This window comes from Bidens hawaiensis, unplaced genomic scaffold (assembly GCF_021521415.1).
Source record: "Bidens hawaiensis isolate Kalapana, Puna unplaced genomic scaffold, B.hawaiensis_p1.1 tig00047389_1, whole genome shotgun sequence".
NCBI lineage: Eukaryota > Viridiplantae > Streptophyta > Magnoliopsida > Asterales > Asteraceae > Bidens > Bidens hawaiensis.
This window is the reverse complement of record NW_027498457.1, coordinates 4,187-76,275: the sequence shown is the minus strand read 5'-3', so window position 1 is coordinate 76,275 and position 72,089 is coordinate 4,187. Positions and strand designations below refer to the sequence as shown.

General features: G+C 34.5%; 3 protein-coding genes, 1 non-coding gene and 3 pseudogenes across 7 annotated transcripts; 1 reads left to right on the top strand and 6 right to left on the bottom strand.

The window, feature by feature from the left end:
• Positions 1–2,043: 2,043 nt before the first annotated feature.
• On the bottom strand, positions 2,044–9,857 carry LOC143596937 (soluble starch synthase 3, chloroplastic/amyloplastic-like; annotated as a pseudogene). The gene is made up of 14 exons (XR_013146810.1): positions 9,647–9,857; positions 9,353–9,425; positions 7,503–8,777; positions 6,366–6,580; positions 5,863–6,294; positions 5,666–5,773; positions 5,201–5,310; positions 5,023–5,128; positions 4,750–4,920; positions 3,726–3,854; positions 3,332–3,646; positions 3,141–3,252; positions 2,944–3,067; positions 2,044–2,397 (listed from the first exon to the last, which is right to left on the bottom strand). The product of XR_013146810.1 is annotated as a soluble starch synthase 3, chloroplastic/amyloplastic-like (transcript).
• Positions 9,858–22,554: 12,697 nt separating this feature from the next.
• LOC143596936 (DNA topoisomerase 1 alpha-like) lies at positions 22,555–30,046 on the bottom strand (annotated as a pseudogene). The gene is made up of 16 exons (XR_013146809.1): positions 29,956–30,046; positions 28,151–29,244; positions 27,861–28,055; positions 27,600–27,680; positions 26,966–27,025; positions 26,564–26,658; positions 26,270–26,426; positions 25,383–25,508; positions 25,171–25,251; positions 24,897–24,987; positions 24,627–24,760; positions 24,012–24,080; positions 23,838–23,931; positions 23,638–23,737; positions 22,714–22,882; positions 22,555–22,623 (listed from the first exon to the last, which is right to left on the bottom strand). The product of XR_013146809.1 is annotated as a DNA topoisomerase 1 alpha-like (transcript).
• Positions 30,047–32,319: 2,273 nt separating this feature from the next.
• On the bottom strand, positions 32,320–35,195 carry LOC143596935 (iron-sulfur cluster assembly SufBD family protein ABCI8, chloroplastic-like). Its single transcript, XM_077075587.1, has 2 exons — positions 33,589–35,195; positions 32,320–32,745 (listed from the first exon to the last, which is right to left on the bottom strand). The coding sequence occupies exons 1-2, from the start codon at positions 34,996–34,998 to the stop codon at positions 32,527–32,529; spliced, it is 1,629 nt and encodes a 542-aa protein (XP_076931702.1). The 5' UTR covers positions 34,999–35,195; the 3' UTR covers positions 32,320–32,526.
• Positions 35,196–43,260: 8,065 nt separating this feature from the next.
• LOC143596934 (polyadenylate-binding protein RBP45-like) lies at positions 43,261–48,238 on the bottom strand (annotated as a pseudogene). Its single transcript, XR_013146808.1, has 7 exons — positions 47,963–48,238; positions 46,587–47,061; positions 44,869–44,924; positions 44,670–44,800; positions 44,481–44,577; positions 43,607–43,807; positions 43,261–43,525 (listed from the first exon to the last, which is right to left on the bottom strand). The product of XR_013146808.1 is annotated as a polyadenylate-binding protein RBP45-like (transcript).
• Positions 48,239–49,293: 1,055 nt separating this feature from the next.
• On the top strand, positions 49,294–49,365 carry TRNAW-CCA (transfer RNA tryptophan (anticodon CCA)). The gene has a single exon. It is a non-coding gene; the product is annotated as a tRNA-Trp (tRNA).
• A 719-nt stretch (positions 49,366–50,084) lies between these two features.
• Positions 50,085–52,554, bottom strand: LOC143596932 (cardiolipin synthase (CMP-forming)-like). Its single transcript, XM_077075586.1, has 8 exons — positions 52,105–52,554; positions 51,320–51,386; positions 51,143–51,217; positions 50,997–51,048; positions 50,812–50,897; positions 50,653–50,727; positions 50,458–50,552; positions 50,085–50,332 (listed from the first exon to the last, which is right to left on the bottom strand). Exons 1-8 carry the CDS (start codon positions 52,542–52,544, stop codon positions 50,239–50,241), a joined length of 984 nt encoding a protein of 327 aa, XP_076931701.1. The 5' UTR covers positions 52,545–52,554; the 3' UTR covers positions 50,085–50,238.
• Positions 52,555–59,285: 6,731 nt separating this feature from the next.
• Positions 59,286–66,675, bottom strand: LOC143596929 (phospholipase A I-like). The gene is made up of 19 exons (XM_077075583.1): positions 66,343–66,675; positions 66,148–66,258; positions 65,455–65,602; positions 65,241–65,319; positions 65,003–65,156; positions 64,200–64,406; positions 63,868–64,113; positions 63,528–63,690; positions 63,180–63,440; positions 62,979–63,100; positions 62,726–62,887; positions 62,468–62,651; positions 62,149–62,285; positions 61,734–61,872; positions 61,439–61,642; positions 60,939–61,350; positions 60,102–60,318; positions 59,901–59,990; positions 59,286–59,726 (listed from the first exon to the last, which is right to left on the bottom strand). Exons 1-19 carry the CDS (start codon positions 66,673–66,675, stop codon positions 59,286–59,288), a joined length of 3,810 nt encoding a protein of 1,269 aa, XP_076931698.1.
• Positions 66,676–72,089: the final 5,414 nt, after the last annotated feature.

Genomic DNA, 72,089 nt, shown 5'->3' with positions numbered 1-72,089 from the left:
TGCTTCATACTACTCAAACTCAAATATTCGACTTTTGATAATCAGTTTCATACTAAATATGATTCATCACCAACACCACTTTCAAAAGTTACCTATTTCTGCCTTTAGTAGCCAAGATCAAATACTCGCTCAATATGATTCATACTAGCTCAACAAATGGTCTGCATTGGACAACTACATTTAGGGTGTGCATGAAACTGGAAAAAACGATCCTAAACTGTGGTTTTGAATTGGATTTTATTAATCCAAACGATGAAACAGTGCTTCAATTCAGGTTTTTAAACCTCCGGTTAACAAAAATCAAGTCGTTCGGATCTCACCGTTTTGAGGTAATTGACTTAACAAAAAAATATAGACCTAAATTCATTATTTATTTATTTATTTATTTATAGCTCTGTGTAGCCCAAAACCGAAGTGACACATGACATTATTATCAATTAGTAGCTAAAAAATTGAAATTAAATAACGATTTCCAGAGTTGGATTAATAATAATAGTTATAGTGTTTGAGCATCGCTGGCGAGACCAGAGAGAGCGAGAAAGAGCTTGTCGTGAATCTTGGAAATCCGTTGGAAATCAGTGGCAACAGTTTGGAGTTGAACACCGAGACGGCGATCACTGGCGATGGCGATGCAGTTTTTGCCAACCATCGCCACCGATGCGCTTCCATTGGTACACATACATTATTTCGGTAAGGTATTCGTTTTTGTACTGTTTTGTTTTTTATTTCCAAATATCCAATGATTTTGAAACCTGAATTAATCCGGATACCGGTACGCGTGAATGTACGTGACGGGTACCGGATTGGTTGCCAATTTAATGATCAGATAGTATTGATGAATCTTAATCCGGTTGTCAATTTTAAGTGATATATGTTTGTTTGTTCAACTCTTGGATGTTATATTATTGAAGAAGCCTATGAAACTTGTACAATAATAATATGGTTTGAGAGTTTATTTTATATATTAAATATGAAGAATCCTAATTAAACCCCTACATATTCCAAACATGTATGGAATATCAAACGTACTTGTACCGTACCCGTGCCGGTAACCCGATTGTACCTGAACTAAAATTCAACAAAACGAGTACCGATACCCGTACCAAATAGGCTAAATCGGTACGGGTACGGGTACATGTATTTGGGACAAAATACGCATCCCTAGTTTGAAACTTTGAATCGATGAAATGTTGGCTTATCGAATTTTAGAGATAAAATGCTCAATCCAAACTTGCTTTTTTGTAATTTAGAGATACCGGTTATATGGATATTTTTAATCCTAGTATCATATTAGATAAATAGTGTCACATACATGCACGTAACTAGTATCACATATGCTGCAAGTATCGGCCTATAGGGTATTCCAGTCTATTACTTTATTTGTAAAATGTTGTCCATTAAGATTTTTAAGTACATCTCTTATTAGTATAATTTTCACAGTATGCTATGTATAATGATTTAACTAAAAACTGAAAAAATAATTGTCAAACATGGGAGTTCTCACTAACTTTGCACAAAAAATATGTGATGCTATAACTAAAACACAATTATTTTTTAATTATTTATTTATATAAAATGTGAGTTGGGTAGTTTGATTGGTTGGAGAAAAAGTGTAACCTCACATCCCAAGCTACCCGTTAACAGGGTAGCGTCCAAAGGGACTCATTATCCTTGGTGCCCATGTCATGTTGGTTTGACAAGCTTTTAAAAAGATTAAAATACGTCATCTCATAACACATGGTCTTATCATTATATAATAGGTAGATGTCAAATTTAGAAAATGACAATTCAGTACTCTTATCATCCATATACAAGTAATAAATAAAAGTATTAACATCTTTGGGTAATTGGATTAAGTGAGACTTTAGTGTCTTTTCAGAATTATACATCATTGTTTTAAGATCAACAATTCTTTTACCTACCATTCACTCTACTATTTTATGTTAGACACACTTACATATTTGTGTTATATATGTGCATGAATAGCTTAAGTTTTACAAGTTAATACAGGTTTAATAGAAAATAAGAGTACAAAAAAACTGAACAAGTTTTTGTTTGATAAATTTATAATTTGAATTATTATTTAAATATTAAAAAAGAGAGTTCCAAGAAAACACTATCAATGTCTTCTAAAACTCATCAGCAAACACAACCTTATCATTATAAGAATCATAATTGCAGAAAACAAAAGACCTGTACAAATTCTCCTATGGCTTTTCTGTCCGTAACTTATTAAATCTAATCAAACTGCACTTTCTCCATTAACTTCACTTCCGAGCCGCATGATAAAGCTCCAGATAATCAAGAGCCGGTCGGTTCCATGACCAATCTTGCTCCATCACCGTTTTACATAACGAATTAAACCAATCCCGACTCTCATACCATGCTGAAATCGCTCTGTTAAAAAAAACAAATAACTATTAAACATAAGATTTCAGTAATTATATAAAAAAATCGGGCAATTTCATATAGACCTCTATAAACTAGGAAAATATCATATATATCCATACAAAAATTAAAATATCATATATGCCCTTACAAAGTAGTTAAAGTATCAAATATACCCACTTCATTGAGAAACAATTTAATAAATGACCATTTTACCCTTTTTCTAAAATTTAAAAACTTCATAAATGCCCATCTTTAACTTCATTTTTTTTACCTATTTTTAGCTTAATATTTCTTTTACCATTTTTTTTACTTTAAAATTTCATATACGTCCATCTTGTTTTTTGCCAATGTCAATCAAAATAAAAAAATTAGAGTTAAAAGTTTTAAACAAATATAATGGAAAGGGGTAGAATGGTAATTAAGTAAAAAATTAAAGTTGGGTAAATTAGTTTTGGTTAGGTAAATATGACAATTTTCAAGTTTGTTTTTGTATATAAATAAATTTATCCTCAAGAAATAACCATTACACATAAGATTTCTGTAATTAGTTACCTGTTGACTGCCTAGTCAACACCAGCAGCATCGGCTCCTTCAAAATTAAAACCGTTTGGTACAAGCCCTTGTGACTGTGCTCTCTCTTTATCATGATCAACATCAAACACAGTATCATAAAGTCCTGCAAAATAACAGAATTAGTTAAAGTTTGACTTGTTTTGACTTTAAAAGTCAAACTTTAGATATAATAATACCTCCAGTTTTTCGCACAATCGGTATGGAACCGTATCTCATAGCTGTAAGTTGAGTCAACCCACACGGCTCGAATATTGAAGGGACCAAAATAAAATCAGCACCAGCATATATCTACAACGATACAAGAACGGGTCAAAAGGTCAACACGAATAAACAAAACAGCAAATTAGAAATGGAATATAAAGCATACCAAGTGGGATAGAGGTTCATCATAGGTCAAACAGAGGCGGGCCTGGTCATGATGTGTAGAATGAAGTTGATTTGCTAAATTAACAAAATCATTTTGAATGCGAGGGTCCGGAGCCGAGCCCAACAACACGACCTGGCTGCCACGGTCCAGGGCCCGCCAGATGGCGTGCTTGATGAGGTGGATTCCCTTTTGGTGAGTCAACCGGGTGATGATTCCAATTAAGGGTAGATCGGCTCGTTTTAGACCCACTCGTTGCTGTACCGCTTCTTTGGCTGCTTTTTTGCCTTCCACCACGTTTTCCGAGGTGTAAGATACCTACAGTTAAAATTGAAATGAAGATTAATAGATAGTTTTATGAAATGAGGCCAACGTGTAAATAGAAAATGTTACTTACTGGTAGGAACTTGTCGTTAAACGGGTCCCAGATATCTGGGTCAATGCCATTAAGTATCCCGTGAAACTTGTACAAATGAGGGGCGATTACGGGATTTCCAGCAACCTCGCGTGAATAAGTTGGAGATACCTGCATAAAGTCTCCCATAAGATTCGCGGTGTCGATCATGTTCGAATATGTATTTGTGTCAAAGACATCATCTATATCCTGGAAACACTTTAAATTATGTGACCCGAACACTACTCGTTTAACTCATTTATATAAACGTGTCAAACAGGTTTGATGGGTTGTAACCAGGGGTGCAAACTAGCCAAGCCGCTCGTGAGACTCAAGATGGGCTCCCTAAAAGCTTGAATCGATCAGAGCTTAAACGAACTGAGCTTTACTTATCAAACTTAAGCGGAATTACCAGCCTAAACAAGCCCCTATTGTTTGCATAACTTTATAATATGTTAAATTATGATAAGATTAACCGAATATATATATATAGGGTTGGTATCATTTAAGAACTCCAAAAAAGTTAAGAACTGTTAGGAACTCAAACAATCAAACATTTTTTTAATTTTTTTTATATACTAACATTATTTAAGAGTAGTTTTATCATATTTTATATAAAGAAATTTTGATTACATATATAAATCACAAGTTTACATATGTGTAAAATTTATTTATTAACAAATTTACATAGGTGTAAAATAAAATATAGATATGTATAAAAACTAATTTTCAAAACTGTAATTATAAATATAGATATACAAAATGATGAAACTACACTCAAATAACATTAACATACAAAAGTTTTTATAAAAAACGTTAGTTTTCAATGGTTCCTTCAAGTTCTTAACTAATTTAAGGAATCTGTAATGATACTCATCCTATATATATATATATATATATATATATATTATCCAATATATAAAATTTATTAATAAAAAACATACATATATAAATTAAATAATTATTTAATAATAATAAATTAGCTCAGGCTCGGTTTTTAAAACATTAAAAAATTATGAAGATTTACCGTAGTAGCCTTGTCAGCATACTGCATCGCTTTCCCAATTAGTGGGGCCCCAAATTCAAGGTTATGAATCGTGAACACAATTCGCGCTTTACTCAAACCATAACTTTTGTAATTGTCTTTAAACAACCACGCAACGGGTGCACTAGACCAATCATGACAATGAATCACATCCTGAAAAACACAACAAAACAAAGCCCCTTCTTATCCATTTCTTAAAATAATAAACATCTTAATTATGATTAAACAACAATAAAATCATTTCATAAAGCTTACAGGATGAAATTCACTCTGAAGAAGGAATTCAAGAGCAGCATGGCAAAAGAAACCTAATCTTTCCCCGTCATTATTGCAACCATAAATGCATCCTTTCCAAAAGAGTCTGTTAAATACAAATGAAAGATTTATGTTTACATTAAGTTCTATATTTCTTATAAACACTAGGTGATGTTACCCGTTTTGGGGCTCCAAAAAGTAGACTGAAAGTCCTTCAACTTTCCCGAACCAAACTTTTATCTCGGTCCCGCCCCAAGAGTAGCTCTTATGGAAACCTAAGTCCTTCACCTACAATAATATGGTTTTTGTAATCATTTGTAATGTATTGATTATTCACACATTTTAAAGAAATGAACAAAACTATAAATGGCGTGCATACAGTGTATGTACATATATGCATTTAGATAATAGACTATGAATATTATAATTTTTTTAAATAAATCTTAAAAAAATAATTTCTACATGAATTCTAGTCAATTTATATAATAAATGGTATAAGATTTAATACGGTTCTCGCAGTTCTAAACATATTATTGGTTCAGAAATGACCGCTCCTCTATAAGATAATGATTTCACACACAAGAATATATTTTTTCAAGAATCATAGTTAAGATGAGAAGTTAATAAACCCCAACAAACTTACATTGCTAAGATTCAAGTAATCATACTTTGGAAGAATTATATCGACATTGTGGTTCAAATCCTGAACCGCACGAGAAAGACTAGTGACCACATCACCAAGGCCTCCCACCTTCAAAAAGGAAACATAGTTACAATAAAATTTCTTGTATAAATTATATGAATTATTTTATAGAAGGCAAAATAAAAAAGGAAAGTAACCTTTGCAATGGGAGCCATTTCAACCGAAATATGCACACTATGCATAGGTGGTTCTTTGGCAATTCCGCCTGACACGGGTAAATGGTAATCCATACCATTCTTATTATCAAAAACGCCATCATCGGTTTCCTTCTCAGAGAACACGAAATCCATCACATATGCATCTAGTGGTACCTTCACTGCATCACAATATATACAAAAAAATGTCAAATTTTACATCAGACTTATATAGATTGTAATTTTAAAAGAACATCTAAACCACACTTCCGGCTTCCCGTTTAGAACGGTGTTTGCAGGATTGTACAAAACTGTCACGAGACCGCCAGCTTGGACTTCAAGTGGGTCCGTGTAGACTATGTTCTTTTGTGACAACAAAAATGTTTTCATGGTTCTTTCTTTCGTTTCCGCTTTCATTCGTGCTGTTTTTTCCGCCTATAAATGACCACATAATTAATTAATGATAAATAACATATGAAAACAAGGGTATATATGTAATTTTAAACCTTAGCACGAATTTCTTCCTCTCGTATCCGTCTCTCGGTTTGAAGTTTGTTGTAAATCTCGTGTTCTTCCTCGGCCCAAAAGAGAGCTTGTGGAATGGAAATTGGGACGACTGCATGGAAATCTTTGCGGTTGTTGTTATCGTACATGGTGGCATGCTGAGGTGGACCGTCAGCAAAAACCCAATCCAAGACTAGTGAACGATGGGGGACAATAACTGTATAAAATTTAGGACTTGAAATAGTTAACCAATCAGATTAATATAAATGTCTAGTGTTTAAATATGATTACAAAATTATATGATTCACCAATAATCTAAATGCTGAGGTTTTATACAGCAAAAATACACTTTGGGCGATTTTCGATCCGTTCAGCCCACTTGACCTGTTTTCGTTCAAGCGTTACTTTTACTCGTTTGACGTTTTTAGGTAAATGATTTGGAATGGGTCACCTTTAATAAAACTAAGGGTGGCAATTTTCGGCACGACACGAAAATAATCAAGTTTTGGGTTGGCATGTCTAACCCATTAAATAAACAGTCCGTGTTGGGGTTGACTTGTTTACTTAAACAGGTCATTTTCAGGTTGACCTATCTAACCGTTTTAGTTAAACAGGTCGACCCACTAACCCGTTCATGACCAATTTAACCCATATTTTTTCCAACTCGATTAACACGTTTACAACATGGTTATCACCCATCCCACTTGATATGTTTAGATAAATTGGTTAAACAGGTTGTTACAATTCTAATAGTAGAGGGACTGAAAATGATAATATTGTACGGGGTCTGTTATGTAAAAGAGTTGGCGAATGGTTGTGATTAGTTTGTTAACACTACTAATACCATTAGTTGCTAATGAAACCGATTAGCTTGATGGTGAATTACTTTTTATTCTATGTTATATTTCTTCTAGTCTAATTAAAGTTATCGGTCGTGTTCGGTTTACATGATTTTACGTGTGTGCGGGTTAGCATTGATATATTTCTTGACACATAAAAAACATTGGTCGTGTTCAGGTTGAATAATTCAACCAGCCAACCCACCAACCTGACACGATTGACACCCCTGAGTAAAAAAAAAATATGTATAGTATTAAACTATTAATCACAAAAATAGGATAATAGATATGATTACATACCATCAGCATACCACCAATCGCCAACTTTCCCCTCAAACTTCTCAAGCTTCTCGACAATCGACAACCCATCTCTCCAGTTATTATACCCTCCATGAATCCACACATCTTTCGCATTCGTAAGCGGGCCCGCACCCTTATTATAATACAACCTAACCAAATCTTCCCCTTTAAACTCACTAGGCTCTATATACCACACACCATCATCAAACCTAACCGCCTTTTTCAACTGTTCTTCAAGTATCCCCTTTCTTCTCTCAGCTTCATTCTTAGCTTGCAATCTATCCGCCTCACTAGCCGCCTTTTCAGCATCAATCCGTCTTTGTTCTTCCGCTTGTTTCTCTTTCTCGTATTCTTCTTTTGCAATCCGTTCAAGTTCTCTTCGTTTTTCATCAAGCAAAAGCTCCTCAAATTCATAAACATCCATCCCACCCTCCACATTGATGCAAAAGTCCTTACGATCATTGTTTTCATAAACGTCTTTACCGTTAAAGAACACAAAGTTTATCTTGTATGCTTCTTTTGGGACGTGTATTTTGCATGACCACCAATCCATGCCAAAGTTTGTTTTTTCTAGTTTCACTTTGAAAGACTTGTACCGCCAGTCGTTAAAGGCTCCCATTATCAAGATTTCCGATTCTTCGTATAAACTTGAAACGGTTCGGTTAAGGAATATTTCTATATCTTGATCTGGTGTCACAATATTGGGATAATAAAATATTTTTTCACCTTTGACAAGTGTCTCGGTCGCTAGAGATTTGAGTTCTTGAAATCTTAACTTTGCTTCGGTTTCTTTCTTTAGTCGTTCTTCCAGTTTTTGTTTACGTAATTTTTCTTCTTCTTCGATTTTCTGTTTTAGTAGTTTTTCTTGTTCTTCCACTTTCTGTTTTAGTAAGTTTGCTTCCATTTCCAGCTTCAATATTCTAGAAGCTTCCTCAACGTCATTATCATCATCATCATCATCATCATCATCATCATCACTAACATCATCATTTTCACCGCTTAAAGTTTCAACCTTGTTATCACTATTACTTATTGCCTCCAAAACATCAATATTTACATTTTCTGTCCTTTGACTGAACTCGGGGACTTGATCGCTTTGACTTTCTTTTATGGTGGGATTCACAACCTCTGTGGAGATAGAAGGAGTCAAAACTTCTTTTCCTTCAACTGGTTTCTGATCTTTTCTTGGGTTGCTTGGTTTAGGCTTAAATCCTTTTGGTGCAGAGTCGTTTGCCCTTGGGGTTGACACTTTATATCGTCACCGTCTTGAAAAGTCTATAAAATGCAGAATTAACAAATTATTTGAAACAAACTAGGGGGGTGCTTGGATGTGCATTTTGAAAGTGATTACTTGATTTTTGACACTTCAAAGTCACAATAATTAGTTATGCTCTTTTGACTTATTTAGGGGTAATAAAATAAGGGTGTTGCTAAAACGACACCACCCTTTAGTGTACACCAGCCTGCCTATCACATCATATGAGTCATATAGGCCGTACGAACCATATGGGTCAAACTGGTCAAATGGGTCATGCGGGCCATATGGCACGTCTGTGGTATTTAAATAGTGTGTTAGTAGTGTTTATTTAGTTGTCCCCAATAATTAATTTGAAGATAGTTCAACAAAACTATCAACAAGTTAAGTAAAACTACTTATATAGCCATATTTTTCCGATTAATTCCTTACATAATAAACAAATTTTCAAATACTACATTTGTTAACTAATAATTATTATTCATGATCACATAATACTTTCAAAATGCACATCCAAACACCACCATTCTCAATAAACTTAATGTTAAAACCTTCCATAAATAATTGATATACGAATCTAAGCTCAACGACTAACCTGAACTTGCAATGATCTGATTTGAGAACCCCGCAATCACAGAGTACTTGTACCACGAACACGACTGCGTAAACTACAACCAATCAAAAACACAAAACCCTAAAACACATCAAAACATCAACCCACCAAAATTCAATCCAAACATGTGCAAATTCACACACATTTCATAATTTTCATTAACAAAATGAACCCTACAAACTAACATTTCAAAAAAGACACAAACTTTAACTGAATCAACAACTTGTAACACAAAATCTTGAAAACCCAATACAGAAACTGATCAACTGGGGTTACCTGTGAGACCAAATTTGTTGTTCTTGAAGGATGAAACCCAATAAATTGTTTAAACCTGACATGGGTTTTGTTCTTTAGTGCAATTCTTGCAGAGCACACAGGTGTATGAGCTTGTATAGATGATTCCATGGCTGCCCAGCTTCAGTTTTGTTGATCTTGATCACAAATTCAGCTTAAATTAGCCTGCTTTATGTTGCTCTGTTTTAGGGCATGATTGATGGGGTTATATTATTATTATATGAATTTGAGAACCTGGAGGAGAAAGAAGAGGTCTAGTGTGAGGAGTTTAGTAGAAGATTATTATTGTTAATATTAATGTGTGAGTGAGTGAGTGAGTGAGTGAGTGAGATGATAGCAGCAAAATCTGGGCCTCAAAGCTGCTGCAAATGCATGTGATTTTGAAGGTTTCTTCCTTTATTTTAGTCAATCTTACAATATCATACCTCTAGTGTTTACTAACTTATGTTTTTAGTCCAACTATTTTGTTTTTCGTTACACTTAAAACCGACACGGTTAGGGTGTTGTTGTCTGGATTCTATCAGTTTAACCGAAAGCAAATTAGTCGCGTTGGGTTGATTGGTTGCACCGACTGGTTGCTTCCTTTTTTTTTCAAAGGTGGTTATTCATTAAAATGTGTTGCATGTTTTATAATGATCAAGATGGTTCACGATTATAAACTTATGATCTATATCCATATCATAAACATGAAAAATATGTATATAAATAAGAAAGAACAATCAAGTTTCAAACATGGTTGAACTGATAAAATTGTTTTGATCTTAAATCAGTCAACTTGCATCAGTTCGGATAGTGTGGTCTCTTTCAATGATTTCTATGACCATCTTATATACCGATCGAACTGGTAATACTGTTATAGAACACGTCCTTTTATTTATCTTTCTTAATAATCCATCTATCAAAATAAATAGAATGAAAAAACAAACTATGTTTCTTATAATAAAAAGTTTTGAATTTTGTTGTTAAATAATTTGTTGTGCATAATTTATGGAACCCTAAAGGGGGGACAGCGAACATTTGGCAGCAATTGTTTTAAGTCTTGTCAATTTTTAAAGTTCCAAAGGCAAGAATTAAGCAAACTTTGGTTGCAAAATAAAGAGAGGTTTATTATATAATAATAGTGATGGGAATCTTCATAATTATAACAAATGAAGGACTAAAGATTAATTCTTCTAGAAAACATATACAATCTTAATATTTAATGTTAATGTTTAGTCTTCAAGAAGAAAGTTGGTCTTCGGCATTTTTTTATAAGAAAACCCCAATTCAAAAACACTATTTATTATTTTAAGCGAAATCGAGTATAAATCAAATATAAATTAAATGTAAAATCTATGATGATTATGCTATCATGATTGCATTTGACAATAAAAGTAAAATATTAGAATTATTATTTGTGAGGACTGTAAGTATGAATTATTATTGGCTAATAGTTATAGTTTGAATTATTAAAAGCTAACTTTTCTAACATGGTAGAAAAGTTAATAGAGAAAATGTGAAATTGATAGTATGACGAGTAAACAAATAATGCTTTGATGCTTCAAACACAAATAAGACATGTTTGGTAGTTATTGTTAACTTTGAGTAAAAAGTGTGAGAAAAGTAAGTATTAGTCCAAATCTACATAGTAGTGGATTGTTGAGGGATACGTTCTGTAACTAATACTATTATATATGGACGGTGGATATACGCTAGATTTTTTCATTTTATCTTCACGAAATATTATTTCACTGTGACTTGCCTAGCATATTCTATTCTATATATATGTGTGGTATTTTTTTTACCAACAGAATTTTTTTAATTCTTGTTGTTTTTGAAACTTCAACTCGAAACTTTATCCTTTCTCAAATCTATGACATGTATTTATTTTTTGCTAACAAGATATTGTACAAAAATTATATATCCTTTATATGATTTTGCTTGTTATTAATTAAAAGCTATAAGAATTTTTTATTTTAATGTTAATTTAAGTTTATATGTGCGTTATAAATATACTTATTGTTTTTAATTTCTTTGTTAAGCAAAAAAAGAAAAGTTAAAAGAACACATGTAACTTAATTGAATCTACCGACGGGTAAAAACTAAAAAATGGACATGATATAATAAAATATAAAGACAGAATTACAAATTTTGTCCTTTAAAATAAATCAAATTACGGTTCGTGTCCTTTTTTTAGTTTCTTTACAGGCGGTGTCCTTTAAACATTTTTTTCCTACACGTTATGTCCTTTACACTAACTGGGTTAGAAAAACTCAGTTAAATACCCTCACGTGAGGTGCATGTAAGGGCATTTAGGTCTTTTCGTCTGCACCTGCAAATTTATAATACTTTCCCCTCCTTTTTCTCTTCTTTCTCTCTTTACGCCACCACCATCACCACTCCGGCCATGGATTTCCTCAAACCTCATCATCACCGCCACCACAGCTCCGCCACCTGCGACCGCTCCATCTCAGACTCCCAACGACTCCGTCCTATGTATATATATATATACACACACACCAAACCTGCCACCTGACACCTGCCACCACAGCTCCGCCGGAAACTGTCACACCCCGCCAAGGCGGAAGCGCGGGCACGTGACGTCATGTATACCATAAGCATATGATTATCGCCAACATACATATATTAGGATACCAATAGTATTAAGAAACGTTTACAAATTATAACTTAGTTTCAAACAAAATTTGTTGAAAACAATTAGGAGATGTCTCGTATATGACCCTTAATATTGATAGGGTTATACAAGCAATATCCTCCAAAATGGTATCCTAATTATGCATTGAGGTCTCGTCTTCATGATTCCTTATGAGCGTTGTTAATTCCCTGAAAAACATACGTAAAAAAGGTCAACACAATGGTTGGTGAGTTCACAGGTTTTGAGACTCGATATGAAGTCACGTTATTCACAAAAGTTTGAATCAGTTCACAAATAAGTATACGATAATCTGTTGAAACAAATACGGTGATCCTCTGTAGACTAGCTAAATCTACGAATTAATATGACGAACCCTGAGCCTATAACCAAACCACGACTTATATCCTTTTTGCCATGTTCAAATCTCACAGATGGAATATACGCACCCTGTTTCGATGCAATATCGGAGGTTAGCGCGACTAACCTAACAGTAGGGGGAAATGTCAACGTCAATAGTACTATTCGTATATTCCTGTGGCTAACTCCGTTAGCTAATGGTTATAGTATGCAAGCAAGGGACTTATAGCACTACATAGTTCAACTCATGTTCGCATAAGGATTGTGTGTTTTGTTTCTAAATATCGTATATAAAAGCAGTTGTGTATGTTTTCCACCCCCGAATAAATAAAACAGTAAAACCGTAAAAAGGGGTAGTGAAACTCACCTTATGAGTTCAGTGTTTGGTTCACTAGCAATTTCAGTTTAGACCCGAGGTCCGTTGCCTTCACACGTCCTAAACGCGTAAGGTCAGTTAGTTTCCATTATCGACTCGCAAGTCGGTTTATGCTAGCCACTTTCACCCAACTAGAGGTTTTGTTAATTCGTTTGTGCCAGTTGCTTTCACCAACCGATCTTTTCGTTTAAGGTGCCGGTTGCTTTCACCAACCGATCGTTTCGTTTAAGGTGTCGGTTGCTTTCACCAACCGATCGTTCCGTTTATTTCGTTACTAACGCTTCACATGTTAGTTTTGGGATGGCCCGTTGTGATAAGTTTTTATATTTCATTTTGAAAATGAATATTTATATGTCTATATAGATATTAAGTATGTACTTCATATTACCGTTAGTTTCGTTTATTTGTCATTTGGCTAAATACAACCAATTCGCATGATCAAGTTATAAAAAAATATACATTAAAAGTATATATTTATTTCTAAATAATATTCTTGGAGTTACGATTAATGTTTTTACTAAAACATAATATATTTATATTTTCGTTCGTTGTTTTCAACCCAACTTCATTTACCGTTTCGGTCGTTTAACCCGTAAAAATTATTATTCATCTCTTTACGTCTAACATACACACATGTATGTGTGTGTAAAAATCTCCATTTTTGACCTAAAGTGTCGATATAACAAATAATACGTATTGTTTATCGTTTTTAAACATAAATTGTGTAGGTCTATTCAAAACCAAATTTAAGTTAAAAAAAATTGAATGAATGTATTTCATAACATTTATAAAATCTTCCAAACAATATTATTTGCACTTTATAAATCATCAACTTTACATAGTTTTCCAAATAACTAATATTTGTGCTTTAGTCGTTTATATAATTGTATATATTTATTTTCTGTCTTTCAAATAAACTATAATCTTGTGTATGCATATTTTATATAAAAATCCATCTTTTTAACAACATGAAGTTATATCTATTTTTAGGACTTTGTAAACACAATCTAAGTTTATCTTTCATAACCCCCATTTATATCAATGGATCCTTTTAACTAGTATGTAAACACCATGATCATTTTTAACATGTTTTTAACTCTAGTTTTATAAACCTTTTCAAATCCTTAACCAAACTCATATTTATCAAGTTTAAGCCTAAGTTTAGCAACATTAAACATATTAGTTAGTGTTTTGATCGTTGGGTGCTAGAGCTAACATAAACGCTCTTTATAACCATGTAAAGATAATTAAAAAAATTAGCTCACAATGCTCTAAGATTCGGTTTCATTTAGGATGATGAAACAGGAAGACTTGAGCTAGTTCCCACTTCTAAATGCCCGGCCTGCCAACATAACGTTCCTAGTTGTTTCTTTAGATTAGAAACCGCTGACGGTCCTGGGACGCTCGGTTTATGGTAAGAGACTGAAGAACATTTCTGGCCGGGTTCGGGTCTAATAGTGGACCGTACGTAGCGGTGTCTCGGGTCGGGTTTGATGCCACAATCGGGTGTTAGAACGGTACCAGTGGGGATGATGTTACGATGGTGATGAGATGTCGTACAAAATGGAGAGCAGCGGTGTATGTGTATGTCGAAGCATGAAATGAATCTGACCTGATCCATGACGATGTTTCCACGGATTTTCGAGATGAACGAACCACGTCTTGATCTTCTTCTTCTTCTGGTGGTTGAGACCTGCGATGGCTTTTTGGAGGTGTGGAGGTGACTGCTAAGATATCCTGAGGATTTCTTGTTTACAGACACAAAAAAGTGGTGGTGGCTCTTATTGAGCATGACCCACTAATAAGGAGGTGGAGACCTCCTTATATAGAGAGCCTCATGGCCACCATCATGATACCCTAATGGGCCTAGCCCAGTTAGGGTTACCTCCACAAAACCCCCTCAGCCCAATAACATTGTATTAGTCCATGTAATAAAATAAGCCAAACATAATAGATTTAGGGTCGTAGAACCGGGTTTTAGTACCATACCCCTACAAGCCCCCCAAGTCCAGCGTTGCTCCTGGGCGCGCAAGCGTCTAGGTGGAGCGCTGGACTTTATAAGGTGTGAGGCGGTTTTTTCCCTTTTCTTTGGCCCTGTCTTTATTGTCTTTTGAGTTTTGGGAGGTTTTCTTCATGATGGTGAAATGTTGTAATAAAAGCCTGCGCGCGAGGCGACTTACAAGCTATGAGAATAATAAAGCTTTCGCGCGAGGCGACTTACGAGCTATAGGAATAATATAGAGCTTGCGCGCGAGACGTCTTACGAGCTGTAAGAATAATTAAGCCTGCGCGCGAGGCGACTTACGGATCTATGAGAATAATGCAGCCTGCGCGCGTGGCGTCTTACGAGCTATAAGAATAATAACAGCTTACGCGCGAGGCGTCTTATGAGCTGCATGAATAATAAGAGCTTGCGCGCGAGGCGACTTACGAGCTGTATGAATAATAATGAAGCTTGCGCGTGAGGCGACTTACGAGCTATAATAATAATGAAGCTTGCGCGTGAGGCGACTTACGAGCTATAATAATAATGAAGCTTGCGCGTGAGGCGACTTACGAGCTGTATGAATAATAACAGCTTGCGCGCGGGGCGTCTTATGAGCTGTATGAATAATAAAAGCTTGCGCGTGAGGCGACTTACGAGCTGTAATAATAATAACAGCTTGCGCGCGAGGCGTCTTATGAGCTGTAATAATAATGAAGCTTGCGCGTGAGGCGACTTACGAGCTGTAATAATAATAACAGCTTGCGCGCGAGACGTCTTATGAGCTGTAATAATAATGAAGCTTGCGCGTGAGGCGGCTTACGAGCTATAAGAATGATAACAGCTTGCGCGCGATGCGTCTTATGAGCTGTATGAATAATAACAGCTTGCGCGCGAGGCGTCTTATGAGCTGTATGAATAATAATGAAGCTTGCGCTCATGGCGGCTTACGAGCTATAAGAATAATAACAGCTTGCGCGCGAGGCGTCTTATGAGCTGTATAAATAATAAAGCTGGCGCGTGAAGCGTCTTACGAGCTGTAATAATAGTGGAGCTTGCGCGTGAGGCGGCTTACGAGCTACTTTATGTCCCACGCCACGCGCAGATGTTGCATGCGCGTGCGCGTAGACTTTGGTTTTGTGTTATGCGCCACGCGCAGATGTTGCATGCGCGTGTGAGTAGGCTTTATGTCCCGCGCCACGCGCAGATGTTGTATGCGCGTGCGCGTAGACTGTGATATGTGTGAGCATGTGATGCGTAAGCATGTGTAATATGCGTGAGCATATGTGATGCGTGAGCATATGTGGTGCATGAGCATGTGGTATGAGGATTCCCAACCCTTGAGTTTGGCGTAGCCATATGGGATATTATGAGGATTCCCAACCTTGAAGTTTGGCGCGTAGCCGTATGGGATATTATGAGGATTCCCAACCTTGAAGTTTGGCGCGTAGCCATATGGGATATTATGAGGATTCCCAACCTTGAAGTTTGGCGCGTAGCCATGTGGGATATTATGAGGATTCCCAACCTTGAAGTTTAGCGCGTAGCCATGTGGGATATTATGAGGATTCCCAACCTTGAAGTTTGGCGCGTAGCCGTAAGGGATATAATGAGGATTCCCAACCTTGAAGTTTGGCGCGTAGCCATATGGGATATTATGAGGATTCCCAACCTTGAAGTTTGACGCGTAGCCATATGGGATATTATGAGGATTCCCAACCTTGAAGTTTGGCGCGTGGCCATATGGGATATTATGAGGATTCCCAACCTTGAAGTTTGACGCGTCGCCATATGGGATATTATGACATATGGGATATTATGAGGATTCCCAACCTTGAAGTTTGGCGCGTAGCCATATGGGATATTATGAGGATTCCCAACCTTTAAGTTTGGCGCGAGGCCTGATGCGCGCATGCACGGCGATGGAGGGGTGACTCGTGAATGCGCGTGCATGGCGGAGGTCTCTTGCGCAAAGCCCAGATGGTGGTTTCCGCGGCGGCACATGCACGGCTGCGGAGTGAGAATCCGCGGGCGCTCGTACATGGCGGCGGAAGTCTGGTAATTTCTGGATCTGCAATTTTAGAGTCAGACCTGCAACTTTAGACCTAAAATCCAGGTCTGTAATCTAGATCTAGATCTGTAAATCAGATCTAGGTAGATCTGAAGCTCGGAGCAGATTTAAAACCATCACAGATCCGGAGACCCGATCATTTGAATCAGGCCGTTTCCCCTTGCCCAGATCTGGAAGCCTCTTTTTAGATCTATGGATCTTTTTGAGCTTTAATAGGATAAGCCTCGAAGCCTTTTTCTGTAAACTTCCAGATCCGGGTTTTTCTTGGGAGAGATCCGACAGCCGGGATGAAGATCGAAGGGTAGTTCGTTGCCGTCCCACGGATGGCGCCAATGTCGAAGCATGAAATGAATCTGACCTGATCCATGACGATGTTTCCACGGATTTTCGAGATGAACGAACCACGTCTTGATCTTCTTCTTCTTCTGGTGGTTGAGACCTGCGATGGCTTTTTGGAGGTGTGGAGGTGACTGCTAAGATATCCTGAGGATTTCTTGTTTACAGACACAAAAAAGTGATGGTGGCTCTTATTGAGCATGACCCACTAATAAGGAGGTGGAGACCTCCTTATATAGAGAGCCTCATGGCCACCATCATGATACCCTAATGGGCCTAGCCCAGTTAGGGTTACCTCCACAAAACCTCCTCAGCCCAATAACATTGTATTAGTCCATGTAATAAAATAAGCCAAACATAATAGATTTAGGGTCGTAGAACCGGGTTTTAGTACCATACCCCTACAGTGTACGTGTGTGTTTTAGAGCCAAAGAGAGAGTGAGCGTACAGAGAGAAGGAGGGGGTGGTGCGTTGATGATGGTGGTTCCAAGGTGATGGTGCTACTACGATGGTCATGCTGGAATGGGACGGTGGCGTGGGGTTGTGGTATGGTGGTTGATGCCGTGAAGCTGGGGGTAGTAGGGTGGTGTAAAGCAAAGAGTAGAGAAAAAGATATCCAGCTGAGTGTTGTGTGTGTATTTTTGTCTAGAGTAACTAAGGTTTGTTTATATAATGAAGCAAAAGGATGAGTTTAACATAATACTCTCAGAATTTGAATGGAGGTTGTGTGTTAGTGCAAGCAAAAGATATTACACAAGATATGGAGGGGGATTGGTGTGGCAGAATCTGTGAAATATTGAAAAGGATTGTGTAAGGTAAGGTGGTAACTATATATAATGATATATTCATACTTCATTTTTCTTTTCTTCTGACTAAGATGCACATGGGTGTGTATAATATTTGTTTTATAAACCCCCTTATATTACAAGTGAGTGCCTATGAAAATTATTTTGAAAACATGTATGTTTGTTGAACTAACCATTGATGTGCTCATTTTGTTTATTCTAATATTCCACACATGAGATAGTGGTCATGATGTACATTGTATTATTTATTTTTATTATTATTATTATTATTATTATTATTATTATTATTATTATTATTATTTTCTTTAGTTGGGGAGGTGTTTTAAGTACACCAATTTGCTAGTGTATAATTACATAGTTTGTGTTGAGGTCATAAATGTCATGCGCCACATATAGTTAGTTGGGTATAAATATATAAATAATTTTCGAGTGTAGTTTATCCCCTTAAACGAATACCTAGATATAAATTTATGTATTACTATTGTGTGTGATATTATTATCTCAATCTCCAACGTTAGTATGATTCCGGGTCAGTAGTATTTTACGACTCCAACGGTCGTATTCGTGGATAACATCCGAAAGTTTAAGTAATTACTATAAATTATTTAGATGAAATGTAGCGTGCAATGTGAGGACATATGCAATACTTAATCAGATTAAACTTAAAGAAATTTAATTTAGACAGAATTAACATATATAAATCATGTTTAGTGATTGTACGGAAAACAACTTGATTTACGGGGTGTTACAGAAACCACCTCATCCTTCGCCTTCGCCGCAGCTCCGCCGGAAACCTGACACCTGACAACGACTCCGCTCCATCACCTGACACCTGCCACCACAGCTTCGCCGGAAACCACCTCATCCTTCGCCTTCGCCGGATTATATAACCTGTCTTCTCCACCACGACTCCGTCCAAACTGTCTTCTCCACCACCACTTCACGGCCGCCAACATCTTCTCCGTCAAAACCCTAATTAATTAACTCCTTCAAATTAGAACAAATTAGGTGACAAGATTGGATAATATTGAAAACCCAGATGGGGAATTGGTTGAATTTGATGAATTGGATCGAATCAGAGGATGAATTGGAGATTTAGGGGATTTGAAAAACCCTAGAAATTGAGGATCTGGGGGAATTGAGAGATGGGTTTGATGATTGGATGGAGATTGGATCTGGGTTTTGAATTGATTTGATTTTGGTGTGATGCATGATGAAGAATTGAATTGAATTGGTTTTGAATTTGGAGGAAATTGAAAAGGATGGAGATGAAATTGAAAATAAGGGTGGGGGGAAAGTAATAAAGTGTTTTTGTTTGCAGGTACAGACGAAAAGACCAAAATGTCCTCACATGCATCTCACGTGAGGGTGTTTAACTGAGTTTTTCTAACCCAGTTAGCATAAAGGACATAACGTGTAGGAAAAAGATGTTTAAAGGATACCGCCTGCAAAAAAACTAAAAAAATGTTACAAACCAAAATTTGGCTTATTTTAAAGGACAAAATTTATAATTCTGTCAAATATTTTATTGTATGTTAAATATCATGCGAGAAATAAAAAAGGTATTTTAGTCAAACGAGAACAAATTTGCCGTTCAAAAAATATATTATAATATGAGAAATAAAAAGGGATATTTTAGTCATATTAAAACATTACAAAAGAATAATACGAAATCCAATGTTAGGCTGTAGCCTCTCCTCTTTGTACATTAAATGATGTCAACCTTAGTTAACACAAATATCTGAAGTTGTCTTTTTAAAATGCTGCTCGTTGTGGATGATAAATATATAAAACTCGGTATGATATGATGACGGGTTCTTAATGCCGATTACAGAAAAGAAAAACTTGTGTGGTCCAATTTATTTCAATCAATCACTTTTTTTTTAATATCTAGTTAAATCACAACACATTTGTTGAATGATGACTGATTAGTTAGTTAAAGCTTACTGCATGCATGACAATGTCGCGACACTTTAACTAACCCAACCACAATACATAACCAATTTTGGGGGATACATCAATTGTTATTTCCTTTAAATTTACTTAAAATCCAAATATAAAAATTATAATCCATAAACTTAATGTCATTCAAATAAACGATTTAGTAATTTTTATTCAAACAAATTTAATCGATTAACTTAAAAAAAATAATAGGCTCAAACAAAAACTAATCTAACAAATCATGTGATAAATCTTCATCTTCATTCAAAGAGTCGTTGCATGTTCATATTTAGTCTCATCTTCATTTTTCATACAAAAGTCGCTTCGTGTTATTTTTTGGGTGAGAAGTCTGTAAAAAATATTTGCATTAATAATTAAGTAAAAATTACATCTTGCTAAAAAAACCATTATTACCATTTTCTATTTTCTTCATGTTATCAACTAAGTTTGTAGTTCATGAATGTTAGAATCTTTTAAATTTGTTGTCAAAGACCATAGCAAATTTTGTAAACAAATCAATGACTCGACAGTCTTCAGTCTAAGACAACTTCTTTATCTATAACACTACCATCGTACTAATGCTGACTCAAATGCAACAAATGTGATACAGATTCCTATAAACATGGTGTCTTGAGGAGTTGTACTTAAATTTGTTAAAAAAAATGGTATGTTGCTCAACATTACCATAAATCGTACCTAAACAAAAACGCAAGATGACATTTATGTGGTAACATATTAAGACCTCGAGTTCTTTAGTTATACCAGGAACAAATATTCCGAGATAGTCTGTAAATAACCTATTACGAGATTCTTTTTAAACACAAAGTCACACACCAAACCCATCGGTTTTAATATGGGTTTGTTTTTTTTCGGTTGTTTTGCACACCATAGTATCATCTAATACCCTAGTTGTACCTAAGACTAAAAAAGCTTTTTCTAACCTCATGTTCAATCTCATAACTAAATATTCATCTCATCACACGTCCAGGGTTTTTTTCCCCGTCAAGTTTAGGTATTTTCCGTCCACATACTTAATACGGTTAAACAAACTTATTGCAGGTAATGTCTAAAAATTTACATAACGATCAAAAATAATCATTTGCTACATCTTGTATTACAAGTTAGGGGAATATCTCATAGAATAGTAACCAAGTTTCAAAAGTGTTTCAATTAGGTCACTCCTGCATATTTTTCTTAAATCGAGTCACTAAATCTTCAAATAGAGTGTCACCAATTTTTTTGTGCGTCAAGAAATAAATGAAGGATAAGATGTGGGGGTCGGAATTTGCAATATATGTAGTTAAATCTAGAAAATTTTTAAAAACGTTAATTATTTTAAAAATAAAAAATAAAATTAACGTCGCCACTCATCATCAACATAAAAAAAAAGATAAAAAGATTTCCTATCATCATCATCATCATCATCATCATCATCATCGTACTCAGTATATCCCACCAATAGCAAAGCTATGGTAGGGTCTGAGGAGGGTAAGATGTAGGCAGCCTTACCTCTACCCCATAGGGATAGAGAGGCTGCTTCCGGTGAGACCCCCGGCTCGATAGTAGTTTTGCATCAAGCCTTGGACATAAGGCACATAGCACTCAATCATCGGGACACCGGCTGATCGGTGCATGTACCCTTATCTTTCAGCTATCAACGCCACTACATGATGCCTGATTAACCGTCCGTCACTTTTAACGTTATTTTCACGAGATTAGTAAAATAACGTCAAAATTAGTGCAATTTCACTTTTGCCCACCCGAGGGTTCACACATATATACATCATATGTGCGCACCGCAAGCAGGGCTAATAAAAAGATTTCCTATGTGAAACAAAAAAGAAAAAGACTAAAAAATCATGTTAAAATCTTTAATTTAATAAAATATGAAAATGGGTAACCTAATTGAAACACTTTTTAAAAGTTAAGTGACCTAATTAAAACACTTTTAAAACTTATTTACTACTCTATGAAGTTGCCCTTCTACAAGTTAGATACAAGTTTAAATAAAAATGTATTAATTATAAATATAGGCAACTACTTTAAACTAATTTGAGTAAGATATATTTTTTATTGTGTAGCTTTATTCGGTTATTCTAAATGTTTATTCTAGCATCATTAATCTTAAGACAGATTTTTCAAAGCATATATAAAAATCCAGACTTCCGGAAAACCTTCACTAAATAAGAAAACATGACGATGTAGGAATTAGAAATCCAGTTCTTGTGACAACCGGAAAACCGTCACTAAATAAGCAACTCATCACAATTCACTTAACAAGCTTCATACGACCGTTAGCTAAATTAAAAACAAAAAAACATGTAAAAAAGGTCGGGTATTGTTTTCCCCAGCCTTGGTCAGTCTATAAGTCGCAGGCCCACTCATCAGAATCTGAAATCAAAGTCCGCATCCATTACCCAAACAAACTTTGCCAATAAGGACTTGTTAAATATCTGCATCAGGTTCATTTATAAAGTGTCATTCTAAAATCATGATATTAAAGTATTATATACTGATTTTAAACGTTAACAAGTATTTCTTACCTTCTCAATGGGAACGTCTTGTCTCTTGCACCACGCGACAGTTATCCTCGGGTCGAGGTAGTTAATTTTTGAAGTGCCCAATGCTACCGTTTTCAGATCTTCTTTAGTCTCTTTATCGCGTTCCATTTTCTCAATTTTTGCTTTTGTTTGAGCTATTTTTTTCTCTAGCCTGCATATTTTTTTTATCAATAATTAAGATAATGTATGTACTTTTGTGTAGACAGGTCAAAACAGTTTCCTTTTGAACTCGACATGAAAATAATTCTATTTTATGTTTTACAACTTTTAGCCTAATATACTCAAAACAGTTTAAGTTACCACATAAAACTTACTTTTGAAACAAAAGTTTATAAAAATAAACTGGTTAAACGACTGACCCAAGAACCTGACTCATTTAGCTAAACAAGTTTCATGGTTCGACCCGAAACTGACCAGAACTTCTTTAGACTATATACAAACCCGTGAATTTCATGTTAGATTCATGTCATGCCTAGGGGTGTAAACAAGCCAAGCCACTCGTGAGCTACTCAACATCAGCTTGCTAAAAGCTCAAATCGAGCAGAGCTTAAACAAGCCCGAACCTGAGCTTCACTTATCGAGCTAACACATGAGCCCAAACAAAACTCTCTATTTATATAATTTTAAATTAGATATAAAAATAATTATTTATATATAAAATTTATAATGTATAATCAAAATATATACAAAAAATGACTATAAACACATATAACTTATTAAGTAATAAATAAGCCAAGTTCGAGCTTGAAAATCTATTCACAAGCCGAACTCGAACTTCAAAAATAGAGCTTGGAACGAGCCAACCTCAAGCTCGAGCTTGACACGAGACTGTGTCGGCTCATTAACACCCCTAGTCATGTTAGAAATTCACATCCGTACTACAAATGACAAAATTAGTGATATTACGCTTCGGGATTCAAGTTTCTCTTTTGTTTTCCATCAGAGGCCTGTAATGGTGGCTTCCCTTTCTTTGCACGAGCCAAATCAGTTTCTAGTTCTTTTATAACATCCTATAAAATACAATCATTACAAAATATTATAGAAATATGGTAAGAATGGAGAACATAACAAAAAGAACAAATTGTCATTTGTGCAAGCATTATTCGTACCTTTTAACTCATCTATCTTCTCATTCAATCTTGTCATTTGTGCACTATGAGACTTTGAAACACTGCGTTGATGGTTACATATGATAGCCACCTACCAAAATTAGTGTGCAGTGTTAGACCGAAAACATTAATTAAAAAATGCAATAAAATTAAAGGTTAATTAATTAATACCTCCTTGTTTGCATGCTGGTAAATGACTATATTTTCAGCAACATCTCTAGCCTTTGTTTCCCTATTTAACTGCAAGCAGCCGAAAAGGCACAAAGATAGATGTTAGAATTACTTATTTGCCTATTGTCACCAATAGAAATAATTAATAATTTATAATTATCTAAGGGAAATTTAAGACATTTGATTAATGCTCAGATATTCTTTAATATGCGTGCTTCTTTCCAGAGGGAATTTTTCTCAAAAGTACAAAATTCAAGCATATAACATTTTAGTTTTTAAATTTGGAATTATTCAGTAGCAATATTTGTTGTATTGCTTAGTCGGAACTTGTCCTAAAATCAAGAATCAAGATATTCTATTAATTATTATTATTAGTATTCAAATAGTAGCCTGCCTGACACACAAAAGTCAAAGTTGACTAATAATTTAGGCACATAGTTAGTGTAGGGTGTTTTGACTACTGGTCAAATGCAGAAAGAGGAAATCTTATGGATCAAAGATATTAATATGATAAATTTTTGCAAGTACACCAAGAATTATGCAACTGTAAATTGAAAACTTGCTCAAAAACAAATGCTGCAAATTGACTAAAAAAATTAAGATGGAAAGCGTTACCATATCATCTAATGTGATGGATGCATTATAAGTACGAAAAACTTTTGCTGTAAGGCCATCCATAAGTCCCTTCAAGTGAGCATTCAGTTTACTCGTATCCAGCTTATCAAAAAGATCATCATTGCCCTTTTTCCCTGAGTTAGGTACAAAAAAAAGTCAAACTTATAAAATCTTTACCAAGAAAGTCAAACTGAAAGAAATATCAAAGTCAAACTAGAGAAACATAAGTTCAAACTTATGGCATAACTTCCTCTAGGAAAGTCAACTAACCTGTTCGGAACTGTTGAATAGCCTTGAAGACGGGAAGCTCTACTTCAACCTCGTTTTGGTATCTTACACAATCTTAACCAAGAAAGTCAAACTGAAAGAAACATTAAAGTTAAAATCTAAAAAAGATTCCCAGTGATGCTTTAAAACAAAAAAACAAGAAACATATGTTAGGCACTTTTCCTTATGTAGATCTTGTAAGTCATGTGAAAATGCTCTACCAAAAGATATTTGGAGGTGGGAACCACAGAAGATAGATATACAAATTATAACAAACCTTTAAGATATTTGGAGGACTTGGTTCGACATTTTCCACTTTCAAAGTACAGCAACCGACTGTATCAGCCTCATCATCATCCTACAACCACAAAAGGTCATAAAGTTATAAACAATTAAGCATACATACATTTTATAATATTACTAACTCATCCACTGAAAAAAATTTAAGTATATAAAATTATAAATTGAAAACGGGTATAAAAGTGGTACCTTTTCATTTCCAGCCCTGAGTGCTAGTTTATCAATAAGATATGTAGCAACTGCTATTTGTCTCTTTGTCACATCTTTGTTTCCAAAATCTTTAGTGTAAGTATTTCTAATGCGTTGTATGCAGTGCTATAATCAAATTATAAAACAAGAAAATTATGAGAAACAGGTAAAATTAGCTGAAAAATGAAACCAATCAAATGTGTCAAAACTCAAAAGTTGCCCAAAATGTAGTTTTAATGTATAAAATCTAGGCCTATAAACAAACCGGATGAACATGAACGAAGCATGGGCGTGTTCGTTCATTTAACCGTAATTGAACAAACAGTCGAACATGAACAATAAACGAACAGAGTTTTCTTGTCTGTGTTTTTTCATTAAGAAAATGAGCATGTTTGCGTTCATTTATGTTTGTTTATTAATCGTATAAAGTATAAACGAACGGTTCACGAACAAATAAAGATGAATAAACATAACTGAGCTGAGAATGAACGTAAACAAACATAAACGAATTGAAATGAACAAATTTTTGGCCATCTTACCCTCCTCAGACCCTACCATAGATTTGCTATTGGTGGGATATACTGAGTACGATGATGATGATGATGAAACGAATTGAAATGAACGAACGTAAACAAACGTTCACTAACATAAATGAACACAAGACATGTGTTCATGGTCGTTAGTTTAACTAAATGACCAAAAATTTGTTCATGTTCGTTTGTTTCCTTTGCAGGCCTAAAATCTTTTAAACCGTCTTAATAGAAAACAGAATATTATTGAAATAATACAGTTTTTTTAACCTTGTTTGACACAAAATTATGTGTGTGTGTGTGTGTCTATATTATATATATAATTATTTCTGGTCAACCAGCTGTGTGCTGACCTACCTTTAAGTCTCTCCCCTTTTCATACTTTTTCATGTCACTCAAACCCTTTAAATTACTGCTAGCAGCTAGAAACACATATTTGAATTCCTTTATATTGATTGGATCATTCCAATAAGCTAACCATGTAACCGTATTATCATGCCTAATTTCTTTCCAACTGCAACACATTAGTATTAATTTCAAAAGTAGATACAATCTAAAGTAAAGGACTTTTGCATTTGATGAAAACAACAAAATAATAATAATAATAACAATAATAATAATAATAATAATAAAAATATGGATACAACAGACCTTTCACCAGCAATCGGACATTCTGGGATTGGAGCATCTTTTCCAATGTTTATGGTTATATCGCTCGGATAGATACGTCTTTTCAGCTTTCCCATCTAGAAAACAATGGCAATAGTGACTTTCTTGACTTGGTGAAAATGTTTGACTATTTGTTAAATAACTGAAACTAGGGGTGAGCAAAATCCAAAAAACACCAAACAATAACTAAAACTGGTGGTTCTTTTTTGAAACTTGATTACGGAGCCACGGAGGTTAATGAGTAGGTTCTGGTTACATGTAAAAATCTACCCACTATAACTGAACACAATATCAAGGGATTTGTATTTTTTTTATATTTCCAAATATAAGATATTAACACAAACATGAAATCTTCCATTAGAGGGTCAAAGATGTCATTCAAACCTTAGGATGTTCCCCACGGCCTCGAAATAAACCAGGTGGTTCAACTCGGAAATTTCCAACCTGCATTATTAATTAAAGACATCTTTAATAAGAAAATGAAATCAAAAAGAACGGTGAACACATAATATGTTTTATAATCTTAGTCATGTGCAGGAATGATCAATAAACATGCAATGGTTATTGATCCTCTTGCACTCAAACAAGTTATGATAGATAAATATTATGAAATAACTTTAATAGCTAGTTAGCAACACTTCAACAAATGCGCTTTCTAGGATAATATTTGCATATTTATTTATAAAAGTGATTTATAACGCGTAAATATCAATATACAAATTATATTTCTTTCTGATGGTCTAATTACTAATTAGACATGTGGATATATTTTTATGTCCATTCGCTGCGAGGCAAGTAAAAACCACTATTCATAAACACATGGCAATAAAAAGGAACCTTAATAAACTTAAATCGCTGTCTATCATATTTCTAACATATTATTTAAGCCAAGGTCCTTTACCTATTTGGAACCAAAAGTTATATAAGATAATGTGACTTTAAATCAAGTCATTTCTCTATACAAGACATGTTAACACAACTTTAGCGTATTAGAAACAAATAAAAATCTAGATATCACCTTTTCTTTAACACCGTCAACAACTGCCCACATATACTTCTCCTCTAGCTTCATCTTCTCTTCTTTCAACGCCTTCTTCTCCTACACAAAACAACTCTTGCAATGATAACTTGTCGCATTATATTAAGTATCCAGAACCGTTGACTATAAGTCAACTTATGTCTATAATATTCATCTATCATGACCAACATTTATCATAGTTGCTAACAAGCATAGATGACATATTTGCTTAAAGATCAGTCAAATGTCTAAATTCCTTACTTCTGTAGTCATTTGTTTCTTTTTCTCTTTTTCACTCTGATGCCATTCATAAATTGGTTTAAAATCGCAGTCGTCCAAATTCTGGATCACGTGGTTTTTCCCCAGAATTTTTTGCCAATTGCCCCAAAAATTCTCTTTAAACTTAGGTTTAGTCATATAATCTGTATCTAACATCACTGCAAACATTGTTGCAACCTGTAATATGTACAATCACAAACATAAGAAAATCTTAATCAAGAGTATATGTGCATGACTGCATGTGCGTGTGTACATAAGTGAATAGAGTTCACCTCCTCTTGTTCAAGGGTCAAATCAACAGGCTTCCCTTTGTAAAGCATCTTAACACCATGAGGCTTATATGCAGGTGGGAAAATTACACCATTATGAACCAAACTATTCCATTTTTCCCCTTCACCAGAACCAGGCGGGACTTCTGACGGCTTTGAATACTTTGAGTTTGACTTTTTGACCACTTTCTTTGACTTCTTGTTGGTTTGGTTTAAAGATGAGGAACTCTTTTTAATCACCTTTTGTTTTGAAGATGACGGTTTACTACTTGATGAAGCTTGGTTCTTTATTCTTTGTATTATTGGAAGGTGGTCATCATCATCTGACTTGGTTTCCGCTTTCAAACCCACTGGTTTGCGATTGACAGGTGTTGAAGAATCCGAAAGCTTTGACTTTTTGACCGAGGATTGACCTGAAGACCTTTCTTCAGTTAACGGTCGCTTATTAACACCAATGTTCTTTGATTGAATATCTTTTGATGCAGAACCATTTTGATGAACTTTGTTTGCTGATCCCGCATTCGGTTTTATAAATTTTGTAGACAATGGTTTTTCATCATCAGAATCATCATCTTTTACTTGCGGTTTTGGAGCTGCAGAACCATTTTGATGAAATTTGTTTGCTGATCCCGCATTCGGTTTTATGAATTTTGTAGACAATGGTTTTTCATCATCAGAATCATCATCTTTTACTTGCGGTGCAGAACCATTTTGATGAACTTTGTTTGCTGATCCCGCATTCGGTTTTATGAATTTTGTAGACAATGGTTTTTCATCATCAGAATCATCATCTTTTACTTGCGTTTTTGGAGCTGCAGACACACTTGTATGGACCCCGTTTTTGGCATGATTAATGTTTCCTTTGGATACAGTTAAAATTTTAGTACTCAATGGTTTATCATCATCAGAGTCTGAATCACTGCTTGGTTTAGGATGCTGGGAAGTACACTTTGCCATATCAAGTTTTGAATTCCTTAGAACAGACAAGGGCATATCATCCTTGTCAGACGAATAACTCATTTTTGTTCAATTAAATATCATAAAACACTTCAACCCCTACGGCCCTGCACTTATTCCTCTAAGCTGTGGCTGCCAACCTGCATTAACAATTACATAACTGTAAGTCGTAACAAAAGATACAAGATTCCCTTTTTTAATCTTAAACAACATGTAAACTCAAGCATTGCAGCTTTTGGAAAAGATGCAGAGCATTATATGTTTATATCTTTAGATAATGAAAACACATCACCGTCGAAACATTGATATAATTCACACCCCGTATGCCTAATTTTAATGTTACTTTTATAAACATATACACAACTATTAGAATGAAATCATCAATAACCAAAGAAATCATGCACAATGTACACGCAAATCGAATATATTGTCATACAATATATTGTCATACAAGTGTATATATAACCTTGATGAATCCTACATTGCGAGACTCTGATAACAAATTAGGGTTTGCAGATTACTTAATTGGTAATGTTGCAAAATTTATAATTTTAATTTGAAATAGAAAATCATGAAATAGCACCTAAAACAACTTTGGTAATATGAAAACAGAGTTGGATAATCAGAATTAGGTTATGTTATGTTATATGTTATTGTTACAGAGAGCAGTGATACGGATTAAACCTAAAAACAATTAAGAACGTTTAAAGTTATGAGAAACAATAGAAAACCTAGCTAATTGCCTGCCAATTGGTTGATTAATAGTTGAATATGTGAAGTCTGAAATATAGTAATAATAATAATAATAATGGACGGATGAATGAGTGAGAAAAAGGTGAATGGTGTTGTACCGGTGGTACGGCGGCAAAAGGTGGTGGTGGAACCCTAGATCCTGTAGAGCCCACTCCGATTATGTGAGAGAGAGAGAGTGTTTCACAAAGGCAAGAAGAAAAGAAAGAAAGAAAACGCTAAATATGAAGAAGAATTGCTGTTTCGGGTTTAAGGTAAACGGGTCGGGTCAGTGCATGAGATTGTGATTCTTTACCTATAATAAATCAACCTCTTTTAAGTTTTTTATTATTATTCTTGGGCCCGCCTTCTGGTTGGTTGGCCCGTGTTTAGTGGCCACTCGATCTCTAACCCGACTTGTCTTACTTAAATACTGATTATATTCGGGTTTTACTGTTATTAAATTAAATGTGCATTATTATGTTTAATTAAAGTATACGTACCGAATATCAATAAGCCTGAGTGTCGAGTATCGTACTGAATTTACTAGTATAATACGGGTACGAGTATAGGTATCAGTGTCGATACGGGTATTTCGGTACAATATCCGTTTTGGTACCACTTTGGTTTTTCTAAATCTCCAATGATTTTGGTACTAGTACCGGTACGGGTAACATATAAGTTGAATCACTCTGAGTACCAAGTTAGCTATAACTGGTACGGGTACCGATAATGAAACCCATAAATTACTATCTTAAAGTTGGTATCTTGATTAGTAACAAAATAATTATAAAACACTTGGCTTGCCCCAAAATTAATAATTATGAAACGTTGCACCATAATTTTTATTTGAAACGAGTCTGATTATTTCTTTGTATAAGACCATGCTTAGTAGAGGTGCACAAATCGGGTTCAAATGGAAAACCCGAACCGGTTCCAAACCGGTTTTTTCACACCGGGTTGTAAAATGGCACCGGTTCCAATCAAGAACCGGTTCGGTTCCCGACCCGAACCGATGCCCAGATATGCGAACTTTTAAGAACCGGGTAGGGTATGAACCGGAACCGGTTTTTACGTAAAAACCGGTTCCACCGGTTTTTTTTGAAATTTAAATATTAGAGCCGTTAGGAACCGGTTCCAACGACTATATAGCCGTTTTTGACCGTTGGAACCGGTTTTTTAACTATAAATAGGTTATTTTCTTACTATAAATAGCAAGGTTTGTTTGTTTACTTGTTAAACCACTTCCAAAACTATAAAACACACTCCAAACCACAATTAACCTTAAACCGACAACAAATGGCAACCAATGATGACGTTGTTATGGTGATCGAAACAACAAGATGCCCCGATGTTTGGGTTCATTACGATTTGTGTCTCATGACTGACTCACATGAGTTGGCACGTTGCAAATATTGCTCGAAGTTTCTTAAAGTAGGGTCCAACTCGACATTACGAAAACATACGAATAAGTATTGTCGAGAGAAAAGAAGATTGGAAGCTAAAAAAACGGAAGTGGGAGAGTCGTCCGGCTCTACAACCCAAAAATAAGTATTCCCGGATTAAAACGACGGACTTTGTTTTTTATGTTTTAGTTGTTATGTTTAGTATCGTTTATGTTTTAATAATGTTTGTAATAGTTAGTTTTTAAATATAGGAAACAAGTTATATATAGGTTTGTAATAGTTAGTTTTTAATGGAAACAAGTTATATATAGGTTTGGGCATCAAAAACCGGTTCCAACGGCTATATTACCGTTGGAACCGGTTCCAACGGATCTATTGTCTCATAAACCGGTTCCAACGGCTATATTACCGTTGGAACTGGTTCCAACGGCTAATTGGTGTCTAAAAAACCGGTTCCAACGGCTATATTACCGTTGGAACCGGTTCCAACGGCTAGTTTGACTTTTGTTTGACCCTTCAAAAAAAACCCGTCGGAACCGGTTTTTCCGGGTACGAACCGAACCGGTTCCAATTAAGAACCGGGTTGGAACTGGTACTGACATACAAATAGGAGAACCGGGTACGATTTTCGGGTACAAAAATATCCAAACTGGGTATTGTTCCAACCGGGTTGGAACTGGAACCGGTTCCGGTTCGGTTCCACCAGTTAGGTTCCGGAACCGGTTTTTTTGTGCACGTCTAATGCTTAGTGGGACACTACATGGCTCCTATAACGCCTTAACACCGCCCCATTGTGCTTTTGGCTTTATGTGCATAGCAACCCAACAAACTCTAATCAATCAAATTTTTTTAATTCTGTTAAAAAAACTAGAAAAGAATCTAAAAAATAATAATTAGGTAATGATTGCTAGGGGTTTATCACTACGTCACTTTTTGTATAAATCCTCATTGTTGACTCAAATATCATGTGTTACATAAGGTCTAATGACGGGGCTTTACCGCAACACATGATCTAACAATGTTGATATTTTAATCTATCGTTTATGTCGAAAACAATAAAAATCGCACGAGTCTACAACGTCGACTTAAAAGGTCTTATTATAGTAGTCATAAGTCATTAACACAAGCATTACAGTGGCTACCACTACCAATATATGTAAACAAGCTGCAATGTCCTTATAAGGTTTACATATATCTATATGACCTGATTCATTTATACAAAGCACACAAAAAGCTAAAAACAGATCAAAGATGCAAACTTTTTCATCATTCAGTTTCTGGGTGTTCTTAACCAACCGAGTTTTCAAGCTTCAAGCTCATTAATTGGTTAACTTCAGCGCCAAATTCATCAGGAAGCTCATTAAACACGTCCCTACAAAACCCAGAAATCATTGCAGCCATGGCTCTTTCGTAATCGATCCCTCTTTGTTGAAAGTAGAAAAGTTGGTCTTCCCCGATTTTGGAAGTGCTTGCTTCGTGTTCTATACGAGCAGACGGGTTTTTGGCCTGTTAAACGATAAACAAGAATCATTAAATATAAAACTAAAAATTCATAACATTGAATATGGAGTCCGATTCGGAATGTTAATTACAATTATGTTTTGAGATCATCCATGATCCTTTGTGATCCAAAGTACCAATGAACATTCATGTGGTTTGGAATCCTTGTAATAAAACACATAAATATTGTCTTATTGATTACTGCAACCTTTTTAGTCATGCTCCTTCAGTTGCAAAATATTTGTCCAATAGACAAAACAAAGAGTTTTACTTTGTAAAAATGACAGTTTTACCCTTTGACAGGTTATTTAATGCTTTCTTTGAGCTTTGTGATAGTAATTTTAATTAAAGGTAATATGGAAAACTTAATTTTGATGGCTTCATTGCACAGTGGAACACACACACATGTATGAATTTGGAACTAAGAGGACCGCATAATGCATTTATACATGGTGCATAAGAGATATTCAGAAGTAGTGAAAAAGAGAATTAAATGCGGTTAAATAACCGTCTTATGCATCACAGTCTAAGCAATAAATATAAATACATTATACAATCTCAACATATTATTGGTTCTGAAATAAATGCCCTATATATGTGTGCGCACGGCTGGTAGGCTATTGCTTGATGATAATTGATATATAAATATAAGTGGAATATTGTCAAGTCTTTTGCTTAACGTGTATTAATAAAATTTACTTCCATATGGCTGGTATGAGGTAAGTAATGCTCGTTTAGAGGTTAAGTATATATTATAGTGCTTGACATTATATGGTTCTCTTTTATGAAACTAACTATTCAAAAAACATATATTAACATCTAAAAGAGCATAAAATTTAAATCAAATACCTGAATATACGGGTATGTATTAGCAGCCGCGTTGTCACCAATAAGCATCGAATCACACTGAGACGAATTTCTAGCATTATCGGCTCGCGACTGAACCTGAACAAGACCCCTATAACAGTTTCTCGAATTCCCAGCCGAAATCCCCTTTGAAATAATCCTACTTTTTGTATTCTTCCCCTTATGAATCATCTTCGTACCCGTATCCGCTTGTTGATAATTATTAGTCAACGCAACCGAATAAAACTCACCAACCGACTCGTCACCCTCCAACACAACACTCGGATACTTCCAAGTAATCGCAGACCCGGTTTCCACTTGGGTCCAAGAAATCTTGGATTTTCGACCCGCACAAAGACCCCGTTTCGTCACAAAGTTATAAATCCCACCTTTCCCGTTCTCATCCCCAGCGTACCAATTCTGCACCGTCGAGTACTTGATCTCAGCCCCCTCGTTGCAATGTAGCTCAACCACAGCAGCATGAAGCTGATTTGTGTCATACGAAGGTGCCGTACACCCTTCCAAATACTCAACAAAACTTCGATCATCCGCCACTATTAACGTCCGTTCAAACTGACCCGTTTCCATCGCGTTTATCCTAAAATAAGTCGAAATCTGCATCGGACATTTCGTATCTTTCGGTATATACACAAACGATCCATCACTAAACACAGCCGAATTCAAAGCAGCATAAAAGTTATCATCCGTCGAAACAACTTTCCCCAAATACTTCCTAACCAAATCCGGATACTCCTTAATCGCCTCCGAAATCGAGCAAAAAATCACACCCGATTTCTCTAGCGTCTTCCTATGAGTAGTGGCAATGGAAACACTATCAAGAACAGCATCCACAGCAACATTAGCCAATCTTTTCTTCTCATTCAAAGGAATCCCCAGCTTATCAAAATACTTAATGAGTTCCGGGTCAGCCTCGTCAAGGCTGTTTAAAGCCGGTTTCTTTTTCGGTTCAGAATAATAACAGACGTTCTGAAAATCAATTGGTGGGTAATGATTATCAGACCATTTGGGTTCAGTCATCTGACAGAATTTGTAATAAGAATTCAACCTAAACTCAAGCATCCAATCAGGCTCTTGTTTTCTTGACGAAATTAACCTAATTGTTTCTTCGGAAAGGCCTTTCGGTATGGTGAACGAATCGATTTCTTGATTGAAACCCCACTTGTAATCTCGTTTAAGGAATTTGTGAAGTGGATCATCGTTGCTTTCAGTGATTGGGTCCGATTGGATGGTGTTTGCTTCGGGTCGGGTCTTCAAGAACCTGGGGGTTCTGGGTGTTGTGATTTTGGGGGTGAAATTGAGATTTGAAGAAGACCCTTTTGAGAATTTGGGGGTATCTGAAATGGGTTGTGGAGAGAAAGTTGAAAAGACTCCGTTTGGGACGATGGAAGCCATGGATTTTGGTGGGTTTTGCAGGAAATTGGAAGATGATGATGATGATGATGATATGTGGTGCTGTGTTATGTTATGTGGTGTGTGGCTGCAATTAAGGATTCATTCGTATGTCTACCACGAGCCCTAATATTTTCCAAATTGTGATGCGCCTTGAGCTTTAATTATTGATTGGGTTAAACTTCATCAATACAAGGGTACATATCACTGGTCATGATCTATTTTAGTTTGTCTGACGAGTCTAAGTCTAAGTCTAAGGCAGGATGAAAGTTGATCTTTATCATAAGCGGGACTGGTTGGCTGGTTTTTAGACGTCACACGAAGTTTGGGAGATTGACCTATGACATAGGGATGTAAGTAGACCAAATGTTTGGCTAATTGTTTGACGAGAAGTTCATTTATATTCGTTCGTTTAATATATGAATGAGCATGAACAACGAATTTTGTTCTGTAATGTATTTGTTTATGTTCGTTATGTTAGTTTGATTATGTTTATTCATTAAAAGTTTTTAATATTTATTAATGACTTTTTTAATCTTATTACGTAGATTAATATCTATCTAAATAATAAAAAAGTGGAAGCAACCACTTTCTCATATTTTTCATCAAACCTCTTTAAATTGCCACATGGTATTTTGACATTTTTTTTATTTTATCATTTTCATTAAAATACTTTTTATCAAATCTCATGGCGTTTTGACATTTTTTTTTATTTTTTCCTTTTTATTAAGATATTTTTCATCAAATAACTTTAAATTGCCACATGACATTATATTATTTTTTCCTTTTCATTAAAATATTTTCATCAAATCTCTTTAAATTGTCACATGACATTTGTAACATCCTAAATATTATAATGTTAAATAAAGAACGTTACGTTTAGTGATTTCGCGTTATTAATTAATTAATATCGAGTAAAGAACGGATCATGGACTTAGATTAATTAAGGTGGATTAAGTGGTAATGGGCTTTAGGTCCATGGGCTTCAAGAGGTATAAATACCCTCTTAAACCAACCGAAAACCCTAAACCATGGGTTAAATCCATCCTAATCTCTACACACTCAAAAACACACACACACTTCCTTATTACTATTTACGGCCGAGAGAGAGGAAGAGGTTGAAACGACCAACGAACATCGAATAGCAATAGTGTCACACCCTCAAATTCCACTAACGGAGTTTTACCGTCAGAGGGTGTGAACTAACAGGATCGGATTCATTAGCTATAATCAAACCATAAAACAAAGTTTCAAAACCATGAAAACGTTTACGAGTATTTAAATGCGGAAGCGTAAAAACCATAAAACAAAATGTTGCGTCACGCAGGACGACTTAAACCCAATGATAACAGTTTTAAATTAGTTTGCATAACAAAAGAGTTTTCAAGCAATGCATGATCCTATACCGCACGCCCGCCTCGGCTACCTGAGAATAACATACTAAAAGTGTCAACACAAGGTTGGTGAGTTCACAAGTTTATATAAGTAAAGCGTTTAGCGTTTGCGTTCAGCGTTTTGCATTACCAGATAGTGTTAAATCAATTATATATCGATAGGTAGTTAGCCTATACAACAAGTATTACTAAGTGTTCGACATCGAAGCTGACTGTTTATCAAGTGCCTTGTCACCAGGTCATCCAGACCATGGTACGTGTTAGCCAAAATTACACCCGCTCGACCTCCAGTCGAGCTTAGCGTTGGGTGGGGTTTGTCAAACCCAGTAGTACTACTCAACAGTGACTCGCTATTCCAAATATTAACCGGTTCGATGTGTAGGACTTCAAATGTTTCGTTTGCCACTTAGCCTTTACAAGTGATATATAATTTACTAACAAAATCTTAAATGCGTTTTTCGGAGTATGTTATCTCCCCCAAGTGAAAAGCGTTTAAAACAGTTTAAAAGGGGAAAGTGAAACTCAATGTTTGCGAAGAATTCCCAAAATAAATCACCAAGTGATGCGCGTCACAGAAAGACTCTCTCTAGCGTTCTAAAACAACAAGGAGATTTTCTAAGTATCGGAACTAATATCGAGTCTCTAGACCCGGCACATAATTCCTAATCACAAGACACGTTTCGTGTTTGTTTGTGAATCGTGTGTGACTTAACGAGTACATTTGTGATACGATACGTGTGTGAGCAATTATTTACGTGTCATGTATTAATAATGTACATCACTAGCAATTACTCCCCGTAAGGGCAATTTGGTGACACATAACAATTAACTAGCAATTATTCCCCGTAAGGGCAATTTGGTCAAAACACGACAACTATTTAGCAAGTATTCCCCGCAGGGGCAATTTGGTCAAAACATAACAATTATATAGCAAGTATTCCCCACAGGAGCAATTTGGTCATAACATAAAAATTAACTAGCAATTATCATGTTTCATGCATTTTCACAAAATTCAGCAGCTAGTTTCACCGAGACAGAAATTCTACTTGAAAGATTGTACTATTCCACCGATCATAGCGTCTCAATTAATTTACCAAAAATCATCACAAAATCATGCATGTTTTAGGTTTCCAGAACATATTTTATTTTATTTTTATTCCACATAGATTTCTCATAATGATCAAAACATTACAGCAAGCTCATAACAGTCAAATTCATGCGCAACAGAATGTTATTTGAAATTCCCGTTAAATGAAAAATCCAACAAATGCAAGACCAATTGGGTTTGGCTCTTAACTCAACAAGTTAACTTCCAGAAGTGGAACCAACCCATTTGGCCTTGTAGTTCATGAGATATAATATTTACAAAACAACCTAACAGCAGGTCTAACAACTCAGCTTTGCACAACGTTTTTGTAAAATCATAAAGGTTAACTTTTACACGTCCAAAAATTGCAAATTTATATTCTATAGAAACTAGACTCAACCTAGTTTACTGTAGTATCAATAATCTCAACCAATTTTCACATTCACACCCCGTTACAGTCAATTAAACATCAATAACACAATCTGTCCAGAAACTGTTTGCATCCAAACTCAACAATTTAACTATCTATGGACCACAAATCATTCATATAACATTCTAGACACTATAACCACTACCCATGCATATCAATTACACCATACATACATGGTTAGGGTTTTATTTGATCTCAAACTCAAAGACACAACAATTAACATGTAATAATATCAATACTAGTTATCAAATCATCATCAATACATCATCAAATCAAACAAAATCATATGAACACAATAACATATAGAAATCGGACCTAGGGTTGACAATTATACCTTCAAAAACACCAACACAAGTAATAGGAAGGTAGAAGATGGCTAGAAACGGATGTAGGATGCTTCAATTGTGAAATACAAGATCAAAATCAAGAGATATGTGTGTGTGTGTGTGAGCCGATTGTGAAGAGAGGGGGGGGGTAGCTGCCGTCGGTTTTGGGGAGAGGGAGAGGGAGAGGGAGAGGTTAGGGTTTTATAATATTATTAATAATAATCAAGTTACATCTAAGTCCCTCCACTTTCAAATGTTACTTTTCTAGCTTAATTAACTAGTTCTAGCACATTGAGTTAACGTTATATAACATGTTATCACATATCACATAAGTCTAACACATAATTATCACATAATTATTGTTTTGACGTTTTTCGTTTATTCACCAATTGTTTGCGTCAACTCGTTTGCGTTTCGGTGCAATTTCCGAAAGACTACACATGTAGTAAGTGTTAAGCGTCATTTAAACCCTAGTTTAAATGTAATGAGATGTGCGTTATAGATTCAGTGATCTTTAAGTTTGAATTGACGGAGTTGAGTTAACGGAGTTAACCTGAAATTGACGATTGTCACAAATAGATCTCTCATATACGAGCTAGATATAAGATAACCAAGCAAAACGCGACCAACTGAACGTATAAAAGGTATGTTTTGATCCTAAAGTTTACGTTTTTATAAACGTTTAGCCTTGAAACTTAGAACGAGAATAGATCGGGGGTAAACGAATTGTAAAGTTGTAAAATTGATGCTAAAACGAAACTAATGAACCCTTAAACCTGTGCGAATCGATTAAACGGAAAGATATAGTCTTGAACGTTTAAAGGTCCAAACTTTATACGCTTTTGGGTCAAGTTTTATCCGAAAATGAACATGAGAACGTTTACGGGTTTGGTCACTATCATCTCCAAGGTTTCACGACGAAACGGATATGAGTAAGGGGTTTTAGAACGAACAGGACCTGCTGCTGAGCAACTTCGCCTGCAAGCCAACTTCGCCTACAAGCTAAGTTCGCTGCAAGCCAAGTTCACTGCAAGCCAAGTTCGCCAGCAGGCAACTTCGCCTGCAATGTAAGTTCGACTAAGGTTTAACTTCGCCAAGTTAAATTCGCCACTGGTCAAGTTCGTTGATGCCAAGTTCGCTTAATGATAAGTTCGCCAAGTTAACTTCGTTGAATGATAAATTCGCTTAATATTAAGTTCGCCAAAAGTTAAGTTCGCTGGGAAATAAATTAAAATCCTGGTGAAAAATGTGTTAAGACAGTTAATGAAAATAAAATTTTTCCAAGCTGACCTGGCAGCTCGACCCTAGCCAGGGGCTCTGCCCCTTGGACCCTGCTAGGGGTTGCCGCCCCTAGAACCCCGCTGCCAGGGGCGCTGCCCCCGGACCCCCGTTCGTTGTGGGTTATAATTGAACTAGAAACACAATATAGATAGCGATAGATGATTGATACGTGTATTGTTATACAGTTAGCCGTGCACAGCTCAAGAAGGGTAACAATTAACGGTGAACGTAACCGTGTTCAGGTGAGTTCTAGCCCCATTTATGTGTTATGTTTTCGGGGTTGTGTACATACTCTACATGTTTGTTAATACACTTATCCTAAGTGATAAGTGTATGCCTTATGTGAATGATGTGAAATGTATGAATGATTGCTTGATGGTACGTGAACGATCTTCGGATATTACACGTACTGTCAGGTTGTAACGCTATGTATAAGGAAGGTATGATACGTATGCTTATGTGTATGAACGTGATAAAGTTAATAAAAGAAGGAAAGGTATGGTTGTATGGTTGTATGGATACGAAAAGGGTACCGAGTCCTAATAATACTCGAGGTACGATGTATGGTTGTATGGTAACGAAGAGGGAATCGAACCCTACTAATATTCGAGAACTAGGGAACCGAACCCTACTAATATTCGAGGAAAGAGGGTACCGAGCCCTAATAATACTCGAGGAAGGAGGGTACCGAGCCTTAATAATACTCGAGGAATGTAGGGCGTAATGCTCTTTATAACGTAAGATATGAAAGCAAGTTAGTACAAAAGAAAGTATGGAAGTATGAATGAAAGAATATAAGTTTGTGTGTATTGTATAATGTATGATTAACTAGAACTCACTCAGCGTAGCTGACTTTTAGTATGCACGCAGGTGAGTAGGATTAGGCAGCTCGCTTTAGGGGACACGTGGCGTTGAATAAGAGACTGGCATCGGAAGGCTCAGGGCGTGTTATGTTTTAATTGCTTAGTTTTCGAAAGACAAGTTGGTTGTTTAAGACAAGTTTTGAATTGTTATGAAATGTTTTATTAAAGTTTTTATATTCCGCGAATGTTTTAATTAACTCTAATATCAGAACCGCGTTTATGAGTAAATCCAACACGAAAGTAGGGCTACCGGTTACAACATTTTGACATTTTTTTTCTTTTTCATTAAAATCAAAATTGAATTCACATATAGTGGGTTGTGTAAACAACCAAACTATGTCAAAGACAACTCCATTTCCATCATTCAGGCTAAAACCTAACAATTTCCATTGGCCGATGTTCGTAAGGTTTGGGATTTTTTCATTATAATTTTGTGTCATTATTGTTTTTTTTTCAATTTGGATTAATACATTTATACATATGCAGTAAGTGTGTAATGTTTATATAAACAATGGGGACAATGCGGACATAGTGAACCCCAGGTCTTGGGTGATGTTCAAGTAATGATATGGTTCTTTGGAGTATAATGCTATTAAATGTAATAAGACTTCAAGTGACAAAAAATATATATATCGAGACCTCTCGAACCCCTTTCATTGGACCCTTTGATCTAGAGCTCATCAAAAGCTTACTGAACTTGCCATAGACCATTCTGTTTGCGTCTTCATTGTCTCAGTTATTATATATACTGTCATCTAATAAAGAGCGGTATGTACGGTTATTGTTTTGTGTTCGATTTCTTTAAAAGCAATCAAGTCTTGAATGATGTTTAAGTAATTTAATGCGTTTTGTATAAGAAAAAGGCAATTGTTTATTTGTGCATTTGCACCATCTGAATTCATGTTATGTTTTTAACATTTTTATTTTTTTTAAACAAAATGTTGTTATGATAGGACAATAACAATTAACATATGTACTCTTAGTCTTCTACAGTTTGCTAATTTTTAGGTCGATTTTAGTAATTAAAATGCTCTAGAAAGGGTTTTTCCATTTGGTAAAGAAATCATAATCTTTGTATCAACCAATATACTTTGAGACGTTTTTTAAATTAAGATTGTAGCATTTTAAAAAAAAAAAATTGAACTTGAATGACGTTTCACATTTTATAAGAATGTAAGAGTGAGGATAAGCACCCATTTTGAAAATAAATATTTTAATATTTTGATGTTAAAACTGATTAATATAGGTATATGAAATAAATTAGATTTTCGTTCAATAAATGGAGTTGGGGTCTGCATTCTTGTGGGAACGGTAGCGCGAGAGCATTATGTTCCTACTCTCGGCTCTTCTTTCATAATAGTTGGAATTACAGCTGAATTTTCAACTTTTTGTTACGATGAGCCAACAAAATGTTGCCCTTCAGCTAGACGGGCGTATTGTTATTCATACATCTATGTTGGTGAAAGGTATATTTTTTTAATATAAAACTTATTCATATTGTAAAACTTTGAATGCTTACATTATTATTTTTTAATTCTTCAATCTTTCTTGGATAATCGGCTGGGTTTTGATTTTGGAATATACAATAATGTGTATCGTAGTCGACCGTGACATTTCTTTTAATCCGCTGCATGCAATATTATTAAAAAATAATTATATGCAAACTAATTTCCAGCATTTGAAGTCAAATATTATGTTCTTCATTCAAATATTGATCTTTGTAGGCTCATATGGTCTACCAGCTTTTTCGATATTCAGTTCCCGAGCTAGGGCTATAATGTGCTGGAATAAAGGAGGTATTTATTAAAGTGAGTATTTATTTATTTATTATTATAATTTTGTTTCTAAATAGTTTTTTTAAATAAAATGAGTATTAGTTTATTAATTAATTTTTTACAAGTTATTTGTTCAAAACATAATTTCAAAGTTTAGGACCTCTTTGGGTCTTTTTTTACATGGTTTTTTTTTCATATTTAGTTTCGATAGGGAACAATCAAAGTATTAAACAACTTTAAGATTTAGTCTCTATGAAAGCTTACCAATATAAAATTTTAAAGTTTTGTAACGTTTGTTAACTACTACAAAACACTAATGTTTATTGCGTGTATCCTATTGGTAATTTTATGACATTAACAAAAATGTCTATAATTGTTTATATTATCATTTTTTTATCGTTTTTGTTTCGTTATTACCCTGTTTACTACATGTGTTTTTCTTTTGTTTTTTTAATTATATATTTTTTACTGACCAGTGTATCACACGGGTTCTAGCCTAGTATAATTATAAATGTATGTAAATAAATTAATAATTAATATATGAATAAGAATGATAAAAATTACATTAAAGCAAATTTGGTATCCGGACTAAACTGTTGACCAACTATTCTCAACTAGTCAAATCAAACAAAACTTTGTGTTCATTTGTGTTCATGAACTATTCGCAAACTAGTACATATCCTTAGTGAACAAAGGCAAACACAAAATTTCATCCCGTAAGGTGTTCGTGAATTGTTTATTTGTCCGATAAAAGCTTAACATATGAACATGAACAACGCTTTGTTCGGTTCATTTACAACCCTTAGATATACTACCGGTGAAGACCAACTAGGAGAGTCATTCTACTATTTGGATTGAGACCAGCCTTTATAAAGTAGACGGATGCTGGCCAAAACTGACAATGTTTGCTAATTTGATCTATCAGACTAAAAATTTAGAAAATCATCATTTGTTATGTGTTCATAAACCGTGTTATGAAATGATAATAATGTTGTCTTTTATGACTTCTAATATATAATGAAATAGCGAAATTATAAATATGTTAGTATATCGAGTTTTTCTTTTAGCTTAGCTTATCTTCGACTTTTGAGCCAATATTAACTCATTTCAAAAGATAATAATTTATTCTCATAACTACGCCTGGAAATGTAACAAGTGCAGAAAAGCCCGACCCGCATGCTTGGTTACTTAAAAACTCGAGTTTGAAAGGAAAATAAACTTAAAAACAAAACCAAATCACAAAACAGTCATTCAAGAAAAAAAAGTCACAAACATCTCAAAGCAAATCCAAAACAGATTTGCTTTCTGGCCCAATACCCTTGTTCATTCCTAGAACAATATGCGCCTCAACATTCAACACGCTCATGCATATCACTGTACCATTAAGCCCATCACAAAAAATTACATATTTTGACAATAAAGTTGACTAAACAAATGTTAACTGGTTGGTCATACCTGATGCTGTTGAGGTTGTTGCTGTGTCTGTGGAGGCTGTTGTGGCGGCTGTTGGACTTGTGGATAGCCGCCATATCCAGGATAGTCTCCATAGTACATGGTGGTGGGGTCTTGTGCAACCGGAGTATAACCATAAGTCTCATATCCCTGTCCATAACCGTAGTAACCACCACCATTATACTGGCTTTGCTCCACCTGAGGCTGAAGATGAACAAACACAAAAACTGTTTTACAATCAAATAGTAACTGATATATTCACTTTTTATGAAGTTAGATTAAATAAGAAAGGTGGAAAACAGTATGCCTGTAAACGAACCTAACGTTCAGTAAATTGTTTAGCAAAAAGTTAGTTTATTTAATAGATGAAAGAACAACTATATTTGTTCATTTAGTTAAACAAACGAACATGAACACACGTCTCATTCGTTTGTTTGGTTGCGTTAATTTATGCTTGTTAGTTTACGTTTGTTTAAATACACTGGTTTACGTTCTTTTATACATATTTATTCAACTTTTTTAAGGTAAACCCACAATTTAGTAGAGTTTTATGGAATTAAATATAATCCATTAGTCTAGTTTCATAAACTCTTTAGGCCCAGCCGATTCATTTTTACGTTTACATTTTAAATGATTTCAACTCAGTTATGCTCATTCTTTTACGTTCGTGAACCATTTGCTTATACTACTAACAAACGAACATGAACAAACATGATCACATTCATTTTCTTAACAAGCGAACACAAACAAGAAACTCCCGATCGTTTAATCGTCCGTGTTTGATCGTTTGTTCAGTTAAAGTTAAACAAACGAGCATGAACACGCTCGCTTGTGTTTGCTCGGTTTGTTGACAAGCCTAGAAAATAATTAAACAAACCTGTTTACTTGAAGGGCTACGGCCCCATGAAAGACGCACGGTTTGCCCACCCAATTGAGTTCCTTGCAGCATTCGCAATGCTTCTTCAGCACAGCTTCTGCAAATGCATGATAATAATCATACAACCAACCGCATCTAACAATTTCTAACTATTCTGAACCTGTAACGAAGTTTGGAATAAATGCATACCTGTCAGCAAACTGAACAAACCCGCACCTCTTGCCCACAGGGATCTTTACATGAACCAATTGTCCGTATTGGCTGAACACTTGCTTAAGAACGTCGTCCGTAACGTTAGGATCCAAGCCACCCACGAATATCTGCAATCAAAATTTCAAATTTGTGAGATGTTATGTTCTAAAAGACTGTAATGAAACAAATTACTGACAGTTGTGTTATTTGGATCTTCTTCGTTCTGTGTTCCCTGAGTATTTGGGTATGAAGCTGCAAGTAAAGCAAACTCGAATGAAATTAAATAAATGTAAACAACAGCGGCCCGCTCCCAGCATAGAATTCAGATCCGACAAAAGATTATAATAAAAGAATATTCTAGATGTCTAGACACACGCGCCGATGACAAAATACAAACAAAAAGTAATATTTATTATCTATAGAAACAACAAAAATTTAGAAACAGGTGTCGGGAAATCAGAAGCACAGAAGGACATATAAAAGAGAACTAATTGGTTGCATAAAATGAAGAACCAAATAGATAATGTTGTCATCTCATGTCTTGTTTCGTTCAAAATTTCATATAATTCATGTTTCAATACACCCAACTTGAACAAAAACAAATACATAAATAAGAATATATTGCCTCCTAGCTTTTGTCCTTTAAAGTCATATATACAGATTCTAAAGTGATGAATAATAATACTCCTGTATGAATGCAGAAAGAGAATCAATTCACTGAATTCAAGCACGGATCCCCAAGAGATCAGTTTGGACTCATGTTTTATCAACTAAAAAATAACTCTTCAACTCAGTCGTCATGAGGTTCACTTCCAGTGAACAAAGTGCCATGTACATGTGCACTTTTCATTTACAAAATAAATATTGGTGAAAGTGTGAAACTAACACGATCGGAGTTATGGATAAGTTGTAATATAAGCAAAAGAGACATCATCAAAGGCATAGTGACGTAAAGTCAGAAACTTAAGGAGGAGATACAATGGCAACAAACATAAAATATGAAGGGAAAATAGATCCAAGTAGAAAGTAAAACTATACAAAAAAAAAAGATTATACAAAAAATAAAGCGATTTTTGGTGGTTGTAAGAAAACACTAACAAAAGATAAATTGAATAGCAGAAACTTGGTTTAAAGGCGCTCCAAGGCGTTTAGGTCCCAAAAGACGAGACATGCGCATCACATACGCTGCGCGCTCTATGTACAAGCAAATACAATTTACTTACAACCAAAAGACACGTCTCTCTCATCTATATACATTTCAACCTTTTTATCAAGCAAAAGTTCGGTTATTTTTACGGATCAATATCCTGAAAACTCTGATTTAGACCCGGAAGTACATGAGGCACACCTTTCTAAACCAAGGGCGGGAAGTTGTAAATAAACCAAAGGCAGGAAGTTGTAAATAGACCAAAATGAAAGACCAATGTTAATAGACTGAATTAAAAAGAGTAATTAAAACATAGAATAATGTTGCCTTGAGGAATTGAAATAAAAAAAGAAAGGGTAAATGGGTAATTTAACGGCTTAAAATGTAAAACTGACCTAAGCAAGGCCACCAATATAGAGGTAACCATTTCTGCTGAAATCAGTACCGGGCCCTTACATGGTAGAGCCTCTTGATTCCCTGCTTTGAGACAACAGTTCATATAAGCTTTTGCATGTTAAAACATAACGAGTATTTAATGCCCAAAATCTCAAAGCACGGGAAGGAAATTGACTGCAAGCTCATATCTTCAGAACTTAAATGCAATACCAACGAATTGAACTTATAAACAACATACTTCTAACAACCAAAAGTAAAAAGAATAACACATAGCAAATCAAAAAGGCAAAAAAAAAAAAACAGCTCACAAAGTTCTAAAAAGTGAACATTACCATGAGCTTAATATTTAAAATCAAAGTTAAAATATATACCTTTCGGATATTGTTGTGGACTAACATTACTTTTGTTAGCAGCGGGTCCAATGCTCATTGGTCTAGTTGAACATAATCTTCCATTCATCTCAGTCATAGCACGAAGTTGTTCAGTTTCATCTCCAAACTTGACAAATCCATAACCTTTTGTGCGTCCTGTCATCCGATCAGTTACAACTTTTGCACTCTTTACAGATGGATAGTGAGCTCTAAATGTCTCCTGTAGCGTGTAATCTGTAACATCAGCTGCCAAATCCCCAACAAATATGGTATAATCGGGAGAACCGTCTGCGCGTTTTTCACCAACACCAAAGGAAGCCCAGTTCAGCCTGAAGTTTTGCTCAACATTGGGCATAAGAGTGCCATTATATGTCTGTAAATGCCTTTCTGCAGCAGCACGACTAACAAACTCAATGAAACCATAACTTTCTGATTGTCCGGTTTGCTTGTTACGGATAACTTTTGCAGAAATCACCTGCACATGGTAACATGGCTTCAAATCATTCATGAAATAGAAAGATTACAGTAAGAAACAAAGACACGAAAGTGCGTACTGCATGTTAGTTGACTACATAATTACAAAGGCATTACCATCTTGGATACAAGGAACAATTTAGGAAAAAAAGTTACAAATTACTCATTTTGGTAAGAAAGAAGCAAACTTTGCCTTTTTAATGTAAGGTGATGGGACCATCATTTAACCAAGAGTTGAGTTAATACTGGATTCCATGTTAAATGTTTTCTTTTTCAATTTAAAACCTGATACATTCTGAAACTTTTTGGAGAAAGTTTCAATAACCATATCACACTTTTTGCTATTCTAAACATTGTTATATTTAGAATGTAATCAACCGAAAAAATATAGTCACATGATCCTTCACTTATGCATGTTAAAACTATCAGCCTGGTCCAAATAAACCAATGGACAACTCAATTTCGAAAATAATTAAACAATAAAAGGACTTAATGCATAATTACTCCACCATGATGACCTGGCAAATCGTGTCTTATCATATTTAAGAGCTTAGAGACGACGCGATTAACACAAGTAACAAACATAAAATTTAGCAAGAAAGTACACTATGCAGTTATTTTATACTGTTTTAAAAAATAATTAAAATTAGAAGGCCAGGTTCATCACTTCTCCTTCTTGATACGTAAAACATATAACTGTCACGCGGTGACAGTTATATGTTTTACGTATCAAGAAGGAGAAGTGATGAACCTGGCCTTCTAATTTTAATTATTTTTTAAAACAGTATAAAATAATTGCATAGTGTACTTTTTTGCTAAACATGTGTTATCGTATCTATATTGTACTTTTTTTTGTTGCTAAACAGGTGGTGTTATCGTGTGTGTGTGTGTGTGTGTGCTACCTCTCCAGATTGGGCGAAACAGGTAACGAGTTATTGTTCATCCATCCAATACTGTAAATCACCGATCCAAAGCGTACGGATCTCATCGGCACTAGCCGGCTGATGAGGTGGCACGGCGTACTGAGGAACAACGGGTGGCGGTTGGTGGTTATAGGTGTACATTTGTTGAGGAGGCGGTGGTTGTTGATGGAACTGTTGTTGTGGTGGTGGTGGTTGTTGTTGATTCATCATCATCCATTGCTGCTGTTGGTGGTGGTGGTACCGTGGATCCATCAGGTGTTGCTGGTGGCGTATTGAAACCCTAGAAATAGAAATGGCAAGAAAGATAGATTGGAATATGAGGACGTGACGTAACCTGATTGATTTTGGAGGTTTTAAATTTTAGTCCTTTAATTTTGTGATATGTATGGTTGGGTGCTACATGTTTGAGCATTCTCAATCCGTTCCCTTAAATAATGTGAGAGAGATTTATAAATTATATGTCACGGTTATATGAGTGGTTATGAGTAGAAAAGAGAGAAAATGTTATATGAGGAAGTTAAATTTAGGGATTCATTGTACATACAGCATAAATTTTTAATATTATTTGAAAGTGATTGTGAGTAGAAGAGAAGGAAAATATAATAATAAAGATATAAAATGTATTATTTAATTAAACATGAGAGATAAAATAGAGTAATTTTTAGTGTAATTATATTATATATATAGATATACGGTAGAGAATGAGCTGGGAATATTTTTCGGTGGGTAATTAGGTGAACGGCATTAAATCAACTTTCTTTCTTTGAACCAAACGTAGTAAGAAACGCTCGGGCTTGGAATGGAAGAGATGGTGCAAATTTAATTTTATCAGTTTCCCTTTATAAGTTTGTTTCGATGTTCATTGTATTTGACAGTTTGTAGTTTATTTTTACTTGTATTTTCGGGCTCCTTGCGTCTTGCAAGTTGTCCCCTTTTTTCTTCGTCTATATATTTGGCCTTTTAAAAAAAACAAATAGGTCCTTTGATTAGGTTTTTAGTTATTGCTTTAGACTTTTAGTATGAGTATGATGTAATAAGTTTATCTAGACTCTTATGGAAATGTATTAGTAAATTTTATTTGTGGCTAAAAACAGTATTAGAATAAATGATAATAAAACATGGAAGATAATAATAAGAAACCAAATCTACCATATGTAGTATGCATTCATACTAGAATATATCTTGGGCTAAATCATTTTACAGAAAAAAAAACAGAAAGAGGTTTAGACTTTAGATAGTTTACAGTTTGGTTAGCAGTCAACAATACAAGACGGCATTAAAAATTTGTATCTCGAAGAACAAATCACAAGGGATCCGTGGCGCAATGGTAGCGCGTCTGACTCCAGATCAGAAGGTTGCGTGTTTGATTCACGTCGGGTTCAAACCCCTTAATTTTTTTAACTTTTTTAATTTATTCCTTTAATTCCATTAAGGCAATACTACATTTTTGTCTGTTTTTGTTCTCTTTTCGTTGATTTACAATAATTTAACCCCATCTTTCATTTACTTTCAAGTTGTAAGTAATAATTAATACCAGTGGATGTCTGGTTGTCAAAAATAACTTATTTTTTAAAGTTTTAACCCCAGCTCCCATTTACTAAGGTGACCCAACTCACAAGTTCATTTTTTTTTACAACTCTTTGCACAACAGTGTCTTGTAAAGTGTAAACTTAGTGGATACTCTTTTTGTAGGTGAGAAGTGATCAACTTTACATTTATAGAAAACTGAAAACATAAAATAGTTCTTAAATATAAAAATATACCATCAACAAAATAGTAGTCGATAAGTTGTCACTAACACGTGACATGTGAAGTTGTGAACCGTTACCAAGTTATGTCAGGTGATAACAAGTTATGTCAGGTGATACCATTCATCGATAAATTGTTTATCCACGTCATATTTTCTAAAATATTTTACTTTTAAAATTGGAATCCCAGGCAAACATACTTTTGACTTCATTTCACACTATTCTTACTGTCAATAGTAACTAATTTGCAGCAACAGTCAAAATCTCATCACTAATCAGAAACTCATGAACCAAACAAATTTGGGAGCATAACCATTTGTACCAAGTAAAAACCAACTATAACAAATTAAGAATTTAAAAAAAAACTAAAATGAGTGAAATACCCTCTTAACAACAATATAAGTCACTTATTCCCACTAAAGTCCCGAAAGTAGTTGACAAGCTCTATATGAAGAAAAGAAGTCATCTACTATTTACCAACTCATCAGTTTGCTTCACTATCAAACATTACCATTTCTTTTTAACAAAAATCGACCTGTTCTTCAGATGTTGTATACCGTAAGCTGCAGTCGACCCCACTGTTGTTGCAGCCACTAACCAGCTGCATTGAACCAAGAATCAACCTTTAGAGATCACCCATTTTATCCCAATCCAACCCACACCATAAGTGACTCATCCCGACCCGACCCGCCAATCTTGACAAAAATGGAGCTTAACTAGAAGTACCTTAGGTATGCAATGTATGACTCGGTTTCCTGAGTACCAAACTCGGGTTGCAAAAGGGCCCCTGTAACTAAGGCTAGTTGGAGGCATGTATTAATCTATAATAAGATACCGATTAGTAAAGGGTATTCAATATTTATCCAAGACTCACGAACATAGCCCAAAAAGATAACTTGACATTCTGAACATTATGTTTACCTTACTGATCATTAAAGGTTCAACTTTCTGCGGGCGGACACCATCAAGATTGAAGAACTCAGACCAACTCCTTGACTATTGCAAAATAACATTAGAAAACGACAAATAATTAACGGATTCAAAGCCATAAATAACTAAATTTACTTGAAAACAACCCACCTTTGAACCCAAATGACTAGCCCTTACATACACAGCACCACCAACTAAAGCAAGATCTCTGACCACCACAAGCGCAACTAGTCCTGCTGCATAATCATGAAGTCAATCAAAGATTTGGGAAGATATCGGGTCACCTACGGTCAAAAAAAGAAAAGGGGTGTGTGGGGGGGGGGGGTCATACTTACAGTGCAGAAGACCTCTTTCTACCATCGCCAATGCAACAGATCCAATTAAAACCTATATTAACAAGTTCCCATAAATTTTAACGGACAATCTAACCATGGTATACATATTACAGCTTTTAACATTTCTGCTAAGAAAAAACGCTTACTTTGTCAGCAAGAGGATCAAGGTAAGAACCAACTACAGAATTGATTCCCATTTTTCTAGCAACATATCCATCTAACTGCAAAATCAAACAAGATTCTGAATTACAATGTTCCGATCTGCGGTGTGCTTCAGTGGTTGTTACAGGGCATGAAAATAATATCAAGTGTCGTACTCATACCCAATCTGTCGCCCCCGATACAGCAAGCCCAATAAATGCAGGAATATACATATCTTGCATGATCATCCTGCATTCAACAAGTTATGCTTTGACTCACAAATCTTGTAAAGCAAACTGGAATTTAACTAAATGCACTGCAATGGAAAGAAACCCTAATAATACAAAATCAATAACTATGATTAACAAAATCTTAATCATCCAACATCTATATGCATTCATTTCGTTCAATTTAATGTTCATCTCTAACAATAATCCTCTTGAATTCAATAACATGTTAACAATCAAATAAAGAAGCGTGCGCCGTATGCTTTCACCAAATCAGCATTTTTAATTTAGGGCTGGCATAACAGATCAAACATGACCACAATAACTAATCGTGTCATTTTTTCCAACCACGAATCTCTTTAAAAACAGGTCATGTATCTAAATCAAAAATCCGAGTACGGCGGTATAAGGTAACTAAGGCATACACCATATGGTACGTAGTTGATTAATTGCCATTTGGTCAAAACTGAAACTTTATATATATAAAATTTGGTATTTGTTTGAAAAAGTTGATGCAAATTTCAATCTGACTAATCTCGAGTAATCGCTAGTGGCTACCCCAACGCCCGACTAGCCTGATATACTTAATTTTGTTAGTCATAATAAGGTAATTAAGGTTTAACTATGTCTTAAACGTGAACATTTTAAGGTCAACCGTAAACTTTTAACAGGTCGAAATCGCCTAGGCTAACTTTGAAGTAGATAAATAATAAAATGCACAAAAATAATAATGGTAATACCATCCAAGAACCGGGCCAGAAACCAATCTAGTCATGGAAACAAAATTAGGCCAATTGACAAAACTCTTTACCAATACATCGCCTCCGAACCCCTCCGAATCGTTCCGGAGACTTAATTTGGGTTCGGAAGCAACCGATCCTAACCCTAACTTAATCGGAAACTTTGGCTCTCGGAGTAAATCAAGGGGGCGTAGTTTAGGGATGGATACGACGTCGTATAACGGGGTGGCTGATTGGAGAAGCTTCCATGGAGGATAAGAGAGGAAGAGTGGGCCGTTGAAGTAGGAAATCGAAGGAGAGAGTAAGTTTGTGGAACGAGAGAGGAAGATGGAGGACTTTAGGGTTCGTAGGTTAGGTGTGGAGGTGAAGAAGGTGGGTGTGGTTATAGTTTTAGAGGTGGTTTTGCTGGCGAGTTGTCTCAGTGATCTCAGGATGGCCATCGGTGCCGCATTGCAGTGAAGAGGAGACCAAATTTATTATTAGAAGATTGATACAAATAGGTTTTTATTATTATTATTATTATTTGAGGAACAAGAAAGATGGCTGACACGTGTGGGCGCATTTCCACGTCAATGTAGACTCTTACCACCCGCTATGGGACGCTAAACATCACCATCAGACGCTCTTGGTGGTGGGACGTCGTCACAACGGCCGGCGTGGTTGCATGGTGAATGTGGGTCCCGACCCTCAACCTCGCCATCCTCTTCCTATTTACCCTCAACAAACTTCCATCGGAGCCCTTTTTTTTCGGCAACCCAGAATCACGTCCTTTTTCTAAAAGCAAAAAGGAGGGAGGTTTTTTCAGCCGGAATCACTTCCTTTTCCAGCCGTATTCCGTCGTCGGAGCTCCGGGTTCTCCGACTTGCGGCTAGTAGATTCGTTTTGTCGGTGATCTTCATGTTGCCGATGATATTATTTTTTAAACGTATTATGAGGTTTTGTGGTTTTATTAAGAGAAAAATTAAAGGGACTTTGAAACTCCCTCACCATAGAGGGGGCATCATTAGGCGGGGTTTTGATGTCCTCCAGTGCCCACATGGCGTTGACATGGCACTGTGGAGGGGCTTCAAAGCCCCTCACCAACCATAAAGAATGGTCTAGCATTGTTAAGGTTCAGTTGCACCTTGTTCTTGATTTTTTTAACCAAGGAAAAGAAAATGAAATGAAAGGGAATGATAAGAAAGGGAAGAGTAGGAAATTTTAATTAATTAGGTGTGTTCTTGAATTGGAAGGAAATTAGATGCAATGAAAGGATAACTGTGTTATCCTTAGTAATCAACCCATTTTTATAGGATAATTTATTGAGAAAACACATCAATTTAATCTCTCATAACTCATCCTACTCATTTCCTTTCCATCCTAAAAAAACCTCAAAAACACCCATTTTTTAACTATCCTTAGTTTTCCTTTCATTTATCTCTTTTAAAAAAATCAAGAACAGGGTTAGTGAGAAAGTGAAAAACACAAATAAGGTGTAACACTAACTTTTATAAAAACTTTGATATGATAATTTTGTGTTATATATTTCAACTTCTTTTGTATTAAAGCTCTTTGATCCTTCAAAAACCATTCTTCGTCCATATCCTCAACACATTCTCTAATGTCTTAATCACAATTCTAATATCACTTAAGATAATCATTAATCAAGTGTTTAAGGATATGTATATGACATATAATATAGTTTTCAGTGATAAGCTAATGATATTTCAAGTCACACTATTAAAGCCAATATTTCTTTTAGATTGAGTGTATTCATTTATGTTTATTTTATTATTTTTTTCTTAATTTTTTAATTATTTTGTTAACAGTAAGGGTATTATAGTAACTTCACACCCATTTAACTGGGAAACTTAACAAGCCATCCATGATGCGGGAGCGCTATTGATGACCATACATGTAATTTTAGAAAAGTGGGGGGCATACACGTAATTTAAGCAAATCATAGGAAGCCCCAAAATATAAACGATTGACAATACACATGCAACTGTCCGTGTGCGTGTCAAAACATATTATGCATGCTTGCAATGGGTTAATGCCAAAACAAATAACTCAAAAACTTTGATGCATTGCTAGTTAGCGTCAAAACACAAATTTGTAAAGGGTCATCGCGACATACTTGTTTATAAATGTTAGCTGAAAAATAATGGGCAATGATATAGACATGTCAACATGAAAAACACTATGACAAAAATATAATACACGTAAGGATGTGCCTAACCTATTTCAACAATGCATTTTATTTCTAAGGTTTGATTCAATGTTATGACTAGGTTTTACACAAACATAGCACACCACACGTCTTACCAATGACAAAGATGCAACGAAATTTGCACGCTTGATCCACGTGTTCCAAGTCGTTTTCATTGGTCCTTATTTCTTAACGTTTTGCTTTAACAGACAAAAAGAAAATAGAAGAAAACAGGAAAATAGAATGAGTTTTACATGCCACATCATAACACATAAAGAAACCAACAAACCAATGTAACTATTTCTACTTTTTTTCGTAGGTAACAACACACATACCTTGCGAGTAACTCCAATAATGTAACACTTCATGTTATTTTTTCGTGACGAATTGCACAACTTAGGAAATAAAAGCAACGCTAATATTTTTAAGAGAAGACGAGTCGCGTTGATGATGATGATAAAGATAAAAAAACCTTTCAAAACCCCAAGGTCAGTAATTATATTGACACCCACTAAAATACTCATTATTTAATTTAAGGTTGGAACATTTTATCCTTATGCCGCTCACAACGGATAGCTTTATTAAACATGAGAATGTTACAATAGCATCTTTAAATATAAAATTATGCACTTCACAATCTTCTATAAACATCTTACTAATCTATTAAATTAATACAATTTGTCACATGTCATTCTACTAGGCTATCCATATTGGCTTTCATATCACCAAATTTTCATTCTAAGAGTCTCTATTATGCCGCCATGTGTCATCTCACACACTATTTTTCCACCATCATTTTAATCATTTTAATTTCTCTCTCTCAGCTTAATTACTAACTCCACCATCTTCTATATTCCAGTAATGTATATCGAGATTAATCGTTTACCGGTAAGGTTATATATTATACTTTAATGGTCAACAATGTTATATGATTTTCCGGCAAGGTTATATATTTTTCCGGCAACATCATATTTTCTTCCGGTTATTGTAGATCTAACCTTTTTATCTTTATTTTCATTGTTAATGTTCTAAATCAAAAACGGTGATGAAGCTAATATTTGTACGTATTTACGTTATTCCGGTAAGTTATTCTGATAAGTTTTTCGTTTATGTGTTATATCTATAACAACGGGCGTTTTATATTTATTTGAAGTTTAATATTTTTCATGTTCTTTTGTTATACATGTTTTTCTTCTATGTTCTATATAAATCAGCTTCATCCATGTTCAGTATCATTATTTCATTTTTCCGGTAAGACACATTTAAATTATCCGGTTATAAATTATAATTCTAATATTTCATAATATCAATGCTATAACAAAACTTTATTATTTCAGGTAATTTACCCGATTGATTTACGGAAAATTTGATTATAGTTTCTTAATAAAAAACGGAGATGTCATGGTTATTATCATTATTTGTTATATTCCGGTAAGACATTTAAATTTTTCGGTTATAAATTAAATATCAAATGTTCCATAACATAAACATTAATATTCTACTTTATAATTTCAGGTAAATGCCACGAGTCATACAATCTAATTTCAATTTAAATTCTACGAAAAAAACCGAGATACCATAGTCATTCTCATAGTTTCGTTTTTTCGGTAACACCTTTAAAATTTTCCGGTTATTAATTATAATTAAAATACTCCATAATATCAATATTAATATTTGATTTAATTATTTCAGGTTATTAATACAATTGATTTAGTTTGACTTTCCTTATTTGTCTAGATAACCGAATTAACATGAATATGGTAATTTAAATACTTTAATTATCTCAATCACACTTTAATTAACATCAATATTGAATATTTAATTTCCTTATAAATAATGGTCCATAATAATAATGATTTGACTACAATATATTATTTTATATAAATTTAAATTTTGACTAAAATTTAAAACATAACTTATATTACCGTATTTTTATAATTTACAAAACTATTTGATTTCTATTTATATTCTAATTTAAAAAATTTATTATCGTTATAAATTTGATCACCATATATATGTATATATAATGGATATATGGTTATGATCTAATAAACATTAATATTCTACTTTATAATTTCAGGTAAATGTCACGAGTCATACAACCTAATTTCAATTTAAATTATACGAAAAAATCCGAGATACCATAGTCATCCTCACAATTTTTTTTTTCTGGTAACACCTTTAAAATTTTCCGGTTATTAATTATAATTAAAATACTCCATAATATCAATATTAATATTTGATTTTATTATTTCAGGTTATTAATACAATTGATTTAATTTGACTTTCCTTATTTGTCTAAATAACCGAATTAACATGAATATGGTAATTTAAATACTTTAATTATCCCAATCACACTTTAATTAACATTAATATTGAGTATTGATTTTTCTTATAAATAATGATCCATAATAATAATGATTTGACTATAATATATTATTTTATATAGATTTAAATTTTGACTAAAATTTAAAACATAACTTATATTACCGTATTTTTATAATTTACAAAACTATTTGATTTCTATTTATATTCTAATTTAAAAAATTTATTATCGTTATATATTAGATCACCATATATAAGTATATATAATGGATAGTCATAAAATTTATCACGCACTCAAATTTGACCTTACATATTTAAGGTCAATGTAGGTCAATGCTTTAAATATGGTAATTTTAAACAATTTTGGTATATGATTAACCATTAATTTATAATTAATTGTCCATAATAATAATAATGATTTGACTAAAATATATTTTTTCATATACATTAAAATTTTGACTATATTGTTACATTTTAATAACTTGATTTTAGAATTAATGATCAATAATTTAAATAATAAGTTGACTAAAATTTTCAAAGATAAGTTATATTACCTTATTTTGATAATTTACAAACTATTTGAATAATTTATATTCTAATTTCAAAATTTTATTATCGTTTCTATTTATATTATATCTTACATAATATAAGATATGCAAAACTCGGCATATCGTTTCAAAATTTTATTATCGTTTTTATTATTGTTTTTAATTTCAAAATTTTGTTATCGTTTCTATTTATATTATATTTATATTATATCGTCAACCAACTTTCCATTTGTTTATATTTGATCATTTTTAATTACGCCTAAATGTTAAAATTAATGTCTAAATATAAACCCCCAAATTAATAATTTCAATCTTCTATTCGAAATTCAAATTGGAATCATCATTATAAGTTACTTTTAAGTTACTAAAAATATAATAAGTTGTTGCTTAAATACGAAATTTAAATAAATCATTTCGAATTTATATTTAAATTTCAATTTTTAAATAGTCACTATAATTGCTTAATTTATGGTTAATAGTCATAACATAATTAAATCCGATAAGTACGTAATTTTACAAATTAAACACACACTTTTAAAGTTTTCCATAATTTTCAATCTCAACAAACTTTCCATTTTTTATATTTGACCATTATTATTATGTCTAAATGTCAAAATTAAATTCTAAAATAAACCTCCCTATATCGATGTTTCAAAAATAAAAAAACATTTCCATAATTTTTTGAAGTTGACTAATTAACCATTTTTTAATATTTTGTAATTATTTCGAAACGTGTTGTGTTAATTTTAAAAGAGTATCAAATTTGTTCGGTATGAATTCGTGTCGTCACAAGTTATTTTTAAGTTATACTATATTTTTAACTAAAAATGCACATTCATTTTTCATCTATAAATAATTTCGTAACCAAATTTGACAAAATATCAAATTTTCGGTATGAATTTGTGTCGTCACATGTTTCATCTACATAATACGTTTAACAAAATTAATATTATCTAATCCTATTATGTTTTAATTTGTTGTCAAAATTTTGAATTTCAAATAAGAACAAATTAAATTCTTGATTGTTTTTACAAACTATTTTTGTTAAGCAGTCAATAAATTAGTTTAAAACGGATTTGACATTTCCTTAATAAAAAATTATATTTTAAAACTTTTTAGAGTTAAATATATATTTTTTTAATGGGTCAGCTCGGGTTTGATTTTCCTTTTAACACACACACACACACTTATACACACACACACACACACACACACACACACTTATTTAGCAACCGATTTTATGATAAAGTTGATCTTTCCAAAGTTATTTGAAAATTCATTTATTGTAAAATGTTTTTAAGTTTTGAAAGTTTAACAAAATATTAATGTTAATGATTTAAAAGTTTGTTGCAAGATTGGTCAAAAATGAAAAATAAGTGTTTAAGATGAGTTTCTTTTGGTAGAATGTTTGAAGAAGTTTACAATTTATTCTAATAATAGTATTATTTATTATAATATATTTAATTTGGATGCTATTGTTTTATTAAATTTTCAGGTGGTGAAGCAAAATGAGTTTCTTTTGGTAGAATGTTTGAAGAAGTTGACGGTGGTTTAATATGAAAGAACATGTTTATGTCTTTTGTTGATGTTTTTATTTGTTCGGTGTACATTAACTTATTGTAACTTTTAACTTTTAATATATAGACAAAGTAAATGGTTGGTGTTTTGGTCTGAAAGTTTGACGAAGTTTTGTGTTGCTTGAATTTGTTATTTAAATTTATTATGTTTGTTGACATGTTTTTCCACCTGCTTGTTACGCGGGTATATACCCTAGTTACACAATATTATAGTTATAACCAAAACATAAGCTGACTATTTTAATTTTTAACTCATTATAACGTTAAAACGACATCATTGTATTCGATAATCTTTTATCGACTACAACCACCAAACTCAAACCAAACACACATCTGCAAATACACTCCAACATTGTAAACAAAATTGAGAACCAAACATTACAACAATCCCCAAACTAGCCAATATTCTTCTTTGAATTATTATTGAATTTTATAATTAAATAATATATCAACCGTTATTATAAAATATAAATAATAATATTGTTTTTCAAATTTCGGTTATAAACACTTTCCCGGTATAATTTCAGTGTTCACATAATCACATCAGAGCATACGAGGAAGATGACACGAGTACCTAATCGACCGATGAGACGCAAGAGCCTGTCGCAAAGCGAAATCAACTCGATCTCCTTTCAAATGCAACGACTCATAAATCTCGCATATAAACTTGGATTCTTCTTCGTCGTCATCCTCCCAAACTAAGGCTCCTCGGTCTGTACCCGGAGTCATGTTTTCCCAATCGCTCATAGGGCTTGCGGCTGCCAGATCCTCGTCTTCTGGTTCCTCCACTCCAATCTCGAATTTAGCTAATTCACTCAAATCGCAAGATCCGTAGAATGATGTAAACTGGTACTGCGTCTCTTTGGGCTCGGTTGTAGGGCATATAACGGCTTTAGCACCCGAGTCTAGAAACGCCTTTATTAAGGCTGGAACCGGGCTGTAACAGCCGCTGTATATTATTATCCTGTCTCTCCAACCACCAACCTGTAAATTTTCATATTTTTAGGGCCTTAATCAAGTATCGATAACTTGAATTAATCACAAAAATCACGTCTTTGGGTTTAATATAACAATTTCAGGTCATTTTGAAAGATGCTTTATGGTATAACTTAATATGGTTGATTGTTTAACAAAACATTTGTAAATTCGAAAACATACCATCCAGCGAACATCTGCAGGAGCCAAGTGCATAGAAGGAACCGTCCTACGAAACATGTAAGCCCCAATTTCTTGATCATCTTCATTCACCTTCATCCACACACAATTTCAACACGTTTACTTATGATCATGACCTGACTCGACTCTACCCGTTTTGACCATATACTGAACCCATATAACCCGCCCGTTTTGACAGCATACCTGAATCTGGCGTCCTATGTAGCGATGTACAACAATCCCTATCTGGAAGCAAGGTCTACATGCTATCAAATCAGCAACAGTAGATATGTTTGAAATGTGTGAAAATTGTCTCCTTCTATGCCCTTTTAACATTGACTGAAAACTGCATTTCACATTTTGCAGAAATTTGTCTGCCAGTTCACCCGGTTCGGCTACCACAAACACGTCATTTTGCCAGCTGGAACAATGGTAGAATCAATATATTGGATTTTAGTTTTAATATTCACTTATTAACTAAACTTTTTAAGAACATGAACCAAGTAGTCTTAGGCTTGTAAACGAAACGAATGAATATGAACGGTGCATATTCGTGTTCATCTAACTTTAATGGCACAAACGACTGAACACGAACAACTAAACGAACGGGTTTTTCTCGCTCATGTTCGTTTGTTAAGAAAATGAATGTGTTTGTGTTCGATAACAGTATAAACGAACGGCTCACGAATGAATAAAACTGAACATAGATGAACGAACATATTAAAAGTAGATGCGACAACAATAAGCTGGACCTAAAAAAATGTAAATGAATATATTAATAAAGTTAAAGAACGAACATAAACAAACGTAAAGTAACAAGCGTTCACGAACATAAATGACCGAACGGGGCTGTATTCATGTTTGTTCGACTATTAAATAAACGAACTTCCCGTTCACTGAAAGTTCGGTTCGTTTACAAGCCAGGTGACCCTGACATTTTGACCCGTTACCCAACTTGACCGTTTTACCCCCTAAAACCAAGACTATTAAACAGTTTTCCAATATGCAAACTGATTGTTACAACAGAAATCAATAACTAACCTTATTATTGACCCATTTGTATCATTCTGAAGAGCCAAATGAACAACTCCAACATGTTGAGAATTTTGCAGCTTATCATGCAACAACCGAATTGGGACCGAAAGCTGTCTAGGTGCAGTTGGTGAATCTGGGGGGCTACTTTTTGTCTCAAGACTTAAATGTGATATCATATTATAACTGTAAAGATGTGGGCTTGATGAGCTGAACAACGGAGATGCAAATGGTGACGGAAATGATGTTTCTGGTACCAGCTTAACCGTTGCTGATGTCATCACATCCATAACAGATAGTTTTATTCCATTTTTACAACAAAATGTGTCAAGTGATTGAACATGATTAAAAGTTTTTGCAGCATTCGAAGCATTTATAAGTAGAACGTTACGTCTCCAACCTAAACAGGCTCCGTTATCACCTGCCGATTACAAGAATGAGAGGTTAATGTTAACCGTGTTGGGTTTTTATTAAATTTTTGTTAGTAAATGTTTGTTATATAAAATTACCAGTGCATTGACGCTTCGCCTTGGACAACTGTGGAGAGTGTAGATTGTCAGGAACTTTCTCATTATTATGATTTTGTAACAATTTTTCGCACACGTTTTTGAAAGCCGAAGAATTGTTTTTGATATAATCGCTGGTGGCTGCCTCCAACTTAAGCCATACTGTGGGATCGGTCTCGTCTAACTCCATTTCACAGCGTTCATCAACTGCATAAAGATGACAAAAACCTTTACACACACACACACATAAACGCGCACGCACAAACATAACACACAATTTCCATGTTAATAATGCCACCTGGATTGAACCGAAAATACTGAATATCGGGAATCATGGAAAGCAATGTGCTTAACATATCTTCTATGCGGTCGATTGAGCACGCACTTTCAACCAATACTTGACCGGTGTCCAAATAACGCCACCCACCTTTTCGAACCTAGAATCAAACACATATAAAATAAAAATGAAAATATAGTTAGTGCATGTGTGTATATATTAGACAAAAAAAAGTACTACAATAATTATTCATAAAAACCAACATACTGTTTGATGTTTGAACAACTCATGGAAAATGACAGCTTGGTGATTTTGTCAAACCAATATGTTATGTAATGAAATAGGACATTGTAAATGATGTTACAGAAATATGCTTATACCTGCCTAGATTATATGTGTGTGTGTATATACATAACTTAGAGAGAAGAGAGATTGCCTTAGTTGGAACAGTACAGCAGCCTATTGAAACTAAGGTATCAATTTTTGCATCTGGCCATAAAAGTTGTGCTTCCCGTATAGCAAATATCGTAGGGTTATTTGCAACAATAGCACCATCTTGCCAACGGAATACACCTGCACATATGCCACAGATTTATGAACAAACTCAAACTCATACTTCATGGTAATAAGCTTTTTAAATATGTCACACTTCACCTCTACTTTGCTACACTTGGTTGACCTGTTTTATTCTTACCATATTTCATATAATAGTTATATCTTAAATTCCACCTGTACAAGGAGTTCATGCATTATACCATCAGAATAATCGTCAAGATAATATGGAGCTGCAGATGATGCGCGTATAGCTTGCCATATATGATGTCTACAGCTTCCCATGTGAGTACCGTGTTTATATCCAATTTGAGCACCGTTAGAGGATGTTACCGACTCACTGTTTGCTGAAATTGTCAAAGGAGCTTCTAGTGTGCCAGCAGGGTACTATATTATTCAATATGTTATAGTCAATAATATGATCTGTATATTCTAATTAGCACAAAAGTAAGTCACTGAACCTGATAATTACGAAATATAAACGGCTGAGCTGGCGCCATATTGACTAAAGTTGACACAACAATAACCTTTGGAATCCCTTTTACTGCTGAGTCTATCAACAGATCTCCATCCTCTTCCGTATATATCTCCTTTAATAATCTCTCAAACTCATCCGCGCTGTGCTGGACATACATAAAACATAGTAGTTTTAGCCCATTAATAAACTGTTAACTAGTAAATATATCAAGAAATTAAAACGTGAAAATTGCGTACTTTAGATCCATGTATAACAACTCTATAACTTTGCGATGAACTTTTATAAAGCTGATCAAACTTCTCTCTCCAAGTTGCTGCTTCATTATCCTTTGGAACGTGTTCAGCAAACACGAGTTTTCCTATAGTATTATACACGCAAAATCTGACACGACTATCGAGAAAAAACATTTTGACAAGTTATCTAGCATTCTAGCTCACCTAGACTTTTGTATATGTCTTCACATTTTTCCAATGACATGAGTTTTATTCCAAGAGCAACTGCAAGCAAGCCTCCGGTTGATGTGCCGCAAATAAGGTCAAACATTTCATGTATCTGTTTGCCTGTACCCTTTACAATTTCCTTAAGAATTTGTACAGTTGCAAGACCTTTCATACCACCTCCATCCATTGTGAGTATCCTCAGTCCTTGTTTTGCCACCTGTCTTCCTTTTATTGAACGCCTCAGACTCTCGTTCTCCCCTATAGTCGTATATTGTTACACGATTTAATGATGTAAATCACTAATCATTATATTATTATGTACAGAAAACAATTACAGAAATTAACCTAGAATTGCTAGAGCACGAGCTGCAGCTTTTCTCACACGTAGCTCGGATGCAACCGTACGTTGCAAAAGAAGATCCCTTAAACTTTCAGAAGCAACGAGAATCTTCCGGTTTTCTAAACAAAAGGCTAAGTTCCCGATAGCAAGTAAAGCGGACCTTTGAACCTAGGGATGTATAAAACAATTCAGATATTGCCATTGAACGAAAGAGACATGTGTTCATGTTCATTAATTTAACTAAATGAACAAATTTTTTTTTGTTCATGCTCGTTCGTTCATTAAATTAAGAGCTTCCTGCCGAACGATTCACGAAAGCTTCACCGAGAGTTTGGTTGTGTTTACCTCTGGATCGTTATGCACACATAACAACTTCAATGCTCTTATCACATCCATATTCATCATTTTCTGGGCCACCTTATCAGAAATAAACCCTAACTTTGCCACAACTTGCAAAACAGATTTCAGTTCTTGAGGGCCATCACATTTCAAAACTCTTTGAATCGGTTGCATGATGTCACATTTCATCAACTCATGCGACACAGATACATCTGATGCTAATAAAGTAAGTGCAGAACAAGCCTGCTCAACCTGAGAAATTTTACAAAAACTTATGAGTATATTATCTTAAAGAGAAATAGACAATATATACTATGTGACAAGAAATTTCAACTAACCACATGATGATTTTCACTACTTATCATGCTTATGAGTTGCCGTATTGCGTTTTCATCTTTACCAATAACTACACGATTTCCTTCATCTTGAGCTATCTTTGCTAGGGCGGATGCAAGCAAAGGATGGTGGCATGATGAGTAGCGAAATATTAAGGCAAAAAATGCACTTAGCTTGTGTCGTGAAGCGAAGTAAGAATTATTCAACACCTGCATTCCATCTAATACAAGTTAGGTTTATGATAGTGTTGATCTGGGTGTGTTTTATCTCAAATGATCGATTTTAATGTAGGCTTGTAAACGAACCGAATGTTCAGTGAAATGTTAATGACTGTTAGGAAGTTCGTTAATGCTCGTTTATTTTATAAACGATTAAACATGAATAAAAGGTTTTGTTCATTTGATTAAACAGACAAACATAAATGCATGTTTTGTTCATTCATTTCCGCTCGACGCTCGTGAACCGTTCGTTCATACTATTAATGAACCGACATAAACGAACATGAACACGTTCATGTTCTTAATGAACAAAGATGAACAAGAAAACCCCGTTCGTCAATTGTTTGTATTTGATCGTTTGTTCACTTAAAGTTAAATAAACGAACTTGTCCTGTTTGTTTTCGTTCAGTTCATTTGCAGGCCAATTTAAATGTGTCAAATTGAAAAGGTTAGCCAAAAGGAGAAAGGATCAAACACGTTAAAACTTGAAAGTTATCCGAAGTCTACTTTTATTACATAAGACCTCTCAAATCCTTTTTTTTTAACAATCTTAAAAAGCAGGAAAAAAAAGTTTTAACATATTTTACCTCTATCTGCACATTCACTGATCTTAGATAATCATCTGCAACAATCCGGATGTTTGCAAGAGAAAGGTGACGGAGTTGGTGCAAAGACAAAATTTCGGGAAGAAATTCAAGTGGATTACCAAATAGCCTAAGAACCCGTAACTCAGCCATCGCCCTAAATTATAATAATAATAGGATAAAACATCAGATTTCAACTTATGAACATGAAATGAAGATATATCATAATGTAATAAATGACCTGAAATCAAGAAGAGGACAGACTAGCTTATTGTGTTCAAGTGATAACTCCACAAGTCCAACACACCGCCTGAGTTCAACTGTTTGTTGTTCAAACAAAAAAGGAACATGTCACAAGCTGTAAATCTGTCATATTACCTACATAAATTGGAGATGACTTCTAAGGAAGTTGCAGGCAGAATGACATCAGAATGAGAACATGAATACAAGCTTACCTGGTACAGTAGCCAACATGTTGTAGTCAACTGTGAGTACTTTAAGGTTTTTCAAATCACCAACTTCAGGGGGCAAACTTAACAGCTTATTGTTATCAAGATATAGCTTCTCAAGAAGTGGCAGTTTAGTCAACTCTACTGGAAACACCTGTAGATTGGTTCAATAGTTAACCAAAATGAGTAACAATTCTAGGTTTGACCTACTCAAAATGTGCACTTATTTATTATTATATATAATGCATATGTAACTAAACATTCACAACCTTTCACAAACAATTGTGACTGAAAAGCACAAGGAAGAAAATGGATTTGTTATCGGTACACCATCCTAAAAAAGTGTACACCAGCTTGCCTGTCACATCATACGGCATGTATGACAAAGTGAGAAAGGTCATACGCCGGTTAAATAGCTTTGCAGTGGCCACATCAGTCATTTGTTTGCCGGTAAACAAATCATATGAGTTATATGATTTGGCCCTCTTACGACCTGTATGACCTCTTTTTTCGACCTGTCATACAAGCCATTTGACTTTCATAATTCTTACGGCCCGTATGATAGGGCAAAAAAGGGCTTACGACCATATGACTTGGTCAATGATCACATTAGTCATTTCTATAACAGTCAACAAATCATACAAGCCGCATGATTTGGCCCTCAAATGACCCGTATGACCTTTTTACGCTCCATCATACGGCCCATATGGCTTTGTTAGTGGTCACATCAGGCATTTCTTTGCCGTTCAACAAATCACACGAGACATGTGATCTGGCACCTTTTTTCGCCTTATTTTTCGCCCCATATGACTATCAAATATCAATGTAACCCATATTTACAAGCAGTATCACGCGTTATGGTGTCTGGGTAGCACATAAAATAAGAAAACTTACAGACAACCCGCAACTATAGACGCTGAGAACCGTAACATTCATCCAATGATCAGCACATACTCTCACCCCAACACCACCACCACCACCACCATGACCCATACCCGAATTACCCGACTGCTCAGCTGCAAAATCCGATCTCAACAACTTAGTAACAACACCCATCCCATCATGCTGTTGACTCGACCCTCCAATACGCGACATAAACATCGCCCTAAGCGGATCCCTTTGCTTCACAACCTCCATGCCCAAACTCACCAACTTCCCCTCCCCATTATCACCACATTCACACAACCTAATCACCACCGTATCCTGTGGCAACGGCAACGCTACCATCACCTGAGATTGGAGCTGTCATTTTTAACTGAAACCCGAACCCGAATTGAAAAAAAACCTGAAAACTCCTAACACAATTAACCCGAACCCGAGCAACGCGAACCTTAAATGGGTTGGTAATCGGGTCACTTTTTCACAGCAATAAACCCGAACAACCCGACCCCGAAAACTCGAGCATTTGCCTTTTTTATAGATTTGTTCTAGTTAGGAGTCTTTGGTATTTGAAATATTGTCAATTGATGTTTGAATTTTGATAACATTTTCTAGTAGCATGATGAATTTTGATGATATTTTGTTAAAGACATATATATTTTTTCATTTTACATCTAAACCAGAAAACCGAACAATGTAACCCGAACCCGAATAACTCCAACCCTCGAATCACTTTTTCCTAGCCAAAAACCTGAACAGTTATTGTCTTTTTTATATATTCGTTATAGTTAGGAGTCTTTGGTATCCGAATTATTAAGATGTTTTGGGACTTTTGAACTTTATTGCAGTGGCGTAGCCAGAAATATTTTTCTATGGGTTCGGAAAATTTCGAGGGACGGACGATTGATTGTTTATCACTTAGATTTGGGTTTTCTACGGGTGTGATGTTGAAATTTCTACGGGTGCGATGTCAAAATACACTAATATATAACACTAAAACAAAAATTTGAACAGGTTCGGCTGAACCCGTTCCCCTAAAGCTGCCTACGCCCCTTCATTATCGTATACTATCATATTGTCAATTGATGTTTAAATCTTGATGACATTTTTTAGTAGCATGATGATATTAATTTTGTTAAAAAAACATATAATTGTTTTCACTTTACATCTACACCAGAAAACCGAACAATGCAACCCTCGAACAGTTTAAAACCCGAACCTGAGATTGCAGGCGCAAGGCGACCTGCGTCTCGTCATCATTGGCGCTCCAATGGAGATCAATTCGAAAGCCTATCTCGTGATCATTATTATTATTAACATTATCTGTGGACGGTGATCCGGGAGAAGCTGGTTTCGGTGATGATGATGATGAAGACGGGCGGGTTTGATCGTCTAAGGAATCGTCGGGACCGTAATACAATGACAGATGGAAGAGATCGGAGAGTCTCTTCCAGCCTAATCCCCATGACATTATTAACAAGGAATTGTGTGCATGCACCAACGACGATCATTGATTTGAATTTTCAGACCGTTCTTATTTGTGTGAGAGTTTGTTTAATCGAAGCGTGAATTGAAAGATGGTGTGGAATTGATTTGATTGTTGGAAATTTTGAAGGATCGGAAGATGGTGACATTTGAAACCGTAAGTTGGACAGCGGAATAGGTGTTTACGTTAAACGTGAGAATCAAGTAGAGTAATTATATATATAACTAGAGTAATTACAATTACTCTATGACAATTACTCTACTTATATATATAATTACTCTATTTGATTCTTATGTTTAGCACGTTAATTTCATTTGTATTTGATTCAAATCCTATATATATATATATTTGTTTGTTCTAATATTTATTTATATTTTTAATTTATATATTTTTTATTGTATGAAAGTTAATAATATACTTTTGGTTTGATGATAAATTGTTTCACAAATAAATGAGATGTTATAATCCGCGATTTAAAAGCTATGTGGTTTTGATGAGACCCAAGACCCGTTTATTTTTTTACTATGAAATTGGTTTTTTAATTATAAATAATATTTATGAAAGTTAATAATATACTTATTGTGTAATGAGACCCAAGACCCGTTTATCTTTTTTACAATCAAATTGATTTTTTAATTTAAATAATATATATATCTTTTTTAAAATAAATAAGATATAATATAAATAAGATATAATTTTTTATTATATCCTATTTTATAGAATTTTTACATAAATAATTTGGTGAGAATAATTTTTAATTTAATGAGATGTTATAACCCGTTTAAGGAATATCTGGGTTTGGTAAGACCCATACCCGTGAATTCAGGTCAAATGCATGAGAAACCTCTATTTAAAAATCAAGCAAATCTGGTGACTCCAAAAAAAGGGGGAGCGACCACATCGCAACACCTATAATTTTTATGTCTTCGTTTATATATATTGTATTACGGGGGATTGTTTAAATTTTTCGTTTCCAATATTGTGAATGTATTTTTTTAGATTTTAGTTTATTTATTGTAAGAAGTTAATAATATACTTCAACTTATTTTAATTAATTTATGTCGGGTTTGCTATTTTTTTTAATGAAACGTTAAATGAATTATTTACTTAATTTTTATTTATTCGTTTATGTTCATTTGTTATAGTTTGGATATTATTTTGCGAAACTTTTCATTTAAGTTACACTTAAAAGAAAAAAAGAATCGTGTAACTAAATCCGTATTGAGAAATTCAATTAGGGTTTGATTACGGGGTTTGTTTTACATTTTACGTTTCTAATGTTGATATATTTTTATTGTATTTTAACTTTATTTATTGTATGAAAATTAATAATATACTTAGGGTTTGATGATGAAAGGGTTTCACAAATAAATGAGATGTTATAACCCGTTTAAAAGCTATCTGGGTTTGATGAGACCCATGACCCGTTTAATTTTTTACTATAAGATTGTTTTATAATTATAAATAATATATTTTTTTTAAAAAAAAATTGGATATAAATATTATATTCCTATTTTATTAGATTTTTATATCAAATATTTGGTGAGATTAATTTTTAATACAATGAGATGTTATAACTTACAACCCGTTTAATGGCTATCTGAGTTTTGAGAGACCCATACACGTGAATTCGGGTCAAATGCATGAGAAACCACCATTTACAAATAAAACAATCTGGCGCTTGAGAAAATATAGGGAGTTTTCGTTTATATATATACTAGTTTTTATCCCCTGTATTACGGGGCTGTTTTACATTATTCGTTTTTAATATTTAAATATCTTTTTGGAGTTTAATTTTATTTATTGTAAGAAAATGTATAATACACTTAGAGTTTGATGATAAAAATGTTTCACAAATAACTAAGATGTTATAACCCGGCTTAAAAGTTATCCGGGTTTAGTGAGACCCAATACCCGCTTTTTTTTACTATAAAATTGTTTCTTAATTATAAATAATATCTTTTAAAAAAATCATATAATAATTTTTAGTATATCCTATTTTATAGTATTTTCACATCAATAATTTGGTGAGAATAATTTTTAATTTAATGAGATGTTATAACCTGTTTAAGGAATATCTGGGTTTGGTAAGACCCATACCTGTGAATTCGGGCCAAATGCATGAGAAGCCTCCATTTAAAAATAAAGCAAATATGGTGACTCCAAAAAAAGGGAGAGCGACCACATCGTGACACGTAGGATTTTTGGGTCTTCGTTATATATATATTTGATGAGTATCATTACAGAACTGTTAAATTATTTAAGAACTTGAAGGAACCCTTAAAAACTAATGTTTTTTATAAAAAAATTTTGTATGTTAATGTTATTTGAGTTTAGTTTTATCATTTTTTATATCTATATTTAGGATTACAATTTTGAAAATTAGTTTTTATACATATCTATGTTTTGTTTTACACATATGTATATTTGTTAGTACATAAACTTTACACATATGTAAACTTGTGATTAATATATGCAATCAAAATTTTTATATAAAATATGATAAAACTACTCTTAAATAATGTTAATATATAAAAATTTTTAAAAAAATGTTTGGTTGTTTAGAGTTCTTAAAAGTTCTTAACTTTATTAGAGTTCTTAAATGATACCAACCCTATATATATATATATATATATATGTTCATATCAAAATTTAACCCGTCTCATGTTTTTTGGTTTAGCTAGCGTTCGTTGTTCAAAAAGCTAGCGTCCGTTATTCAAAAGAAGAAAATAGTTGGGTTATGATTTTGTAATAATATGAGGTTTTTTTAGTTATGTCTATTTAAAATATACGGGATATTTAAACCAACTCTATATATGTTTTCGTATGTGATATGAAGAAACACGGATCCACCCCTCAAGGTCTAATACGTTAGTCCGAGGGTAATGGATGAGTATTCTACATGATGGGTTATAAAACCTTCTTGGGGCAAACAAGTGTAACCTGCAAAACAGAACAGCGTGAGCTCGTTACGAGGAATGGGGGGGATTCTCTCGTAACCACCCTCTGGCGTGAGAATCAGTACTTGATAGTACAAGGTAATATAATTTGATAGTGATAGCAGAAGAAAGTATATGCTTTACCATTTGGAGGTTTAGCGATAATTATAGCCGGAGGAGAGAGAGTGTGGCCAACCACCTTGTCAGGTTTTTCACCAATACTATTCCCCACTCGTGCGGTCGTGGTGGTTGGTGGAAGTTGGTGGGCATCATGGCTTTTTGACAAGGACGTAATTGTACTGTTTGTACCGTCATTTATGTGTTGTCCTATCCCCATTGGTTTGGCGTTTATCCCTATGTGGGTCACCATCTTTTTGTCCCATGCTGGTGGGACTTTTGCATTACAATTCCCGAGGTGTTAGAAAAAGGTTATATTGGACTCCACTATTCGCGCCATTCACTACGCCCGGCGTTAGTGATTTCCTGGCGCCTAGTGTTCCGCCAAGCGTATGCAATTAGTTTTATACTTTGTCAAATGGTGGGTTTCATACCCTACCTCTACAAGTCCCCCTAGTCCAGAGTCTCCCTTCTTTCAAGAAGTGGGGGCTGTGGACTTATCATGGACTTTTGGTTGTCACCCGCTTTTCCTTGTTGGTTTGGTTTATTTTTGTGGGTAATTCCACATATTTGACGGGTGACTTCCTTAATCGTAATCGCTGATTTGCGGTTGATTGATGTTAAGCCATCCCGTTTCGTAGCTTATTTTGGCAAGTGATTTATGTTAAATCATCCTATGGCGTAGCCTACTTTGACGGGTGATTTACCTAAAATCATCCCATTTTGGAGCCTGTTTTTGACGGGTGATTTATCTTAAATCATCCCATGTTGAAGCCTATTTTTTGGCGGGTGATTTTTCTTAAATCATCCCTTGGCGCAGCCTATTTTGTGGCGGATGATTTATCTTAAATCATCCCATGATGACGCCTATTTTGGCAGGTGATTTATCTTAAATCATCCCATGATGGCGCCTATTTTGGCGGGTGATTTATGTTAAATCATCCCATGGCGCAGCCTATTTTTTGGCGGGTGATTTATCTTAAATCATCCAGTGATGGCGCCTATTTTGGCGGGTGATTTATCTGAAATCATCCCATGATGGCGCCTATTTTGGCGGGTGATTTATCTGAAATCATCCCATGATGGCGCCAATTTTGGCGGGTGATTTATCTGAAATCATCCCATGATGGCGCCTATTTTGGCGGGTGATTTATCTTAAATCATCCCATGATGACGCCTATTTTGGCGGGTGATTTATCTGAAATCATCCCATGATGGCG

What these genes read in the sequence shown, in the direction of transcription:
- LOC143596932 (XM_077075586.1), bottom strand. Translation starts at nt 52,544, where the DNA reads ATGGCCATCCTGAGATCACTGAGACAACTCGCCAGCAAAACCACCTCT. An exon ending in AGAAAGAGGTCTTCTGCACT is followed by an intron (nt 50,898 to 50,996) that starts GTAAGTATGACC and finishes ATGATTATGCAG; the next exon opens with CAGGACTAGTTGCGCTTGTG. An exon ending in CTAGTCATTTGGGTTCAAAG is followed by an intron (nt 50,728 to 50,811) that starts GTGGGTTGTTTT and finishes ATTTTGCAATAG; the next exon opens with TCAAGGAGTTGGTCTGAGTT.
- LOC143596935 (XM_077075587.1), bottom strand. Translation starts at nt 34,998, where the DNA reads ATGGCTTCCATCGTCCCAAACGGAGTCTTTTCAACTTTCTCTCCACAA. An exon ending in ATACATACCCGTATATTCAG is followed by an intron (nt 32,746 to 33,588) that starts GTATTTGATTTA and finishes ATCGTTTAACAG; the next exon opens with GCCAAAAACCCGTCTGCTCG.
- LOC143596929 (XM_077075583.1), bottom strand. Translation starts at nt 66,675, where the DNA reads ATGGTAGCGTTGCCGTTGCCACAGGATACGGTGGTGATTAGGTTGTGT. An exon ending in TCTTGACGATTATTCTGATG is followed by an intron (nt 62,286 to 62,467) that starts GTATAATGCATG and finishes GCATATGTGCAG; the next exon opens with GTGTATTCCGTTGGCAAGAT. An exon ending in GTATTTTCGGTTCAATCCAG is followed by an intron (nt 61,643 to 61,733) that starts GTGGCATTATTA and finishes ATCTTTATGCAG; the next exon opens with TTGATGAACGCTGTGAAATG.